The sequence below is a fragment of the Barbatula barbatula genome (assembly GCF_947034865.1).
Source record: "Barbatula barbatula genome assembly, chromosome: 10".
NCBI classification, from domain to species: Eukaryota; Metazoa; Chordata; class Actinopteri; order Cypriniformes; family Nemacheilidae; genus Barbatula; species Barbatula barbatula.
This window is the reverse complement of record NC_136773.1, coordinates 8,736,706-8,803,613: the sequence shown is the minus strand read 5'-3', so window position 1 is coordinate 8,803,613 and position 66,908 is coordinate 8,736,706. Positions and strand designations below refer to the sequence as shown.

The following is a 66,908-nucleotide window of genomic DNA, read 5'->3' as shown; positions in this document are numbered from 1 at the left end:
TAATGTTATCAATGTGCCACCACAAATTATAATTTTACAAAATATTGTTTTACGAATTTGGTGTATATTTGTTCCAGTTTAAATGTTTTTATCACACAACAATGGCATCTGACCTATCTGCATGTCTGAATTCTTGTTGGACGATGCAGCAAATCCCATCACACCCTTTTTCCTCCTAAACTGTCGTATCTCTCCAGGGAGTGTTATTAACAGCTTGTGGTCTGTCCCTCGGGCTGGTGCAGGGGTAAATCAGGTTATACGGCATGGCTTGCCCTGCGGTGTGGGAACGTTTATCATAGACTTTGAGATAATCTCTTAGCAATGTATAATGTATATTGCCCCTCTTTAAAAATTGTATGTTGTCCTTTCTCTTAATGGATATAAGCAGAATTAGAGGATAAATCTATATTACTGTTGAAGGGGGCTGCTGGTATCGTGTGTGAATTTGTAGCTATAAACCACAGTGAAAAAAGTAATTATACTGTAGTGGCAGTGGCACCCATTTTAAATTGTGCCATAAAATCTGACCACGTTGCAGTTTACAGACATTTTTATAATCCATGTGTTTACACACAGACTCTGAATGGACAGACTGTCGGGTTTAGCATTTATGAAGAGCGAAAACTGATACACGCCAAACCAGCACTGGGAAGAAGGGGAAAATCCCAATCATTCTGTTGGGTTTGTCCTTTTTTGATCAATTTGAAATAATTTTTCTTTAGCTTGGTTTTGATAAAGTTTACAAGCATTATAATTATAAATACAGCTGCAAGCAGCAATATGGGGCCAAGCCCCCAAAGGTGTCGCAGGCAGAGTGTGGAGCTGCGCTGGCGCAGAGCAACGAGAGCAAAAAAGGCAGATTAGAAAATCTGTTATGAAAAAGGGACTGGTCGAGATGAATAGGTGAAAATAAACTCAAAGCACACAATTTACACACAAGCATCATACGCAGCCCGATTCGAACCGCTGACCCCACTGACCCCACACCAGTGACTTAGCAAGTCTCACCACTGAGCCAACATTTAACAACAGGGCCGCTGAGCAAAGCTGAGAGGTGTAAGTAGCGATATGTAACCATAACCAAAGTGGCAGCTATGACAGTGCAAGGCCACAAAACAATATGTATGTGAAATACGTATAGTTTAAAAAACAGCCAAGAATGACATCACAACTTCTGAATGGGGCTGAAACAAGACAGATATACAATGTACATGAGAAACAGATATCAGAAGTGACAATGAACACAAAAACATCATTTTGTATACAGGTGCTGGTCATATAATTAGAATATCATCAAAAAGTTGATTTATTTCACTAATTCCATTCAAGAAGTGAAAATTGTATATTATATTCATTCATTACACACAGACTGATATATTTCAAATGTTTATTTCTTTTCATTTTGATGATTATAACTGACAACTAAGGAAAATCCCAAATTCAGTACCTCAGAAAATTTGAATATTGTGAAAAGGTTAAATATTGAAGACACCTGGTGCCACAATCTAATCAGCTAATTAACTCAAAACATCTGCAAAGCCTTTATATGGTCTCAGTCTAGTTCTGTAGGCTACACAATCAGGGGGAAGACTGCTGACTTTAACTGGCGTGACAGGGGGCAAGACACAAAAGATCATTGCAAAAGAGGCTGGCTGTTCACAGAGTTTTTTGTCCAAGCACATTGATAGTAAATTAAATATTTAAACTTTTCACAATATTCAAATTTTCTGTGATAATGAATTTGGGATTGTCCTGATGAATAGATAGATCGAAGAGTGGCCAAGATACAGCCTCAGATCTGTTTTGGGGTCAACTTTGAAAGGTTTGCGACCTCGTAACTTTTGAACAATGGCGAAAATAAGAATTCCGTAGCATACAATGGTATCTTAGTCCAAAAATTATATGAGCCAATTTTCATGACAATTGGTCATAATTTCTGAGAATAGTAGCAAAAAAACGAAATACTGTACTTTTCAAGATGGCCGCCACAGTCAGTGGTGGAGCCTTAATGTAACACATTGAATACAAAGAGCGTGACGAGTGGAATAACATGAATGAAGTAGTAATTTCTCTAGATATGGGTTCAAAAGTTACAGCTGTTTGAAAAGTGAATGTTTGAACTGCTGATGGCACTATAGAGGTAGTTTTAGTGACCCCATACTTTGTTAAATGAATGCTGATTACCACCGCTACGAATGTGCCAAGTTTAATAATTGTACTACATACGGTTCATAGGGCAGTCATAGACTCTATTTGGGGAAGAAGGAATTGAGCCCATACTGTATATAACATTATAAACTCGTCGATTAGTCTAGGCCATGTCCCAGGACCCTTTAAGATGGCCGTCATTAAGCATCTTATCAAGAAACCATTGGGTCCTTCAATGCTGCATACGTTTTTTTTATGTTTTTATGTACCCTTCCCCAGATCTGTGCCTCGATACAATCCTGCCTCGGAGGTCTACAGACAGTTCCTTGGACTTCATGGCTTTTATCCAAAGCGACTCACAAAGAGTTCGGGGAGCAATAAGCGATATGTCCTAAAAGAGCAATAGTACGATAGGTGCTAATACAAAGTTACTAGTTTCAACAAAAGCTAGACCACTACCTGTTGAGATAAGAGGATTAGTGTACTTTTTTATTCACAGAAGAGTTGTGTTTTAAGTAGTTTTTTGAAGGTTGTGAGAGATGTGGTTGACCGGACTGTGTTAGGAAGAATGTTCCACCAGGAAGGAGTTGTGAAGGAGAATGAGCGGGAAAACGATTTAATTCGATTAAGAGTAGGCATTAAAAGGTGCCGTCTGTTTGCTGAACGCAGGGTTCTTGATGGGGTGTAGGAGTGTAGTAGGGTGTGAAAGTAGGCCGGTGCAGATCCAGTGATAGTCCTGCAGGCAAACATCAGTGACTTGAATCTGATACAGGCTTCAACCGGTAGCCAGTGGAGAGAGATGAATAGGGGTGTCACATGAGCACTTTTTGGGCTGTTTGAAGATGAAGCGTGCTGCTGTGTTTTGAACCAGCTGAAGTGGTTTGATAGCCTTTGCAGAAGTTAGATCGGTTAGATCGGCTTCGTGAGATATAATCAAATCTAGTGTATGATTAAATCGATGAGTGGGTCCTTTGATGTATTGGTTACTCCAAAAGAGTGTAGTAGTTCTTAAAACACATAATGCTTGGTTAGTGCTATCTATGTGGATATTAAAATCTCAGACAATTAGTACTTTATCAACGTTAACCAATAGGTCCGATAAAAAGTCTGCAAACTCTTTCAGAAATCAGTGTAGGGACCAGGTGGAATATGCACAGTAGCCAATGTAAAATATAAAAGAAAGCAATGTTTTTTTAACTTTTTTTAACAATTATGTTCAAAACAAGCACTTCAAATTATTAAAAATTAGGCTATTTTCTCTGAGTTACAGTAAGAATGTCTCTAAAGATTGTTGCGACCAACGAACTTGGCTCATACATATAACAGTAGCTTGGTGATTTTAGACCGACAATAACTGCCTTTGAATCTAGTGATCTAATATTATGTAGATCGAACTTTATGAATTGGTTTTGGTTGTTTATTACATTGTCTTCAGGTTTAATCACGATCAGAATTTTTCTCTGACTTTTGCCAAAATATTATTTAGTAGGCTAGTATTATTCGGGCGACAGATACATTCTCTATATAGTTGGAAGCAGAAACATTAATAACAGTTGAGTAGGAGGAACACAGACTATGGTTACAGTTTTGACTGGTGGGAGACACTGGAGGGTGCATAGCGCCTTTGAGATATTGTCAGATAGGAGATCGCTCCGATGCTGCTTGGGTGCAGGGTACTGAATCCTCAGTTTCGCCTGTACAGAAAATGTTAATAGCTTCTTGGGTTTTAATGAGTTTGCTGTGGTGAGTGAGCTAGATGCGATCGGTGAAGGCGTTTAGGTGTGATACATGCAGATGGAGTCATGTAATGCTTTGCTGCCGTTCATTATTTTATTAAATGGGATTGGCCAGTGAAGGCCTGATCTCTCTTGTGTAGGATAGGCTGTTCAGAGCCTGCAGTCGAACCTCTGTCATGATGCAAAGGAATATATTTGTAAGAGGTAGAAGCAAAACACAAGGAATTATATACTGTTACTGTCTGGAACATGTAAACAATCTATGCTCTGTCATGCGGTTTTGTCAAATACTTGTGTGTTCTCCATAATTCTAGATATAGACCTACATGTACTGCATGCTTTTATTGTTTTCCAACACAATTAACCATTAAATATTTGTGTTTGCCAGATACTGTACTTGTCATGTGTTGTCAGATTTTGGATTTTCGGCATTAAAGTTTCTAGCGAAAACGTGCTCACAAAGACTATTTGACCGACACAAAGTAGCTAACAGCTTTTTCTTTTTTATGCTTCATGTAGGGGCAGGTATAAAGTAGCTGTTTGTTAAATTAAAGGGATACTTCAACCAGTCATTCACTCAGCTTCCAGTTGTTGCAAATCTGTATAAATGTCTTTGTTCTGATGAACACAGAGAAAGATATTTGGAAGAATGCATAACAAACAGATCTTGCCCCCCCCCCCTGTTGACTGTCAATACAGGAAATATAAAATAATATTTTTGTTTCACACAAAAAAAAGAAATTTAGAAGAATGTAGGACAGTACACATTTTTAGCATTGACTATGGGAGTCAATGGGGGGCAAAATCTCTCTGGTTGTAAGCATTCTTTCAAATATCTTTCTCTGTGTTCATCAGAACAAATACATTTATACCGATTTGGATGATTTTTGGATGAAGTATCACTTTTACGTGCAAGCATGTGCAAAATGACGAATTTCGATTTTGCATAAACTGTACTGTGCAGCCTTAGTCAGTTTTGGGAATTGGAACATGTTCATGTAGTGCACAGTACTCACTCTCAGTCTTTGTCTCTTTCAGTCTCTTTATTTGGCATTCTCTCTCCTTTTCTCCACCCACACAGTTACTCTAAATTCAGAAAGCACATACAACATACTTTAAATTCAAATACTCTAACATTCACACTTTACCTTTCAGGGTAACACTTTAGTATAGGGACCAATTCTCACTATTAACTAGTTGTTATTAGCATGGCTATCATTATAATTTTGGCTGTTTATTAGTACTTATAAAGCACATAGTCTACATCACCATATTCTACTTCTGTCATAGTTTTGCCTTCTCATGTCTTGATTTCCTAGTCTAATGGCAGAATCATGACAGGGCCACATGTTTTGTTTGGAGAGAAACATATTATTGTCAGTCATGACATGGTATGTGTTCTCGCCGGTCTCGTCTTTGGCCCCACACTCTCGTTTCCTCTTTAGCTTCCCATCAGTGTTTCATTACCCACACCTGTCCCTTGTTATTATCCTTTGTTAGTCTCCCATATAATATCCAACCCTGAGAGGTGAAAAGCAGTTGCCTCCCAGTCCCATGTTGGAGGAGGCCCATTCCCCGGACAGTGACAGCGTCCCTTGCTGGACTACACTCGGGACGTCATGCCAGGAACATTCCCAATGTGCTGGTCCGGGCATACCTGGTGGCCGGGATGGATAATGTGTTCTCCCACCTCCCTCCCATATTTATTACTTTAATTGTCACCCCAGCCCTTTGATTGTCCTGACCTGTTTACCCTTGTTAGTGGTTACCATGTGTTGTTGGTTTTTGTCTGTCACCCAGTCGGTCTTGTCCCGTTAGTAGACTCCCTTGGTGAATGCCTGGGGGCATTCATTAAGGGGGGGTCCTGTCATGGATCTGCCTTCTCATGTCTTGATTTCCTAGCCTAGTGGCAGAATCATTACAGTACCACGTGTTTTGTGTGGAGAGAAACATATAATTGTCAGTCATGACATGGTATGCATTCTCTCCGGTCTGGTCTTTGGCCCGGCCCTCTCGTTTTCCCGTTAGCTTCCCATCAGTGTTTCAATTCCCACACCTGTCCCTTGTTATTATCCTGTGTAAGTCTCCCATATAATGCCCTTGTGTCTTCTGTTTTGTGCTTCATATCCTGTGATCTGTTACCCATGTCTTGTGATGTTTGATACCTTGTATTTGTACCAACAACCCTTGCCGTGTGGATTACCTTACCCAGAAGTTTATTATTTACCACGTCATGTCTTAGTTTTTGTAAGTAGTTTAAGGTTATCATGTCTCTGTTGTTTTCTGCCCCCTCATGGGAAGTCTCCGTTTTGATTCTGCCTTGGTTAAAATTGTCCCCATCGTGGGTGTTATTTGTTATTAAATTAAAACCTTTGTGTCTGCTACTGCTGCCTGCAATTGGGTTCTCCCCCCCCCACACACAAACCTGACAACTTCCCTAATCCTATCCAACACCCAGGGCCGTTTGAAGGAATTTGGGGGCCCCAAGCAAAATGGACATGGAGGCCCCACCAACCCCCCGCCCCGCACGCACACACGCAAAGCCTACAGGAACCACAGCATAGCCATAAAGTTTAAGTTCAACCACACTTTATATAAATAAAAAAGGTTTACAGTGCATAAACTGCTGTTGCATAAACAGTGCATAAATAAAACATGTTTAAAGTTCAAATACTCATGTTGCATATACTGTGCATAAATAAAATAAAATTACAGTGCAAATACTGCTGTTGCATATAATGTGCATAACATTTTAACATTTTCAACAATTGACCATTTGCAAAAAACACCACTGTACCATAAAATCAAATATACATTAAAAAAGTGCACAATAACTAAATCCAACATACTTAAAAACACACACACACTAACATTTTTCAGTTCTCACAAATGTGCAAATTATCTAAAACTGCTGTTTGCGAGCCTTGTTTTCTGCAAAGGCAATGACAATGTCCTCCATGTCCAAAGACTGGCGAACATCGCGCTCAATTGACGTAAGTGCCAGTCCTGTGAGCCTTTCTTGGCCCATGGTGGACCTCATGTAATTTTTTATCAGCTTCATAGCTGAAAAGCTCCTCTCACCAGAGGGCACTGACACAGGGAGAGTCAGGAGTAGACGCAAAGCAATGCTTAAATTACTGTACAAATCCAGTAGCTTCTCACTGTATATGTAATTAAGCATGTCAAATGGGGAAGTGGCTACATGGTCTGGAAAAGTGTAGAGAGATGAATTGATCTCAAGTGCCAAGTCATCAGCATCAATGTCATGGAGGGTTTGTTCCAATTTTTTGCATCGTTCATGAAGCTTTCCATTCTTTATTGTCTGCATCATGTTGTCCTTTGAGAACAGAAAGTCATAAAGGTCATAAACACCCTTCAATCTTGAAAACCTGTCACTTAGGCTTCTGAGGGCTGTGTCAACCATGGGCAGAAAGAAGTCTCTTCTGAAAGTCTCGTCTGGAGTAGACTGAGTGTCCTCTGTACCTTCATATAGAGACTGTCTTTTCTTTTTACGCTGCCTTTTCTCAGGAAGGGTCATTTCCATATCCAGATTTTCTGCAATGTCTTTTGCATCAGTTTGACAGGAAGCAATCCCATTTTCCCTGAAGTCTTCAAGGTAGTCTTTTACTCCTTCTGTTTCTGATCTAAGTGTTTCCATGGAAACATTTGGACTTTGTAGCAGCTTGCTGACATGATTGATCTGGTACAAAACATTGTACCAGGTCATTGTGCAAAGCAGAAAAGACCAGGTCTTCAACTCACCATGTAAGCTTTTAGCAGTGGACATGGTCTCTGAGTACCCCTTCTCTATAGCAAACGTCTGGAGTGCAGACAATTCATCCAGGATCTCTGGTAACTGGTATCGCACCACCTTCACGCAGTCAATCCGAGCTTCCCATCTTGTTGTTGACAAAGGTTTTAAAGTGAGCTGCGTTACATGTTCCTTTAGAACTGCCCAGAGTTGCACGGAGGAACTGAATAAGTTATAGAGTCTTTGCAACACACCAAAGAAGGAGATGGACAGCACTGAGGACTTGGCAGCATCTGCCACAACCAGGTTAAGTGTATGACTGCTGCATGGAATGCAAAATGCTTTGCTGTTCAATTGCAGAATTCCTGCCTGAACACCCTGTTTATGGCCCATCATATTGCTGCCATTGTCATAAGACTGACCACGGCATTCAGAAAGACTCAGGCTGTGTTTATGCAGGTGGTCAAGCAGGACTTCAGTCAGGCCCTTACCAGTTGTGTCTTCAACGTCTAAAAATCCAAAGAAATGTTCTGCAATGGACACAGATGGTTCGCAATTGACAATTCTCAGAACAATGGAAAGCTGTTCCTTATGACTGACATCAGGAGTGCAATCCATAATAACAGAGTAATACTTTGCTCTGTGTACTCTTCTCACAATCTCTTCCAGTATCTTGTTTCCAATTAGTGCAATTATTTCATTTTGAATAGTTCCACTCAAGTAATGCACTCTTGTCTCTTGGTTTTGTATCCTTCTTATGTGTTCAGTCATAACTGAATCGAACTGTGCCATCAGTTCAACTTGTGCCAGAAAATTCCCATTGTGTGGGTCATACAACTCACTTGTGGTCCCTCTTAAAGCCTGGTTGCGTTCTGCTAAGTGACAAATTATGGCAATCACTCTCCTTATGACACCTTTCCAATGCTCAATCTCGATCTGCATCAAGTCTTGTTGTCTTTGATCTATGGTGGTATTGGTTTGCAGTCTCCTCTGCAACTCATGCCAGTTTGTCATATTGTCACAATGCCCCTTTGAATATTCGTGTTCTTTTAAATGATGAGCAAGGTTCCTCCATGTACGGAAGCCACAGTTGCTTAAGGCATTGTCACGCTTCCCAAAAACAGTGCAGGCAAAACAGAACACTGAGTCTGTGCTCATGGAATATAACATCCACGATCGAAGAATTTTCTCCCCATTTTTCATGCTTCTCTTGTAATTGTCATTTGTGAATCTTCGAGGTGGATTCTCAGAATTTTGAGGGAATACAATGTTTGTAACTTGCACTGGTCCTTTTTTAACAATTTGACAGCGCACACTATCAGTCAGGACTGCTGGCCACTGCGCAGGGTCATCAGCTATTATTACAGTGCTTGTGGTAGCTTGAGCTGTAGAGGTAACCTCAGTGTTGGGAAGTGGTGCAGACTCAATTTCTGTTCTGGATGCAGTGTCTTCCACTGTGAGAGATGCTATTGACGGTGTAGCTGGGGAAAAATAATGTTTTTATCAATATAATCCATCTGTCGAGGTACAGAATTCATCACTGAGTGTCTGACACCTAGAAATTTGACAGGCACTACTGTATATTAAACATTCTGAAATATCCATGGGCTAAAGTGACTGGTATTTACACAGTTTGGTGGGAATTCAATAGTGATTTGCACTGTTGTTTTTCTAACAATATGACAGCACACACTTATCAGTTTAAACTCTGGGCTGTGCAGGATATCAGCTGTAATTCTAGAGCTTGTAGTGGTACCTTGTGCTATAGAGGAAACATCAGCACTGAGAAGTGATGCATCTGATGTTGAGGATGAAGTTGATGGTGTAGCTGGGAAAATAATTGAAAAAAAATCTGAAATTACCTGTGAAGTACGTTTTACCATTTCACTGTTAGCATATTGAAAGATGTCACTATTAACAGCTCAGCTCAGTGAGAGAAATTCACTCTACCTTCATCAGTGGAGGTCTCCTTAGGAAGAGCCTGAGGGCTGAGAAATTTAAGCAAAGCACCTTGAGGGAGAAAGAAAAGATGGTAACACTTAATAATAACAATCATTAATAGATGGTAAATTGATAGTTAATTAATCTTTAGTTTACTGTCATTTAACTGTTAGCAAACAGTCTTTTTACTGTTAACAAACAATGAAATTATAATTATATGTTTACTAATTATTAGTAGTGCTGTAAATTAACAGTTTATTGTAACACACATTATATCTATCATATAATATATTAGGTATCGGGTAATGATTAAACATTTTTTGTAAACCTTTAAGAAACCATTTTAAAATATCTATAAACATTACATAGATAGACGACCAGATATTCCTAACACTTTGTTAAGGGTTACTAATGCTTAAAAACATCCCAAGCTAATGTTTGATGCACGGAATTTATTGTGTGGTTTTCCTAACCCCCCCCATTTGGTAAATAGATCATCACGGTGGAATAGTTAGTATAGCATGCAAACGTTATGCCACTTTCATCAAAACCTATTACAAAGCTATAGCAATGTCATGTCATTAAATACGATAAACAGTGATTCTGGAACAGATCTGCATCTTCCTTATCCCGTTAAAAAACATATTACAGTAGTATGTAACCATATTCCGTCCGAAGTTGCACTAACTGTTCGTTACAAGCAGCATTTGCCGTCAGGCAGGTTACAGGTAACGTTAGCTAACATATTTTTGCAAGCCTACCTGCTGCAAAATGACACCAAGACAAGAAGAGCTATTTTATCCAGTGTAATTTATCACTTACCACTATCTTGTTTATTCTTATCCTCCTCTTCCTTTCTCTTCTTTCTTTTTTGGGATCCTGAAGCATAATTCCGCTTCATGACTGCCGACGGAGGTTTTGTTTTTGCCGGCAGCAGAGATCACGAAAGGGGCACCTTGAGGGGGATCCCAATAAAAGTGTCATTGCACTTTACTGCATTGACTGTCAAAGGGGCGCTCAGTTTGTCGTTGCATTTTATTCTTAACCAGTTGTTGTCTTTGGACCCCAGGCCAGCTCGGGGCCCCAAGCAATTGCTTGGTTTGCTTGCCTTGTCGCGACGGGCCTGCCAACACCTAAACATCAAACTGTCCATAGCAAGTTAAAGAGCAGTAATACTAATAAAAATTGCCTTCTAGAGTTTAGTTTGTCTGAGCTGTGTTAAGGTGGCAGAACCAGATATGTGTAAAGATTAAGTTTAGTTGTGAAACTCTGTAGTGGTTACACTGATATCCAGCACTCTTAAGGATATCTGACTGCTTCAGGCTTCTTCTACTCTAAAACTCAGCAAGGTAAGAAAGTAGGCTAAAGCTCTGATGGATTCTTTATATTATTTAGGTCAGTGTACTGTGGCACAGATACTGTGCAGTTGTTCTGTACCTCACCGAAAATCTCTCTGCTGGGTTCAAGGTTGAGCTAGATTCCACTGCTAGTGTGTACTTTGTGTACTTACCCATCACTGCGGCTAAAGTTTCAGAAAGAGTGATCCAAAATAAAATCAAAATGATGTTCGATGATATGATAATATACTGAATTTTCTTCCAAATAAAATAGTATACCCACAATTAAACCTACACACATTGTAAAGACAGCAATGTGATATAGTCATAGGGTGAAATCAGCAGTCTGCGCTTGTTTTTGCAAATTCAATACGGGGTCAGCCATGCATAACTGAACCTTTACATCATATTAACAACTGAGGTCATTCTTTGGTTTGCTGCCTGACCTCATTATTGATATGTCAATGATCGCTGGTCACAAGAATGAGTTTCCCTCTGTAGGGTACAATTATTGAACTTAAAAATGAGCATGTGCTCCAGTCTTGTGCGTCTGCAGAGCCATAGATGAAGGGCCCATATACAGTACGCACACCTCAGTTCCATAGGGCTTCGTTTTTAATAAACAGCTGAGCAGCACTTTTATTTTCCCCTCTCAGCTGCTCGGGTACGCCATTAATCTAATGCCTGCTGTTTTCCTGCCATAGAGCTCTGAGTTTGTGTGATTCATGGGTCAGAGGGACACCATGACCTTCACGGTTCTTCAGCATATGTAACAATGAAGCTTTCTTGGGTGCTTGTATAACTGCCAAGCAGAGCTCTCTGGTTATGATTCCAGTTCCTATTAAACCCTACAGGTCTGACCAGGTCTGAACTATAAGAGCACATCGTTGAGACAGAAACATTACGGACGGGAAAGATAAATATCAGAAAAAATAACCTTTCCGTGTCTAAAGTATGAGTTGTGCATGTAAAGATTCTGTCTTTGCTGGTAAAGGTGTAAGCAGGAGCAGCATGTCCTTTGCTGTTCGAATAGTAGATGTTAGAAGTTCATACTAGAATTGTAATATTGTTTAAAGTGTTGTAGGTTTTTATTGAAGTGTCAGTTGTTTTGGTTTGGCCCAGGCCGACACTGAGTATGGTTGTGACTGGCTCTGGTAATTTTGAGTTGAATATTCTGAGGATGACAGTGTGTCATGATCCTGTCCTTCTTGTCAGGAGTTTTCTAGTTCTGTGGACAGGGTCAAGACAGAACCATGTCTTTTGTGCTTGTTCTGTTTTGTGTGGAAGCACATGGCCTTTGTTGTCACTTTGCCCCATGTGCTCTCCTGTCACATGTCTTTGCCCCGGCCCCTTGTTTGCCTGTAATCTCGCGCATAGTGTTTCATTCCCTCACCTGTCTTGTGTAAGTTTCCTGTAGTCTTGCCCTTAGCGTTCATTCCCCTCATCTGCCCAGTGTCATTATTCCCACGTTAGTGTAAATGTTCTGGTTCGCTTCTGCAAGCATAATATTGTAGCATTGAATGGAAGTCAGTTCAGGTATTGTGCACTGTTGTTCTAATGGAGCGTAGCCTCTGTTTTAGGTTTGGTTAGAGAACAGTTAAGCACACAAATAATCAACACAGTTCATAAATTTGTTTGTGTTTTTTTAGTATACAGGGCTGTGAATATGGAGGGGGTAATGGACATGAGTTATAAGACAGTGGCTCTTGCTGGGCTTGGCCCGAACAGTCATTAATTTCCAAGATCTGCAGCTCCGACAGAGATGCACACAACCATTTACAAACATCTGGAGATCACCAGCAAATGCAAATTCTGCTAACCACTGGAAATCACATTGAAATCACAATATCACACACACATTATATATGAAGTTCTTGTTATGTAGCCTTTCAGTCATTTCTCATTTTGTGTTGCATTTCAGCTTCAGCTGCTTCTGCCTCAGAAGTGCATGCTGGGAGGTCAGTACCGAGGTCTAGAAAAATAAATAAAACAACTTTGTAATCACACAGAATATACAGTAAATTTAATAAGCCAAGTACTATAATAAACAAAAGACCCAATGTAGAGAAATATGAGATGTTCCTACCATAATATTCATATCTGTCTTTACAGTTTTATGATCCCAACAATGCCTCAAACTGTGCTTGATCTGAGAAGATACCAAACAGCTGCAATCTTAATGCAGCAATTTTAATAGGAAATCAAATATTTTCACATTTTTTAAAACATGTCTTAGAAAATTATTATACCAAAACCAGATTATACGAGAGGGGCTGCATAGTCTTTTTATACTGCAAGACTTAATATATCTAATTTATGTTTATTTTTAGTTCCTCATTCGATGAGAAACATCTGAGGCAGTTTCCATTCAAACTGTAGTATAGTTTTTTCTCTGAACATTGCATTTGGGTAATATTTGATTTTGAAAGTAGCCTTTACTTAAAGTCCCAGTGAAATAAAAAATTACAGTAGCTATTTTTCCATCAAATAAAATGTATGTGCCCTGATAATCTTCAGTAAAATCTGAAATTGCACTTCCACCCTGTAGTCACTATCCATCTTAAATGACGTATGTTATAAGGCTTGGGCGGAGCATCTGTCGACTCCTCCCCGTCAACTGTCGATTGGCTGCCAGTTCCATTATAAAATGCAACGGCTGTTTTGATACATCCAGTCATGTCGCAGCAAAAATTGCAAGCCACGGCCACTATTTTTCTCTTTCGAAATCGAAATTATAGGTGGGCTGAAGGTGTGCACCACTTTCGTGACCTGAGCTGAACACCCCCGCTGCAGTGAAACCTGTCCATTCAGCATAGAGTGTGAAGTTCATTTTGCTTGAGTCTGCACACACTGTGGATTATTTAGGTCTTGCTGATTTCTATGAATGAATCATTCTGTCCTCCAGATATTGTGGATCTCAGAGCGACAGGGGGGAACTGCTAAAGAAGTCATTGTGGGGGAGTGCCAGTGAAAATGCTTTGAAGAGTTTCTGTTCAGTCAGCATTTCAATCTGAATTTCTGATGCTTGGTTTCTTTTTCAGCTTTTATTTGAGGTTGACACACGTACTGTACCGCACCTGTGATTTATATTCAAGTTATCTTGCCTGTATTTCATGTACTTTCTTTTCCCTTGTTCATGTTTTTGAAGATTATGGAATGTCCCGGATTTTACCCTGAAACTGTTAAATTGGGGTCACTGCTATTACGTGTGAGATGCATTTGCATCAACGGTTTACATCAAACATATTTTTCCCTTTAAAATTGATAATCTTAGTTATTTTGCCATTCAAATTTTTCATGATTATATAGTTAGTTGCATTTGTAGCAATGTCTGCTGTCCACGGCCCAATCAAAACCAAACCAAATGCTCATGCTGTGATACTGTCACCGTTTTCATGACTATCAAATTAACTGTGAATTAATATAATATAATATAATTTATTTTAATCAAATAGGATGTAATAAAAAATATGGCATATCAACATAGAAAATCTCTTGAGATTAGTCTCTTGTATAATTTCATGGGAGAAACAAATGAGACAATTGTTAAAATAGATAAAGAAAATAGAGGTGTAAAATGAATGCAGATTGTAGAGGTCAAATTATCTGTATTTAAGGACATTTGGTGTTCCATAATATTGACTTTTGATTGCAGACTTGACAAATCTGAGCTCTGAAACTAATGGAGACATTTGTGACTTTCTGGAGAAATATCTGATAAGCAAGAGACTCAAGCAAACCTTTCCATTTACTCAATTTAATTTTATTGATGGAAAAAATTATTAAGACATTTCAGAAATCTCATTTGTGTTTTTCTTTTTTATGGGAATTTCCCATTTTCCTTTGACATTCATATAAATAAATCTACATGTCTGTCACATATTTGGAGCATGAAACTCGAGCATATTTCTTGGTATGCTAAAACATTTTGTATTGTGAAAGGAAACAATTTCAGGAAACAGGAAAGGAAAATTACAGCCTGAAAATATTTCCTCAAAATGAGAGAACTGTCAATGTAAAACAGGAAGATTTATTTCTCTCAGGATAGCTTCATTATTCTCTTTCTCTCTTTTTAGATGACATAAGTCATGAGTCGTCTGGCTCAGCGGTGTCATTTCTGGATTTGGCCACCTCATCATCCTTTCTTATAAAGGATGAGAGTCCTTTATCTGCAGTCCACTCAAATTCCACCGGCTCATCGAAGGGTAACAGAGAACAACCAGCTTTCTCCTCTATACTCACTTTGCTGGCCGGGACGGACCAAATGCTTCCGAAACTTCAGCTGCCAAAAGTGTCTCCCGGGAATCCTGTCATAAGTAATAATGAAACGCATCAATGGCTTTCAAACAGATCTTTGGAGAGAATTGAGCCATCATTCACCCTTCTGTCCTCTTCTGAACTGGTCAGCAACCATTCCTCTATCTCAGGTTTGTTTCCCAGCATGCAGCTTGCATATTTTTTGACCACTTTTTTTAAGCTCAACCCAAAGTCTGCTCTTAGTCTACCCACTGTCCCACCGCCAGCTTTTCTGTTCCCATTATCACATGCATCATGGGAATATACATGTATAAACACATTCGGTTTGAATACATATAGGTCTAGCTTGCGTAGCCTGCTGTTTGTTGAAACCACTACAACTTGCAGTATAGTTCAAGCACAAACAGCTTATGAAACCCCACTTCCATTAAAAAAAAACATCTTTTCTGAAAGCTGTTTCTACAGCCACAGGGCATTATATCACAAAGCAGAGAGAAGTGCCTCATCTCAGCACGCCGCTGCAGAGCCGTATGCCTGCCAGTGTTCTACACATAGCCGGTTTAACAGAACAATGAGCATTATAACTTGTGTCACAAAAGCATTGCCGAAGCTGTTATTATCCTGTTGACCAGACAAAGCCAACTTACTGCTAAAGACTGGCAGTGTGTGTTTAACACGAACTTGCTGTACAAAAGCAATTATACAAATACAATAATCTTATTGAAGTCATTTCTTTTGCATGGCATAAGTTATTTACAGCACATATTGTTCCAGAGGAGCTTTATGTAAAACGGTGACTTGGAAATGCAATAGTGAGCAAGCCATAAGTTACAATGGCAAGGACAACTTCCTTGAAGGGATAGTTCACCCAAAATGAAACTTCTGTCATTATTTACTCTTATTCTACCCTAAGATGGCTCCAAACCTGTATACATTTGCTAAACACAAAGGGAAATATTTGTAAGAACCTTGGTAACCTAGCAGATCTTGTCCCCCATTGACTCCCTACTATGGCAGTCAATGAGGGACGATATCTGCTAGGTCACTGACATTCTTCCAAAAATCTTCCTTTGTGTTTAGCAAATGTATACAGGTTTGGAACGATCTGAGGGTGACAAATGAAAAAAGCATCAGCTCCTAAGAAGATATCAAGAGTTATCCCAACACAGAAATGTTTTGTCCTGAGAACGTTCTCAGAACGTCCCCGCTGGTGTCAAATACATTCCCAGAACGTTCCAAGATGGTCACGATGTGGAGACGTTATTCGGTGGACCTTCACAGAGAATTCAGGACGTTCTCTGAACGTATAAGGGACTTTTATAGGGCATTACCATAACATCTGCAGGACCTTTAGAAGACCAAACAATAATGCTACCTGCCAACAGATGACAACGAGTTAAATTTTGTATTTGTCCTTTTGGTAATTTTGTCAATTCTCTTTCCTCTTTTGATGCAAATGGTTGAGCTTCAGTGAGAACACTTGTGCATTGGCAAAGAAAGAGATGTTTGCTTTTTCATGATATGTGCAATAATAAAGTTAAGAGACTTCTTTAAGTTATCTTGAGGTTCATGATTTCATGACTAATGAACATTTACTTTATAAAAATAAAAAGACACAATAAACAAAAAAGAATAGGCCCACTGACACACTCATCATACAAACCTCAACAATGGCGTGGTGACTCTACAAAATTATTAATGATAATCTTAAATCTAATAATTTTTTTATTTTGCCTCGTTGTGCAAGCACCGTCGAGCTTGTGCAGAGGCTGCAGCTTTTGCCAGAGAGGAACTGGAATCCCCTGGTTAGGCCTGGTTTCCCTCTGAGGTTTTTTTCTCCTCTAATGGAGTTTTTCAGTTCCTCGCCACTGTTTGCATACTGTTTTGCCTGGCCGGGGGTGCTGCTAGAATTTTATAGTGTTATTTAATTAACACTTCATATAGAAATGTGTAATCTGTCTGATAATTGATCTGTGTTTTGACTTGCATAACCTTATATGTTTTGCTTATAGTCAATGTTTTCATGTACAGCTGCTTTGTAACAATGAAAATTGTAAAAAGCGCTATATAAATAAAGCTGACTTGACAATGGTGACAATCATTAAACTAATTCAGATACACAGATCAACTGCATAGGGGGAGTGTGGTACTATGATGTTACCCAGCATGCATTGCAGCAAGAAGCTTTCTTTTGTTAAATGTCACCATTGTCGAGTTTTGTGTGGTGACTGTTGATGCCTAAGGGGGTGATTACATTTTTTTTGTCCCAGTTTTTTCAACTTTGATTTAATGGTTTGCACCTGTTAGCTTGCTGTCTGGGGGTTCCCTGTACGTTCAGAGAACTTGCTGAATGTTATGTGTAGGTCCACCAAATAACGTCCCCTCACTCCATATCCGAACGTTCTGGGAATGTATTCGACACAAGCAGGGACATTCTGAGAACGTTCTCAGGACAAACATTTCTAGCGGGCATTTCAGATTCCAATTATAAATAATAAAGGATAGTGAAGGTATATGATAAAACTATAGAAACGTAATTTTAAATGTCTGTACATTATATTTAATTTCCCACACCATGTCAAACTATGGCATTTTAGCCATATGCACACATGACAGTTTCAATTAAATACAATAATAAATCCTTTAAGCTATAATTCTGTGTGTACTGAACACAGGACCTGATGTTGTATTGGTCGAGATAACATGTTTCTGACATTTCTAAGTATATCACTGCCATAAAACTTGTTCTTCAGTTTGTTTCACTTCACACTGCCTGAAAAATCTGTTGTCACCACTTGAACCCACCTTTGTGTGCATAAAACAAGATAGAAGTCGAGTGATATTTGTATTTAGCTCCATTGTGTTAATATATATATATATATATATATAATCAATTATACATCGTCTAACAAAGAACAAAGAAATGTATACAGGGTTGGAACAACTTGGGAGGGGAGCAATTCATGACAGAATATTCATTGTTGGGTTGAGTATTCATGTAAAACTTAAAAAGGCCCCAACACCGTATCTACACCAGACACGAGCCACACCGCATCCAGTGTAGACAAAATTTACAATCGTAATGGGTTTTGATGCGTTTTAATGTCTTTTGTTGCGATGCATTGCACCACGTCCCCAGTATAGACAAGATGTTAATGTATTCAAAGCCAGCCCAATTAAAGCCTGCTAACACATGTACATGCATAGAGAAGTAGACAGATGAAATTCTGTGAATCTGTGAAATATTTTTTTAAGGCGAGAAATATTGCTTGCTCATAGACTTACACAGGCTGCCAACTGCACAGAGAAGGAGCAAGATGAAGGTCATTGAACACCAGGGACATTTTTTACATCTGTTCTGTCAAACCCCGGATCAGAAACAGCTCACTTCATGCCAGCATCAGATTGAATCACTTTCTTAAAAATAAATCACAGAAGAGAGTTACATCATCTCACATACCTCAGTCTTTCTTTCTTTCTTTCTTTCTTTCTTTCTTTCTTTCTTTCTTTCTTTCTTTCTTTCTTTCTTTCTTTCATTCTTTCATTCTTTCTTTCTTTCTTTCTTTCTTTCTTTCTTTCTTTCTTTCTTTCTTTCTTTCTTTCTTTCTTTCTTTCTTTCTTTCTTTCTTTCTTTCTTTCTTTCTTTCTTTCTTTCTTTCTTTCTTTCTTTCTTTCTGTAAAAATGAGATCCAATGTGGATTGTGGAAATTAGTATGTTTAACTATATTATTATGCCTGAAACTAATATGTTATACTTCGTTCACACAACCAGCGACAGAGCGACATGATCTAATGTATTTTAATGATATATTAGCGACATCTGGCATCACAAGCGACAGTGATCGTTGGCGACTAGAAGTGAGTATTTCTAGAGAATTGCTCAATTCTATAAAAATTATGAGGAATTTTCGGGAGCAACTACCACTGGGAGTAAAAGAGACTTCTTTCGTGTCACCCACCACGACTTTCAGTCTAATGTATTTTAAATGTGGTATCTTTCATATGTATAAATATACAGCAATGCAATCTGATGGGAATTTATATCTTTTTTACAATGTGGCTCATTCGTGTCAATTCTTATTTCCTACGATCTCATTGTTAGTTTTGACTTTTCCCCTGTGACGTGAGGTTTAGGGGCTGGGTTAGGGGAACCATTTATTTGTGTTTTGCAATCTTCTGAAACTCGCGTTTGTAGTTAAATCAGCCTTTGCGGCTGTGATTTAAGGGTTTGGGGTGAAGTAAGGTGTTAAACCACATCCTAAAATATGTACAACTTCTTTTGATATCAGGTTATAAATATATCAATGTAAATACACACGCAAACTGTGTATTGAAAGTAAGAAAAAAGTAAGATGCACCAACATAATAAAACAACATAAACTCCAGGCCTGGTCCTCTCGTCGTCCTTTTATGCTCCCGAAGCTCCTCCTTGAAAGATGCGAGACCGGTGCACGCACAGCTGACACTCATTATCACTCGCGTCACCGGCCTTGCGCCATTCCCCCACGGCTCTCGTCCTGCCTTGCTCGTTACACTGTATGTGTAAAGTCAATATGTGTAGGTTTAGGAGTATATTGTATGTTTCATTTTCATCTGTCACCATCTTCATTAACATTATTATTAATGAAGAAGATTGTAATGTAAATAATTATTGCGTCATCTCATCAACACATCGTTCTCTTTCATCTTTTTTTACCATCAGTATTATTGTAAATAAAATCTTTACATACTTCATGATTGTGGTTGCAGAGTCCAAGCTGATGTCATTGTTGGTCACACATAGAGCCGCAGACCCTCAACTTAAAGCCAACAATTCCAGCATATACTCCCCAGAGCAGAGAGACAAAGATGAACAAGAACGACCAGAGGTCCATGTCTCTCAACCTACAGCATTTGCCAGCAATAACTTTACACCAGCCAGCACTCCCTTTACGACAACCACAGAGTTAACCAGCACTACCAGTTCAACCAGTGCCAAACGCAACACCAAAACTTCTAACAGAAATTCAACCTCGCTCTACGAATCTCCAAGGACAAAACACAGAATCCTGTCCACTTCCACCTCACAGAGCACAAAGACCACCCCAGCAAGAAACACTGCAGGACCACCAAGAGCTCCAGTTACTGACGCCACACAGCTCGGATGTAACATCACTGACAGAATGTGGATAAAAACAGGTTTAAATATTAATGCTATCATACAGAAACAACTTATTGTACCTTTAAGTGGCTTTTGCATATTGAAAATCTCTTACAAAAGTTTTTCTAAATTTGATACACTACCACAAAGGCTTTGTATTACAGACACTGTAAAAGATAAAGGAAAAAAGTTGTCGGATGAGTAGCGTGTTTGATCCAACAATGACTTTGTCATTATCAAACTGTCAGAATAGCATAATGATACATCAATAAAGTTATCTGTTGCTTCACTTTGATATTACTTAATTTTTACACTACATGCATTTAAACTCGACTCTTTATTTGTGTCTGTGACAGTGCTGTCCGTACAGTTACGAAGGAGTCGTCTAGACAGTATTCTGAAGCAGAATCTCCCAAGAGGACTAACCAATGCACTGAAGAAGGCCTTGAATGACAGCATGGTTCAAGCTAAGGTCTGCACTTTACTACTTCATGACTTATGCATTATGTATGTATTTTCCTAAGCCTAGACACTTATACAGCAAATATGATGCAATAACATTAGACATTTTTTTATAAGCTTTCTGTCAAACTCAAAGTAAAATTTGAAAATAAAGTGAGCAGAATTATGCCTTGTTACAAACTGACCATAGATAAATAAGACAGATGTGCTACGTATATGATTTATTATTCATATGGACCAAAGCCATTACTAAAGCTGTGTTATCACATACTTTAACTTTTGTCCACAATGTCATAATAAGGCTATAATGGAAGCAAACAAAGGTGCGGAACATTATATCCACATTATCCAGCAATGGAAACAATACTGGATTATCTTGGTTTGGTTCTGACTATTCTTGAATAATAAAGCTTGGTCAACTAATACAATCCAGCTGGTTAAGGAAGTTATGGAGATACAAGCACACACACAATGTGCAACATACAAGACAATCACAAGACAGTCCTGAGCTCTTCTGTCCTGTTAATTTCACGCATTTAAGAGCCCTTTAAAAAGTGGACCCTGAAACATCATCCACTGTTACTTTCCTTCAGTCAAAATACAGTTTTAATTAAATTCAATTTGATTTGATTTACAGTATATAGCACGTTTCACAATGTGCATTGTTTCAAAGCAGCTTTACAGGGGAAAATAATAAAAAATGAAAAACACAAAAGAGGTAAAACGCAGTGCATGGTGTTAATATAACAAGTTAAATAATTTTAGTTATTATCCGATGGTTTATTTAGCATATTTGCATTAAGTGAATGATTGGCTGAAAAGATGTGTCTTTAATCTAGATTTAAATTGGGCGACTGTGTCTGATCCTCGAATAGCGTCGGGAAGGCAATTCCAGAGTTTAGGTGCTACGTATGAGAAAGCTCGACCCCCTTTAGTTATTCTACGTGTTATACAAAGTCCTGAGTTTTGACATCTTAGAGAGCGTGATGGGTTGTAGTGTGATAGAAGCTCTGTTATGTATGTAGAGGCTAAACCCTTTAAGGCTTTATAAGTGATTAAAATAACTTTAAGATACTTAATGGGTAGCCAGTGAAGGGTTGATAACATTGGGGTTATGTGATCGTATTTTCTGGACCTGGTAAGACCTCTGGCAGCTGCATTCTGAACTAACTGTAGTTTGTTTATTGATAATGCAGGACAACCACTAAGTAGCGCATTACAGTAGTCAAGTCTTGAAGTCACAAATGCATGAATAAGCTTCTCTGTGTCAGCAACACATCGAATATTTCGTAGTTTGGCAACATTTCTAAGGTGGAAAAAGTTTTTGTGACATTTGAGATGTGATTTCGAAATGACAGGTTGCTGTCTAATATAACGCCTAGATCTCTTACTGTATTTGTTGGGGTAACAGTACATCCTTCAATTTGCAGGTTAATATTCAAATTTATTTTGTTTACGTGTCTTTGGTCCGATAAGTAATGTTTCTGTTTTATCAGAATTTAAAAGAAGGAAATTACAAGTCATCCAATGTTTTATATCTTCGATGCACTCTGCTTATTTGGATAGCTGGGAGTAATCATCTGGTCTTGATGAGATATATAGCTGGGAGTGGAACAGTGGAAGCTAATTCCATGTTTTCTAATAATGTTTCCAAGGGGCAGCATGTATATGGAGAATAGCAAGGGTCCTAGAACCGATCCCTGAGGTAATCCATAATTTATTTGCGTTAGATTGGATGATTCTCCATTTAAATGCACAAACTGATGTCTGTCCCTCTGTCCCTGTAGTGCCTGTCCCTCAATACAGGTATAATTGTTTAAGCGATCTGGAAGTATGTTATGGTCGACAGTATCGAACACAGCACTGAGTTCAAGCAGGACTGGGAGTGAGATGTTACCTTTATCTGATGCTATAAGCAGGTCGTTTGTAATTTTAACAAGCGCAGTTTCAGTACTATGATGCGGTCTTAAGCCTGACTACAATTCTTCATGTATGTCATTATTTTGTAAGAAAGAGCATAATTGAGTGGACACTACTTTTTCTAGTATTTTTGACAGGTAAGGGAGATTTGAAATCAGTCTATAGTTTCCTAGTTCGTTGGGGTCCAAGTTAGGTTTCTTGATAAGAGGCTTAATGACGGCCATCTTAAAGGGTCCTGGGACATGGCCTAGATTAATTGACGAGTTGATAATGTTATAAATGGGCTCAATTGAAACAGGTAGTAACTCTTTTAATAATTTAGTTGGTATGGGGTCTAATAACCAAGTTGTAGGTTTAGATGTTGCTATAAGTTTAATAAAATCTTCCTATTTTATAGGGGAAAAACACTGTAACCTTTCTTTTGGGGCGATAGTTGATACTAATTCAAAGGACAGACTTGGAGGTTGAGTTTTTACCATTTTGTCTCGTATGTTTTTGATTTTCTCTGTAAAAAATGTCATGAATTCATTGCTACCAAGGTGCGCTGGGATATCCTGGTCAGATGATGTCTGTTTATTTGATAATTAAGCAACTGTGCTAAATAAAAACCATGGATTGTCAAAAAATACAGTTTTAATCTGAACCAGAGAAAAAACTCTGCACTTTTATGACAAAATAACGCTCTTCTGTAAGGAGTTTCCATATTTGCCATTTTTGTGTTTAATATCTCACATGCCTTTAGGTGGAAAGCATTTCCAGTGTGCCCAACGTGACTGTTGGATATTATGTGACCCGTGGAGGTATGGTGTACACCGCCTCTGTGGTGGTGGATGCTCTTACTCTCTATGGTATTGAGAGATTAATGGCAGACATCCGACAGTTTGTGCCTCTGGTCCAGGCTGTTTCCATGCCAGCAGCCCGCTGGAGGCCCAGTCCTGCCATCACACGCATGCTGAAGACAGGTTAGGCATATAGCTAAATATCACTACAGATACATCACTGCAAAAAAAACCCACAACCAACATAAATGCAAATCAGAATAGAACGAATATATTTTCTTGAATATCTGTGCTATACGCAAAAGAAAATGCTAGTTGATGTTTGTAGTAATGCAACCTAATAATCTCCTTTTTGTGTAGTTCTGAGGTTTGTAGGTCCAGAGGATGACCTCAGATCCTGTAGGTTTACTCAGATGATGGAGCAGAGACTGGAGAATGCTTTTGCTGAGGCAGAGGCCATGGTGCTAAACTCTTACAGCTCTCTCACTGTACAGGTGAGAAAGACCATAAGGTTTAACCTTTATTTAAGAAATGGAGAAATGTCCCAGCAGACTTTTATTAAAATCAAGACAATGAAACCGGATTTGTGTTCTCCAGAAGAAAGCAAGAACAACATGAGGATGAGTAAATGATTACGGAATAAACAAAAATTGTATTTCAAGCAATACTTCAATTTTACACGTTTGAGCGGCCCATGAAGTTGAATTTTAGTGCAAGATATCTTTCTTTCATGTTTTTTCCCACACAGATCTTGAGTGCATCTCATTCTTCAGGTTCTCCTGCTGTATCTCTGATCTATGTGGTGCATAATGGAAGCGTCACTCTCAATGGCACTACGGCCAGCGACCTCCTCAGTCGTTTGACAGCAGAGCTGGTGGGCTACTTCCTGTTTTACCCTCCACTGATCACTGCAGAGCGTAAGAGATTTTCAGTTCTACGCATAGGATGACACTATTCATTTTATACATTTAACAAATAGTTGTAATTTTGTTTTTATGGTGTTACTTGACTGTTGCATCCTTTATCTTATTGTTAGATAGAAAACAATCCTTATCCACGTCATATGACCCATGTTTTTCCAGCTATATGTTTTTCTTTTGAAATGATAAAAATATGATATTGACATTTGATGTGATCTATTTGATGCCATAGAAAACCTTCCACGGATAATTCTTATTCATAAAACCTTTAACTGTTTGTCGTGTAGTTTTGCCATTATGTCAACATCGCAACATTCACAGGAGGCAGAAACATGTTCAACAAACATCGGCAAGAGCACAGCATGCACATGAAAACCAATTATCAAGAAAATTAATGAACAGTGGGGAGGTGTCATGCACACCTGTGTGAGTGTCTGTTGAAAACAGCATTCTGCAAACATGTACATTCATGTGAGAATATCACACACCTCTCGCCTTCCCACTTCTGCTGCTTGGATTGTGAGGTTCTTTTTAATGTCAGCACTCACTTCCGTGCACAACACCGGACTCTTTTCAACAGAATTGATTTGTTTTGTCGAATATTTTTGGACATTTTGTGTGTTTCATAGGCAGGGTTGGGAGGGTTACTTTTAAAATGTAATCCGGGACAGATGGAAAGAATGGAATCAGCAACGTAATCCAAGTATCACGATATAAAAGTAATGTAGTCCGATTGCTTTTGGATTACTTTAGGGTCACGTATGTGAATAAAACAGAAAAGCAAAAAGATTTGAGTCTTTTCATTTACACAGAAGTAAAGCAGATTAAGAATTGTTTTACAGTGGCTTAAAGCAGAATATCAAATAGCATAGATTGAAAAAAGTGCTGCATGATTAAAATGAAACAATTATAGTTGATTGTAGACTTTGATCTTGTAATCTTGATTCATAATGTCAATTTACACAATACATTTTATATTATATTATATATATACAGTCATATTTTTTATAGGCTATGTAGATTAAACAAGCTGAGAAGCATTTAAGAATGTTTTTTTATGCAATGGAAAATTGCATATAGAAATTGGAAGAATTTGAGAAATTCCATTGAAACTTCACTAGAAACATTCCGAATTTCATTATGAACTCTGTCAGTGAAGTAAAGTAATTCAACGGCTGTTCAGATTTTACAGACTATTTACAGATTCTGCCTGGAAGACACAATGTCAGCCAAATCCTTTAATCACACTGCCAGTATGCAATTGAGTACAAGTTTCATTTGGGAAATGATGTGGATAGTGAATGTGCAAAGCTAAGCCTCAGGACCATGATCAAAGCAACTGGCTTAAGAAAGAAACTGTCTTATCTCTCTCTCTCTCTCTCTCTCTCTCTCTCTCGAACCTGTCTTGCTTTCTTCATCTCATACTATAAAGCTCTGGAGTACCACAACCTCAACACCTCTCTAGAAACCAGGCCGTTCTGGGTCATCACAGGTAATCATCTTCCGTATCGTCATTAAGTCAAAGAGCTTAATTTAAAAGGGCAAATAGCAATGAAATGAACATGTTTCCTTTCATTGCAGAACACTTCCCAAAACCACAGAGAAACGACGGCCTCTTTGCACATGTTTCAAATGTAGTGTGAACATGTGGTATTAAATGGTCGCTGCCTAGCTAGATACTATGTTTAGTTCATCAAGAGGTTTAAACTTGAATAATGTCAGTACTTCTGGATTGGAGTGGGATCGAATGATTTAAATATACTGTAGGAGTTACAGGATACGTTGTTATTCAGTGCAGAGAATACAGGACAACCTTGCAGTTACTGTCTATCCTCTTCATATCTCTGCAGGTATTCAGGATGTGGAGAACTCATCTCTGGAGGGACAGTACCAGAGCTTCGCCAGTCTGATGGAAGAGCGTTTGGCTGAGCTTCTCATGGTTGCCCATCAGCAAGGCGTTCGCTTCAGAAGAGCAACAACAGTGGGCAGTTACACTGTCCAGGTTTGTGCTCATGGAACTAATTAAAAATTTGTTAAATTATATATTGATTCTTTAACATCGAAAGTTTTACAAACCAGCAATGTTTTCATAGTGCCACCTCAAAGAGTAGTTTGACTGTGGCCTACCTACTTTAATGGGGTCGTGAAATCTCAGTGCACTGTTCCCACTTCCGTGCTTCCAAATAGCTGAATTCTGTGAAGAAAATGTCTTGTGCTAGTTTAGCAAATCTGCCCCTTACAACATCACTTTTGCACACATATATCAGGACCTTCACCATAATCGATCCAGTTTATCCAAGGCCATAGCTTTGTCTGAATGAATTTTGCTTTATTGTACTTCACAATACGTGAAATATGTGCTAAATGTCATGAGTATTTGCATGCACACAATGGGCCTCATTCATGAAACATTCGTAAATATATGAGTTTATTCCAAGTAATTTGCGCGTAAAACAGACCTTCTTGAAAACCTTCCTCCGGATTCACAAATACTTCATAAACGTCAGATTCCGTAGTAAAATGTGTTTATGTTAATTAATTCCAATCAATGGTAAACAGTTAGCATAATTCCCGCCAATTCAATTGAATTTTATTTATATAGCGCTTTTCACAATTCGCATTGTTCCAAAGCAGCTTTACAGGGGAAAATAAGAAAAACACAAAAAAGGTAAAACACAGTACATGAATAGTTTAACTTAACATTATATAAGCCTATGAATAACAGCTACGCAAATTACGTATCTAACGGATTACGTAATCCTCTGAACTTCATTCTTTATTTTGCCTACTTTATATATAATGCATAATATACTAATAGGTTATATGCTTGCCTATAAATTAATAAATTAAACTGTGTCCACCGTTTTTAGCCAGCTTAGGAAATAAAACCTGGTGCTCTTCTTAAACGACAAGCTGGTGGCGTCTGAGAACGCTTTGGGGGCACTTCGCGTTATCCCGGGGATGCGTTGGTTGGTGTGATTTACAATATACGCAACAGTTACCCTACTTGTTACTAGTATCTTATTTTGAAGAAAATTACCTAATTTGAAAATGCAGTAACCTTTAATATTAACTTCTCCATTGTTGTGTATGATGGTTGGTCAATGAAGGGTTTATCCCGCCTCTTCTCCACTGTGGTTGGACTGCTGTGTAAAAAAGGACAGTGACGAGCTCCGCGGTAAAAAAGTTAAAAATGATAAAAGACAGGGCGAAGAAACTCGTGAAATATCATTATGATACATAGTTCATCAAAATGCAGTTTCATTAGTTTGTCTAAAATATTACAGAACCTTACGTGCGGGTTTAACGCACTATTTACACCTGGTATGGAGCAGGTTTACATTTCTTTTGTACCAACTTTTGAAAATTACGAAAATTATTGCGAATCCGAAAATGTACATCAAAACGGCTTTACAAACGATTTACACAAAAATCATTCTGCTCGTGTTTCATGGATGAGGTCCAATGGCAATATTTTGCATATACCTCGGACTGGTCTACCAAATTACGCATTTCAGCATGCAAATTCAGTTTGTGAGTATGTATGAATTATCTGATTTGGATCATTGGGCATTAAAACAACACTCATGCAAATTAAAATGTTTCCTCTAGTACTGTAAGTTGCATTGATGGAAAAGATTGAACAGGGTTTACAAATGAAAAATGTGTGTACAGAAGGTGATCATGCTGTGTTTCGTTGAATTCAGATGGTGAGTATCAGGCGCTTGCATGGTCCAAAAAACCCAGCCGAGATGATCTACTACGTCCAGCAAAATGGGACCCCACTGCTTGGCACAGACACGGCCAAGCTCCTTAATACGCTGGACTCGCAGACCATGGCGCTCACACTGGGCTATTTTGTCCAACTGCAAGCTGAAGGTTAAACTACTTTCTCCCTGAGCTTTATGTATTCCTAGCATCAGCAGAATTACAGTTACTACTGTAATTTCAAATCAAATCACTCAAGCTTTATTTACAGAAATTTCATTCCATAAGTGAATGCTTTATAATCTCCTTTCTGTTGACTGTTGCTCTTTTTCAGACCTAATAAACTGCCTCCATAAATAGCCTAGATTCTTACCAAAAATATAACATGAATACAAGAAGGAAAATTATATTGTAATTGATTTCATTTAATACTAAGACGTATCTGTTAAAATTGGTTTAATTGATTGTTAAAAACAACTGTGCAAACGCAAATGTTATATTGAGGCAAACAAAAACTCAACTACAATCAAGAACTACAAATAGACTACAATCCTGATCTCTTATAGAAGTAACACCAACAGGAGGGGTAAAACAAGCAGAAGACAATCTCACATCTCCAGCCGCAGGCATACACAGACAGACACACACACCGAACGACACACATTACACTCTGGAAAAACTGCACATTCATAAATATACACAAGATTTCAAACATTACACATTAGCACACGTTTACAGTCAGCATAGCAAATTAATCTCACTCAACAGCACAGATACAGTATTTTGAGATAAAGAAAACATTTCACTGAACGTTATAATCTTAAAAAAAAATTCTGAATGCTATGGATTCAACTCAAGGAAGCTCTATGAACATACTTATAATGGAGGTACAAAGGGCAACACAATAAACATTACACAGTAGCTCACACTTTTTCTTAAAAAAACATAACATGCGTTTGTTTATGTCGCATCTAAATGATGCCACAGCAGAAGAGGCGGCGCAACTGTGACGATATTTTATAATCCCGCTCACCTTGAAGCGATACACTACACTGCAGTGGAAAAGCAAACTAAGCCGAAGTGAAGTGAGCTGTACAGAGCCGAATCGTGTACCATATTTTTTTGAGGTGGATCTATTGACAGGAATGCAATGTAATATACAGAACTATGAATGCTTCAGAGGTGTATAAAGACCTTACATAATGAAAAGGTCTTAATGAAAAAAAGTGACATATCATCATGTTTTCACTTCTTTGCCGAAGGAGATAAAGTATTTACGAAACGCGCTCTGTAGAGAAGTTTGTCTGTTTAGCGCTACTGTAGAAACAACATGGCGAATTGCATGCAAGGGGACCCACTGTGTCGGTAGATAGAAAGAGCTCATTCTAAAGGCTTGTCCACACGGGGACAATTATCACGCGTTTATCGTCGACGTTAAACGCCTCGTGACTAGACAAATGGCGCCCATGTGAGAGTGAACTCCGACGGCAGGCGTTTTAAAACCTGACCGACCGATGAGAGCCACTTTGTTCACGTGCCTGGAGCTGCTGAAGTTCCAGTAAAACGCTACTTGGCACTCAAGAACAAAACTGTCTTACCGAGCAAACATTGACAAAGAAGAAGCAAGATGTATTCTTCGGTGTGACAAGCGAGTGCCAGAAGCATAAAGTTGTGCAGCACCACCTTTTGTTTATCATTAAGCGCTGTTCAGGTCATGGAGGGAATTTGCACGTTAATTCTGCTCATCGCCAGTGAATCATTTGGGTATGAAAAACGCTGCCGATAAGCGTGTGCGATTATCGTTCCGGTGTGTACAAGTCTTTAGGTAATAAAACATAACACTTCATTATGTAAGGTCTTTATACACCTCTGAAGCATTCATAGTTCTGTATATTACATTGCATTCCTGTCAATAGATCCACCCAAAAACAATTAGAACAAAGATACACGTTGCTGAACCATGTTCTTGTTTTAATGTTTAAATATAGGAAATACTACTCTTAAATATTCTGTCCTAATACTTCAACTTGTTCTTAAATATGTGACTGACTTGTTTCCAATTGTGCAGCCGTGGTGAAGAATCCTCCCAACAATCTGTGGATCATTGCTGCGGTGCTGGCGCCCATCGGTGTGGTGACCCTCATTATCATCATCATTACTACCGTACTGTGTCATAAAAACAAGAACGAACTCAAGAGCGATCCAATCGGTAGCTTCAACCCTCGAGTCAAGGTACGGAGGCGAATAGATCAGTGTTTCTCAATTCCGGTCCTCATGCCCCTCCATCCCAGAATGTTCTAGATCTTTGCCTTCATAAAACAATTCACAAGCTCTCTCGTAAAACTGGGATGTCACTTGCAAATCAGTCTGACAAGCCAGTTTTGCGAAGGGTCTGATGAGTTAAATCAGCTCTTTTAGACATGGAGACATCGAAAACATCCTAGGAGGGGTAGCAAGGACTGAACATGAGAAACACTGGACTAGATGAACCTCTCGCTCGGTCATTACTCATAAAGCATGGCTTTGCTCTTCATTCGTCTCATTATAATTCATTACAGTGTTTAATCGACTCAGCATATTGTACAGTGGCTTCATCGACGGTTCTCCTCAAACTCTCACATGCTTTTGTTTGCTTCGCCTCTGGGAATTCATCCCTGAGAGAACATTTGAGAGAGATCCGGAAATGATTGATGACTGTTCATGCTTTTTTTCTCTCATTTAGACTGCTTACTGGAGAGACGTGGGTTTTTACCCTCAGGTAGTTATTCACATAATCTCACCTGCTGCTCTGGGCTCCTGATGTTCTCTCTCTGTTTAGGATGTTGTATGGTGTAGACGAGTCCCAGGCACAAATACTGGTGATCTTTCTACACTATTCAAAGTATATTTAACGCAAAAATAAAAACTTTGTCATCCTTTGCTCATCGTTTTGTTGTTCTTAACTTATCATAAGTCGATGATTCTACTAAGAGAGAGTAAGCTGGTCTCTTAGTATACAATGATAGTGGATGGAGATGGTCACTGTAGAGCTTAAATGCGGTTTACATTGCATTATTCTATAGGCTACATTTGTTTTCTGTTCTGTGAATAAGAGGGGAGATGTGTTGGAAAACATTACTGCACTGTATAACCTGCACTGTAATGCAATCTAATTCATTCATAATTCAGTAATATCTATACATACAAAATCTTGTACGGTTTTTAATGGAACATGGTTCATTCATGTTTAGCATTTTAATTGGTTTACACAAATACAGTCATTTCCAACATGACTGCATTTGAATCAGCGGGGGGGTTTGCAGTTTTCATAATGTTTCCATCAAAGCTCTACTGTGTAACACAAAATTGCAATTATCACAGAAATAATCTTCTTTGAAGGGACAAGTAAATCGCTTGAGCATTCGTAGTACTTTTCGTAGCACCCTCTTGTTCCTTTAAACCCATTAACTTCTATTGTACGGACAGGAAGCCAATGCAAGTCAATGGGTATCGGTGTTGTTTTGGTTACCAATATTCTTTAAAAAAACACTTTTGTGTTCTGCGGAAGAAAGAAAGTCATACAAGTTTAAATGAAGTTTAGTCCAAGTCTCAGAATGGAGGTTTATATTTTGATATTTTGTTCCCTTTCTTTTGCAACAACATAAGTGTGTAAATGATCATAGAAGTTTTATTTTTGAGGTTTCGCATGCACACACAGTTTGTACTTATATACTTAAAAATTTTTACTAAATGTGTTGCTAAAAAGTTAGAGCAATATCTTACCAGATTATGACCCATATGTGTGTGCATGCACGTGTGTGTGTGTGTGTACATGTGTGTCTATATTTGGGGTCGATCATTGTGCGCTTCTATGGCCAAACGTGCAGAGTATGTTAGGAATAAGGTCATACATTCTCAGAGGCTTTTGCTGAAAGTAGGCTAGCAGGACCATGAAAAGGACAGAAAACTATTTGGAATAAAAGTGCATTTAATGATCCAGTGCAACCTTCTCTCTAAATAAATGCAGACCACATATCTCTTGTAAAGATATGTCAAATGATGTCTTATCACATATAACGATCGACCTGCTTCGTGAACTTTATGGCCTAGTTTAGGTCAGACAAATTATTTCACTATTATAGCAAAATGATCCCCCCATTCAGGACCACTTTTAGCAATTAACGTGCAATTACATTTTTTATTGTACTTGTAGATTTTTTAATATACAGTACACACCAGCCGCCGTCTGGCACTGGTTATGGTAAAATCTATATTTAGTGGAAAAAGATAAAAATCGTGTAAATGCAAATGACATGCCTTTGAAATTCTTATTTATATTCAGTGCATCTTTGTGAGTTTTCGTGATGAGGAACCATCAGTTCGTCTGAATCAATGCATCTTATATTTTATGGAAACCAAATCTTTTTGCTTTTAATGAAATGTTGTATTATTTGCCCATTGCTTAGCCTGTTCAGGGTTTTGACTATGCCAAGCAACACCTGGGTCAGCAGGGTGGGGATGAGGAGAAACTCCAGGTTACCCAGGAGACCGTGATTCTGCCTCACCCCATCCGAGATGCCCCTCTATCCTTAGATAAGGTCATACGTCAGGATGGGTCTGCATCCAAGAAGAGCTTAACCATTGAGATACGGAAAAGGTATGAGTGATGAAAACCCATTTAACACAGTTTGATGCATGTCCTCAATAGTCATCTGCCCAAATTTGTAGTGGTTTGGCTGCATGCCACAAAACTATACCTTAATGTAATATACTCGAGAGAGGATTGAGATCATTGAAATACTGTAACAGCGACATTTATCGTTTTTACTGTTATCAATGCCAAAGATTTAAAACCATGTTAATAATGTCTCACAAATCTTTTCAAATTATCATTCAGATGAGGACTGCCTATTTGGGATCAGAATCCAAAATGAAATTGTTAATTTCCATCAGAAGTAACATGTTGATAATCCAGATAAAGTGACTTATTATAGCAAAGAGAGTGTTTGTGTAGCTGAATGATGCTATGGTGCATGGTGTTGGCAATGCCTAGGTCATGGGCACACTTCTTAGAAAACACTGAAGTTGATCAAATGTATAAGTTGCTTTGGAGAAGAAGTTTGCGAATTTATAGATAATGTACAGTAAATGAAGAAGGCTTAAATAGAGATATAAAGCGATACCTATGTGTTGTAAACGAATAAACTTTTACTCATATCACCCATCAACCATAGTCACTTAGTTTACTATACTTTACACTTTTAACACTGAGTTTAATTGTAAAAACTGAATAGATTGAATATCACAGCTATGCGATAGATGATGCAGATCTACTGGTAATTCCCTACCACGTAAAATTAAAACACGAACATTGTATGAGTGCTCTGTAGTGTTTGCCAAACATTGTGCAGTTTTATTTAGACAATATCATCAAATGTGTCAGCTATGTCACAAAACATTTCCTGCAAACAGGTGTGGGCTGCTTCTGAGCATGATATGACGCAGCATTTGTGTGTGTGTGAGATGAGAGACCAGGCAAAGAAAATGACATAACCACATGCACTGACTCACCACTGCCCCTTGTTGCTATGGTTACTTGCAGTAGGTTGAGTGAGGATGGCTCTGTCATCAGCAGCGAATCAGTGAAGGAGATTTCGGGCAAGAGCTCGATCGTGCAAAAAGCCACAGCACAGCAGAAACTCACAGAGGAGAGCAGAAAGAGTAATGGTGAGAGACGCCTTTTCACACTTGCGCCGTCACGACACAAACAAACCACAAATGCCATGATGTTGTTCGGAAGGAGAATGCTCCGATGCATTCCAGCGAGACATGATAAGTTAAATGCGTGAGTTTGGCTGCAGTTTTGCGTTGCAAATGAATACATTTCATGATCTTTTGCAGTCAACTTGTAAAGTCACCTATCCCAATATCTATCCAAATGCTGTTGAAATGAATGGCTCGTGGACTTGCATAGTAAAAAAAGCAGCTAATAAGAGTCAATATTGTTTCAACAATGCTCTGATAATCTGCTCAGATCTTAGAGAGTTCTTTTCTCTATAAATAAGAAATGGGAGCTGAAAGCACAAATTCATCCTCTGCGCAAGTGATATAAATTCCAGCCCTGCAGCCGTCACATGATAATGATGTGAAATTGTCTAAACTGCGCTAGAAACCGAATCAGCCTTTGGAGTTTTGTTACTGATGTAGAATTAAAAATGATGTTTGGTTGATGTCTGTGGCAGATCATTATGATAGTTCATCTGGATCACTTCAGCTCATTTCCATTAAACCAATGACAGCTCCACGCAACTACTCACACCCCGCGTCCTCCGACCGCAGTCAGGACTCTGCCATATTCAATGGAGAGGTGAGAAGCCTCTCTTACATTGCATATGTATCTCCAGGATAGAGTTGAGAAGTGCCAGCCCTATTCAACATGATTACTTTATGTCAAAAGTGTGTTTCTTGTGCTCCATTTAATCAACAAAACCAAGCAAGTTTCTGATAATGCTCTTGCTTAATTTAACCAAATTTGGGCTTCAGAGAGACTTGGCACAGTTTTACTTTTAGCATATCAGTTTACCTTTGGGAAATCAGTGTCACGTCGTTTTAATGTTTTTTTTGCAGTAAGTGATTGGCCAGTGTCTTTCTTGTGTTCGCAGGTGAATTTGGCTCTGAAACAGAAGTCAGACATTGAACACTACAGGAACAAGCTGAGGCTGAAGGCGAAAAAGAAGGGTTACTACGACTTCCCGTCTGCTGAAGGGAGAAACAGCTCTAAAGACCTGAGCCAGAGACACAAGCATAACCGTGACAGATCTCCACATCCTCACGGCAGACCTGCAGAGCAGGAGGACGACAGGGGATCCACATATGTGAAACAGCATAGGAGGTAAGAGAGGTCACTTGCGACTGTTTCTATGTGTGTCAAACTACCGTACAGGGGCCATTGAATGTTATAATGTTATTGCATCGTGTGACAAAAGGTTATCTTTGTCCAATATCCATGCTCCTTACAAACCTATGGTGTTACCATGGTATAGTGATAGAATCAAATAATACCATGTTACTTTGTCAATATGTCAATAGTTTGACCACTTTTAACTACACTATAAAAATACAACCCCATGTTAGTATTTATATTTAAATTGTCTGTGGAGATAAATGTATTCTCTTTATTTAATAATAGATGGGGGTCTTCACAGTAATTTATATTAACATTTATAAAAAGTGTTATTTTTGTCTTAGTCCTTTCATCATGCTCTTTGACGCTCTCCCCGTCCCATACCACCAGCTGTAATCCTCTCTGGGTATCTTTTTCCTGTGTTGTACTTTGTTTGTTACTAATTGACAATATAATTTTCCTGTGGTTATTATACTCTGTCATGTAACTCTGTTTACTGTTCATTATTGAACCATTATATGCATCTGCAGTCATGCCATCCCTGGACTAAAGTCCATTTAACTGTGAAATTGTAAAATGTCTGTTTAATATCTGTTAATCGATTGTCTATTAAATGTCCACTTAACTGTTTAACTCATTGTAAAATTATCTGTTTCGATATTGTGAATTGATTGTCTATGTACAGCGTCCTTAAGCCTGGGAAAGGCGTTAAATAAATTAAACATATTATTATTACTAACAACAAAAAAAATTATTCAACTTCCAAATGTTCTTCCAACACAGGAAATAAAACTAACTGGACAAAGATGTATGTTTTCATTTAAGTACATTTGTTATTTTATCTATACAGAGTATGTCGAAAACTTGAAAAATAGTAAGTTGGATGAACTTCATGTCCTTGGTTGAGTGAACTTTAAAATCTACTTGTATTAAGTTACTCAATTTAGGTTTGTTTAGCAGATTTCTTCATAATGAATTTAAAATACATGAATCAGTAAACTGAACTGCCTGTATTTGGTCCTAAACTAAGGGTGTGTTCAAATATGCAATGTTTAGTTCGATAAGGTTGATTTACATTTACATTTAGTTATTTAGTCAAGTCAAGTCAGCTTTATTTATATAGCGCTTTTTACAATTTTCATTGTTACAAAGCAGCTGTACAAGAAAACATTGACTATAAGTAAAACATAAAAGGTTATGGAAGTCAAAACACAGGTCAAATATCAGACACACAATAAATTCCTATATGCAGTGTTAAATAAATAAGACTATCAAATTCTAGCAGCCCCCCCGGCCAGGCAAACAGTGCAAAACAGTATGCAAACGGTGGCGAGGAACCCAAAACTCCATTGGAGGAGAAAAAAACCTCAGAGGGAGACCAGGCCTAACCAGGGGATTCCAGTTCCCCTCTGGCAAAAACTGCTGCCTTTGCACAAGGTCGACAGTGCTTGCACAACAAGACAAAATAAAAAACAAAGTTAGATTTAAAATTATCATTAATAATCTTATAGCGACTGAAGTTTTGTAGAGTCGCCACGTCCTTCGTCCAGCATTTGTCAGGTCTGGGAATGGATTGCGCCCTGCCCGCTCCTGTAACCTTGGACTGCATCCTGCCTGCTCTAGTAACCTTGGAACAATGAGATAAGACTGGCTGAGAGTAGAGTACTGTTCTGCACTCTTTGATGCAACAAATGCATCAGTTGTTATTGGAAGTGTCCCTGGTTCCGGTTGATCTAACTAGTGCAGCCTAGATCTTTGAAATATATATATTATGATAGTGTAGTGTATGCAAGATTAAAAAGATGCGTCTTTAGTCTAGATTTAAACTGACAGAGTGTGTCTGCCTCCCGGACAGTGCAGGGAAGACTGTTCCAAAGTTTAGGCGCTAGATAGGAAAAGGATCTGCCGCCTGCACTCGATTTTGAAATTCTAGGTATTACCAACTGACCTGACACCTGAGAGCGTAGTGCACGTGATGGACTATAATACCATGCAAGGCTTTATAGGTAATAAGCAAGATTTGAGGGCGAGTAAATGACAGAATAAAAAATACTTGGGGCGAACTATCCCTTTAATTGACCTGAATGTCCTGTCTTTTGAAATGTGACTTTCTTTAAAAAAATTATTTCCAAATTCATAGACAATTTGTGTGATCATTGTATAACAACGGAGTGCGTATATCATTCTAAAATCCCCATTTTGATTAAACTTTAAATGCCGGGGATAACTGACATGACTCAAAATCTATCTTCATTGATGTGTCTTGTTCTTGCAGCAGACACCCCGGCAACCTCTTGATTTTAGAAGGCAGTCCTTTGCAAAAGTTGAAAGTGCCACACAATGTTATCTGATCAAAGGGGTTTAGCTGCAGTAGACTTTTATTTTATCTGAAACTGCTCCAGCAGGGATGTCAAAAGTTCCGGTATGAAGTCAATACAAAAATAACAAGAATGTAATAGTTTCAGTATCAGTGAATTTGCCGATAAGATATTTTATTAAAATTATTTGACTGATTGCTGTTGGATACAAGTTTGCACATTAATAACTTTAATAGCGTTATGGTTATATTTTTGTTTCGTTTTTATTTTTATTAATATTTTTTCAGTTGTTTTGGTTATTAGCTGTTGCTCATTACTGTATTACTGACTGTTTGCATCAGGGGTCTCAAACTGCAGTCCTGAAGGGCTACTGATATGCATAGTTTAGATTCAGTGCTGTTTTAATACACTGGGATGTAATTTCTGAATTCCTTTATTAGCTTGTTGAGATGTGTTGAACCCAATCACCGCATCCTAACCAAACGCAATGCGATGAGATTCCTGCGATAATCAATTTGTTTGTCCATATCGAACGCGAAAAAGGTGCGGGGCGCGACAATCAATCTCAAAAAACAGCCCATCAGAACAGTTTTTGTCTGTCCACGCAACCTCTCGCGCTGCAGCTGAAGATTGCACATGCAGAGAGATGTGTCCTGTTCTCATGTCTTCAGTGATGCGTCGCCGGACGCTATACAATAATTGCAGTATCTTAATGTATGTAATCAAATGTATATAGACTTTTATCATTCATGTTTGGCAATTAATATTCACGAGGTGGAGAATTTACATCGAATGAGATTGTTTTGTGGGCGGAGTTGACAGTGGACAAAACCTCTGATTAACATGGAAAAGATACCTTTTATCGCGTATCTCAGCGTCGCATTTGGTTAGGACACAGTGTTACTCTGAAGGACAGTTGCCCTTCAGGAGCTGGAGTATGACACCTGTGATTTTGGGTACATGAATATACATCAGGCACTGAAGTAATGTTTCGGTAAATGTAAATTTTAGGGGTATAACGATACGCATATTCGTACCGAACCATCACAAGATGTCACGGGAAAATTCCAAATGAAGTCATCATTCCTATGCCCTACTCCATTTGAAGGGCAGGGCCGTATTATCCAATGGGCAAGATGGGCACTGGCCATGGGGCGCTTGGGGCCCAAGAAAGGGGGAAAATCTCACATAACAATGTTTTCGCTATATTCATTCTGCCGTGTGCCTCTCTGGCCCGCACGCACCCGAGTGAATACAAAACAGCGTTTCCAACAACCTGTCACTATAATCGACTGTTTGAATGTACAAACATGAACACGTTTCGTCTGTAAATATGCACATGATTACATAGACAGAGGCTGTGTGAAAGAATATAGCCAAAATCACTGCTTTTTATGGTGATTTGTTAGATGTTTTGTCAGAAGTGACAATAGAAACTGAAAATATGTCATTGAAAACGGCTTTATTGTTGTAAATATAATCTATAGGCTAAATTAGAATACCCTTGCGGTTGTCTTTAAAATAAAAAAAAATATGATTTTGTACATGTATTTGGTAGTGTTTCTTCTCCAATAATGAATTTTGATATAATGTCGATCAGGTCCATGCCTAACTTTACAAATTTTTAGCCTTCGTTATTAGAAAATCCAGCTTTTACATACATTGCAAAATGTTTACTTACTCAGACTGTGTCTACCTGTAATATTCGTTAATGCCATTTAACACATTACACCCTTACATGAGAACAAGTCACGCGTATGTGTAACACAAATAAAGTTTAACAAATGGACCTATTACAATCATTGACAAAGTCTGCCCTTTATTCTAAGAATTATTATAAAAATGAAGATATATCTTAAGAACATCCTATAATCTTAATAAAGTTTGTATATTTTATTTTAAGAACAGTTTTGTTAATCTGGTTGAGTTTGTGTGTGAATTATGGAAGAATCTTATAGTACTGAATTAATAGGTAGAGTTGAGGCAGCGTGTGCTTGCAAATGCCAGCGAGTTACAGTGTAATGCAGGGAAATGTCTTGATATTGTTGTTGCTGGTCCAGAAAAGCATTGTTGTGGTGTAAATCCTGTATGATGGAGAATGTGTACAGGTTACGATCATTATATGTAATTTGGCAATGTAATCCTGTATAAAATAGAAGATAGTTTCCAGTAGCATGTAGCACCCTGTAGGCTATTTCAAACTTTACTGTGTGCCCATACGTTTGGGGGGGTCTACAAGACATTTGTGCCCAGGGGCCCATGAATTCTTTTTCCGGGCCTGGGCAGGGCCCTTGGAGTTTCGACTTTGGAGTGAACAGGGTATTTACGTGCCATTATGTAGATGTTTGGAATCCACTTGGCAAAGGAAGAGACTTCATTTCCTCATTACAGGGCTGCCAAGCCTCTCACATTTACCATGAGACTCACGCAATACACTGTTTTCTCACGCCACACATCTATTTTCTCACGCAGGATCGCACCCACCATTTCTTCTGTGGTATGTAATAAAAATTGTGATAGAAATGCCTAAAAGCCTATCTTAAGTTTTTGGTGCTGCAAACTTTTTTCCTCAGCAATCTAGCAGTGGACTTCAGTGTTAAAATAAGGTGGCCATTGGCCAATCAAATGTAAGAAGGCGTAAGTTACTGTTACGGTGTGGTGACCAAACAAATACAAGAAGACAATTAAGGTTCAAGTGCAACCTGTGCAACGCACACCCTTAGACGCTATACATTCATATAGTAAAAAGGTTTAACAATAGAAATGTTAAGTAGTAGTATCAACTGATGCAAACAACAAAACACAGTTTTAAATAGAAAATACTGTATGTAATTTACTTGTTTCATGTAATGTACACATTCGTCATGTACATTCATGCGTCATTATTTCTGGTTTTATTTCAGATGGCAACCGTTACATTTCAAGGGAAGAATAAAATTACAATGATTACGTCTTAGAAAGGAAATTATTGTTTGTATAGAAAAGGTCACTGCCCAAACTGATGGTATACAATTAGAAGCATACGATTCTCTAAAATATTATTCAAGTGCTCATGGAAAAGATTAAAGTAGTCAAACCTGTTCCGTAGAAGAGGATGTCCCAATACTTTTGTCCATATTACATCATGACTGACCTGTATAGGTCTTTGTGTCATTTTGTTGGTATTTTTGGTGTGAAAGTGCTAACCTTCGCTGATCTGCTGACTGACCAGCTCATTGCTGAAACACGTGACTCTGCATGATGAAATCAGATGACCGGCTCATTGCCTACACAGCGACTTGTTTTTTCATGCCTAATAAATGATTTTCTAACATCACACAGATGAGTAGTATTCCTGCTCTTCAGTATATAACTTCTGTAACTCTATAGATAAGAGCATAAAAATGTATAACTGAAATAACTGAATCTATCTCTAAATGCACTAGATCTATGTTTTCCTATAAAATAACTCAATGAAAACGCATTATTTCGCTGAAAATTGTTTTAATAGTTCTTAACGGTTTTATAATTTTTTTATTGCAATGTATCTGCTGATTTTTCTTTCCATGTATAAAATGTGTTTATGATCATCATGGTTTCAGAGTCTCACAGACGAAGCAGCCCTCACATCGCAGCAGACAGTCTCTAAACAGTCCCAGTCCTGGAGGAACAGAGATGGATCTTCTGGTCATGAGAGAAAGACCCAGAAAGGGGATTCGCAACACTGGTTATGATGTAAGTGTATTGCCCCACATTTATTAACATCAACAGAAATATTTCCAAAGGGTACTTCATGCATTAAATACCTTTAAGAAAGTGTACACGCACGCGAGCGTGAGAGAAATAGCACACCCACGCATCAACCAGCCAGAGTGAGAAAGAGCATACCCGTCAATGCCGCTTCACTTGGCTGACGGAAGTTTAGCTGTGTTTGTTTACTCACTGCATTTCGGTGATGAATGTTATATAAACGGTGGATCTAACGCTGGATTTGGAGATCATTTGAAACTGATAGATGGCACAGTCCTAGCGCTAAAAGATGGCGGACATGAACCACATGCAGTAAGTCAAACTAAGTCATATGTTTGGTTTGCAGTCAGCGCGTAAGTGCATAATGTAAACAACACAAACTTATAATGAATCAACAGTAATGCAGGGATAATGCGATAATGTATTGTGTGATCATGCTGTAGTTCCCCCCTCCCATTAGGGTCTTTAGACACTCATCTTTTTCCCGAAATAATTGTACAGCTGTATCTGTCTTTTATAAATTTGATCAAACTAAATACTCTTCGAAGAAACGTGGTTTGCAATACTACTGTGTAGGTAGTCAAGATTAATATGATATTGGCAGAAACTGTGTGTTACCTCATCATTAAATGTGTAACACTGATTGTGTGAGGCATGAATTTAGTTTTGACAATAAAGCTCACAGGAATTTATGTGATATACAGTTATGTTATTTTAATTTAGCATCTAAAACACGGAACCTATAGTACAGTGGGGCAGAAAAGTATTTAGTCAGCCACCAATTGTGCAAGTTCTCCCACTTAAAGATTAGAGAGGCCTGTAGTTTTCATCATAGGTACACTTGCACAATTGGTGGCTGACTTGACCATAGCCACGGGGACCATTTCTTTGGGTGAGCTACTCTTTTAATTAACAAATTAATTTACATAATTAAAAGTTATTTTAGAAAGCTGTCTTAGACATTAGGGGCAAAAAGGAAAAAGATGTATAGCCTTTTCAGGATTTAAATATTCTGTGTATTTTCAACTGTCTAGAATTTTGCAACCACAATGTGCATGATGGACTACAGTCTGACAGCAGCATAACTTAAACACTGATTATTTATACTGCAAGTAATAAGCAAAATTCTAAAATGTAAACAAAACCAATGCACTGACATAAAAATTGGCTTATATTACCATATTCCTTTACTCTGGTAAGTAGGCTACTAGCTTTTGATAGCTTTTTGTATAAAAAGCTAAAGATTATTCAATAACCCTGTTGGGCACCCAGACAGAAATATTTTATTGCAATGATATATTCTTGGCATCATATTCTAAATCAGATGGAAGAATGCATGGGAAATGAGACGTTTTAAAAGCCAGATTGCAGTCATTACAATTATATATGTACATAATTATATTTTAATAACTTGTATACAAGAAGAAATACAGGGGTCTAAAACTGATCCCTGTGGCACTCCATACTGGATTAAAATGACCTGTAATTCACAAATTCTTCCAGATCAAGCTGTGCCTGTCAGGGATTGGATGGAGAACCCAAGCGCAGGCAGCGGTGAAGGGGTTAAACAAGACTTTAATAACAAAAACACCCACTTTTCTTTTCTCTCTTTCTGGATGAATGCCATTGGTCTCAGTATGTTGGTAATTCCTGGGGGCATCAATTTGTCATCCTTATGGTATTAATTGCTTCTACAAGCCCTTTCAGATCCTGGCTGTGATGCCTTATGCACCTGCATCACAACAAATCTGAAGTCAGCAATTTTTTCTAGCAAAACAAAGCAAATGAATGCACTGAAAATATTTTTTTAATACAAGCTGCATGAGTTTGAAGGTTTGTCTCTATAGAAACAGAAGCGCACTCTGGTTTGGATTACAGATGTACACTAAAGGATTCTACCAAGCATGTAAGCTTGAAAAACATGAAATTGCCAGGACAGAATTAGTGGCACATACTGTGTACATTTTGATCATAGATCTTATTAAGTGAAATGTATTGAAATGCGTTTACTGAATGCACTTCTCAGCAATTCTAAACACGCTGACTCTCTCTTATTTGAAATAACGCTTACCTGTTTACGGTTACAGTAAAAACATATTTGCCCTCTTGCATTTAGTATAAACAATATTGTATTTGTTTTTGTCTTCACACTACGAGTTATGCTAAGGTCTGTTCCTTTGTTATCCTGTGCTTAGTGTTGGCTCAGAGAGAGTGGAACTGAAGCCATTTGTCAGTGATTATGGTGTAAACACATTGCCATTGGCTAGATTACTGCAGATTCTCATTCTTGACTGTCTGTGTTGTAAAGGGGGTGATTTATATGATGGGCTGCACCAGAGCTCTTGTGAGTGCCTCACCTCTCATGCCACTAAAGAATACAAGAGATAAGGAAAGATGTGAACGCAAATTCTGAGTTTAAAGATTTTTGACACAATGTCAGTACTAGACAGTATAGACAAAAATGAAGTGATGGGCTGGAGTGAAACAAGAGAGATAAAAGAAGTAACATCGGGTTGGTGCAGTCTGTAATTTCTCTCTCTCTCTCTCTCTCTCTCTCTCTCTCTCTCTCTCTCTCTCTCTCTCTTTCTCTCTTCTCTCGCTGCAGACCACAAACATCTGATGAATAAACACAACTCCCACACTGTTAATCCAACAGGGATTTAACAGTGCGTTTAAATAAAAATTAGTAATTTAAGAAATACGTTTTGCATCATAATCTAGATAACCATTAAACCCATTGTATAATTTTTATTTTACTAGCACTTTCTGAATTCACTCGATCCAATTAAAACTCAGAGGACACGTTATGAAAAATGAAAACGGTAATTTGGGACGAGAGAGAATGTAGAATAAACATCTGATTTATAAAGTGTCTCAGAATAGCAGTTCTGTCTCAGGATTACAATTGCTTTCTCGTGGCTTATTAGTTCCTCAAGTCTCCTCAATCCCTATTTCAACATTTTATCTGCAGAGAATTGTTAAAAATGAGTGCTAGCATAAGTTATACAGGGACAGGGGCATTATTATTAAGTTATAACCATTTTACTACACTGTGCAAGCACCATTAGAGCCTACATTTGTGACAACAATGGTAAATAAATAGGAACACTGTAAAAAACTCTAATGAAATTGTAATTTTACTGTTTCATTTAACAGACTTCTTCTACTTTTTTAAATGTGGCAAAAATTTGAATAAGATAAAAACATATTTTTGGGTGTATTACCGTTTTTTGTTTGTTTACATTTTTTCAGGGAAAACACTGTAGCTGTTAAATAATGTATTCGTGAAATTAATACTGTACATTTACTCATGTCTTTGTACTTTTTCTTTACATGATTAATGTCACAGTCACCAGCCGGAGTGCCCTTGCGTGGTGCACAAGAGGGCACTCTCCTCAACACCAGGGCTGCCATATCACACTACACTTCCCATAATCCATTGTTGGACTCATTATGTTGATCACGATCACCTGTGTCTTGTTAACCTGTTTCACTCTGTGTATTTATACCTTGTTTTCACATTCAGCCATTGCCAAGTCTTTTATGTGTTACGGCTGATTTCTGAACAGTCTACCCTTGTTGGAGTACCGTGTTTTGACCTTGGATTGTTTTTTTCTAAACCTTTGCCGCCTGCCATGACCTTTGTCTGCGATTGATCGGCAACCCTTCAAGTCTCAGTGCATATGTAACAATTAACAGTTTGTAAAAAAGCGACAAATTACAGAAAAGAGCAGTGTATCCTGGCTCAATTTTATCCCTGTCCTGGAAACTCCCCCTTAATGTTCACATTAAATTGACAGATTTTGCTTTTGTCATCATTGCATTTCTGTGTTTTTTATAAAACAGATTGGGGCCATTTGTACAGTGAACAGTATAAGGCAAACATGTACAGTTATGAGCCTGAATGTGATTCCTTTTCATGTTGACAATATCCTGATATCATAAAGCACCTGAAATAACCACTGGAATGATTACTGGTTTGTTCGGGTTATCCTCTAAAGATAATGGTGTTAGTAACATCATGAATTATCTGTTGATTGTTTTTGAGTTCCAGTTTAGCCTTAATTTATTCACTTTTATCTTATTTTAAACTTGTGTTGACTCCGCTCCCTATTATGCATCAAAATAAGTTATTTGTAGGTTGAGTTCTCTGAAGGGAAAACATTTGCTATGTATGTTTGTTGTGTGTTGCAGACTGAGCCAGAGATTATCGCTGAAACTGACGTGGACCATGTGGCAACCCGTCATTATTACGGTTGTGGTCGACAAATGAAAGGTCAATCTGAAACATCCACGCTGAGCTCTCAGCCCTCTATAGATGAGGTCCGTCAGCAGATGCACCTTCTTTTGGAAGAGGCCTTTAGTCTTGCTTCAGCTGGCCGTACGGCCTCCAGCAGACACCATCAGCATCCGCCGCTGGGCTCTTATGGACTGGGTCCAGTGATTCCATTCTCGGAGGTGGTAACCAGCGAACCAGGTACCACGTGTCGAGGACAGGGAGGTCTGCAGTGGGTGCCAGCCTATAGACCAGACCCTTACCAGTACAGCCTGGCCAAACAGGTGCGTTTACACTTCTCAGTTTACACCAGAATTATGACACACTATTTCAGTAGTCAATCAGAATTTAACATGCTTTGTTTGTCAATAGACACTTCTGGTCTAATGTGTGTGATTGATATGAGATTATTTCAAACAGAGAAAATGTTTGCATTTGTATTGATCAAATAGCAATAACCAAGCTAAGGCTCTGAAATGACTTTTCTGTACGGATCATATTTTTTTTTAACGTTTCATTATATCATTGGCCAATATTGGCACATGCTGTAACAAAGTAACACACAAATGTGTTATCTTACCTTTGTATCTACAAACAGCCTTGTCAGTGGATTAGTTTTCATTATTATTCCCTATTTTTCTGTATATCTGAGATATCCAAACTAAAGAAATTGTGGCAAGGATAGCCCTGGTATCATCAGACAACATATTAGACCCTATGAAGAACTTCTGGCAACAGTTAAAAGATTAAAACTACAGCGGTACAGTATGAACATGTTACCGGTTCTTTTGAACTGGCCAATGTTATTCTTCATTGCATAGCTGAAGGTACATGAAGGAGAGCGAGACCAGGGAAACAGTGAGCGGAATGGACTGGGATAAATTTGCCAAAACACAGGTCCTGACCAAGAACTGCCAGAAGTGGAAAGAGCGGTCTAAATGTGCCATGAGCCAGACAGAAGAACTGTTGACGTAGCTAGGCAGGGTAGCAAAATGAACCAGCACAGGAAAGAGAACACGAGGGCATTAAATAGGGAGAAAATCAGGAAGGGAACAGCTGTGGGGCATGAAATAATTAACAATCAATAATGAGTAAACAAGAGGGCGGGACAAAGACGAGACCAGAGAGAGCACATGTCAAACACACAACAACATGTCAAAACAAACAATGCCATTTCTCTCTCTACACTAAACACGTAGGTCTGTCATGATCCTGCCACTAGACTAAAAAAATCATGACCAGAGGAGGCAGAATCATGACAAAATGTGTCTCTAATGTGGTATTCTTTCACGTAGTCATTCAGGTTTACTCAGCTTCCTGACATGGCTTTAGGGTCTCCTCCACCACCCATCCCTCCAAGAACAGGCCCTCCACTTGAACCCTCACTGAGACGGTCAGATCACACGCACTCACAAATACACGCAGGGGTTGTTTTTTTATTACGGCAGGGTCTTTTCATTGACTGCTGTTATTCGAGAACGAAATAATTAGTTTTTTCTCCTAAAACCTTATCCTCACACAAATCTTTCTGCATTGTTTTTTTTCAATGGACATTTTTCGAGTTCACTTTTGCATTTAGATGCTGTTGATGCTGTATAACTTTAAAAATATATTTGTGAAGTCATATACAGTATACTCTACTGTCTTTTTAAAAGTGTCCAAATTTTGTCGTAGCAGCTAAACATATCTACAATATACAGAACAGTCTGTATATGACTGACCCTACAAACAGTAGCAAGTGTCACATCATGTTCATGACCCGATGCAAACAATTGAAAGGCTGCTAAATATTCGATTAAAAAGTTTCAATATGTCCCAGCTTTATGTTGCTAATATAAACACTTCGAACACAAGAAACACGTGTTTAAATCTCTTTCACTAAAAGTCAATACTGTCATCTGGTGGTATAACCCGTATCAGTGCATGTGTGAAGCTCTTCTCGTGTCCCTCAGGTCATCCTATGACCTTGGTCCAAAGGGTCACTACTCTGAATCTTCAGCACCGAATCAGCACGGCAGCGCTGCCTATGTGCCAGACAGCAGAGCAGCACTTCCACCTGTCACTACAGAGCCTATTCCCAACCTCTCAGGTCAGTGTGTATGCTTGTCTAATGAGGTTAGGGGTGTCTGTGTTTAAATAGAATCTCACTTCACGCCTTAATTTCAACAGGACAACATCTTGAACCCTATTATATATCTTCCATTGCGTTTTTGCAGAAACACCTTTTCTAAACTTGTTTGCTAAACTAATATGTTCAATATTTTTGACCCATTGCCTGTTTTGCAATTTTTTACTTCACATTTTGACTGCTCGGAAAATAAAGTAGTTTGTCCTCATTCATGAAAGGGCCTGGTTACAAAAAGTGACAAAAAGGAAGGTAACGTTACATACACCTGTATATTTCCAGTAATTGTTAAGCTTTATTTGTCCATCAGGAAATCCCATGACAGCAGTGTATGCCATTCCAGCCACTCGTCCTGGCTACACAGGCTATTTTATCTCCACGCCACCCTCCTCCTACCACAGCCCATCCTGGATGTCCTACCCACCTGAACCCGAGGATGTTCCTCCTCAGTGGGCTGAATCTGTAAGAATCTGTTTTACATCCTGCAATCATATATCAGGTGTTCAATTCTGCAATCTGGGTTGCATCCTAAGATGCCAGCAATGCATGAACCATCAATGCAATTAAATATGGCATAAAACTCATGCAACCAGAAGAGGCTGAATTGGTTCTACGTTGTTGTGAATGTGGGGGTCTTCCAAGCCTTTGGAGCAAGTATGTTTCTTATCCCTGTTTGTGAATGCCTGTTGCAATCCAAAAGCCTTCACACAGTGTCTTTTTGCAGAACCAGTCTCATTTAGAAACCATTTGCTGAACTGAATTTATCGCTGACGTTGAGTGGACACAACAAATTCCTGGGGTAGTTGAGCACATTTCTTTAAATGAACACTTTTAATTTTGAATTATTTATCTCTTCCACAAGTTCAGGGTTGAGCTCTATTCAGAATTGAGTTGAGAATGCCTTGTCAGAAAAAACTAAATTGCCAAGGAACTTCCCCAGCTCCCTACTATGTAAACGAATCATAAATAAATGGCTCCCAAAGCATGGCGAATAATCTAATGTGTTGTCACAAATAAGAGGAACATTCGACAACCAGATTTGGGATCCAACGGCACATGGAGGTATCTGAAGCTCCTTATGCCTGTCACGAATGCCAATGGAGAATCCTCTGCCGGCCACCGGAGGTCTCACTCCCCTGAGCATTAGCTCTGGCAAAAGAACTACATGTCCCATAAAGCCACATGCTGGGACTGAGTACTACACACCTGATGATCATCATCATCACCAGACTATTTAAACTCTACCTGCCCATGAACACATTGCGAAGTCTTGTTTGCCCCGGCTACATTTCTGAGCATTATATTACCCTTGTCTTGTTTACCTGTGTTTGAACCCTGCATTGTATTACCGTTGATGACTCTTCTCTGCCTGCCTTGACCTCTTGCCCGTTTTTGACTACGTCTGTTGTTTGCCTTTGATATTGTTGTCTGCCCGGTTATTTGATCCACGCCTGCCTTTTACATTGAGCCTGCACGTATTCACCAATAAAGCTGCATATGGATCCTACCCCGTCTCCGTCTTCGTTACAATGCCAAAACAGCTCTTCTGTTAGTGCTGCTGTTTTTAATTTGAGCATCAGCAGAGCGTCACTTATCACAGTCTTCTCTCAGCAACTAATTCCCGCCCACATATACAAAAAACAACCCACACAGGAACAAATCCAAAGGGTCATAAAAGTATTGCAAAAGTGCAGGAACATCATTTTGTTTTGCATGGAATTGCAAGTCAATAAATGTTCCTTCTTTTCATTCTAATTCAATTCAAATTCACACCATAAATTGAAAGGAATCCATCTTTTTAATTCTGAATTTCGCTCAACCCTGGTCATGAGTTGACCCTTGTTGACCGTAGCTGCATGTCCATTACCTGTAAAATAGCGCTCAACAATTGCGAATTGAAAATAGGGCCAATGGAAACACAGCATTATAAAATAGTTTTACACTTGCGTCGTGTTTTTTTACACAATTCGATAAAGGATAAAGGTATATTTTTGGAAAAAAGAATTACATTTTTGTCGCATAACATCGTTCAATGGATACACCGCCATTTTGCAGTCTTTTTCTAATTTATTAAGAAGATATCGCACAGTTTGCACAAATCTGTGATGGAAATCCAGCTTTATAATTCATGGTTAAGTGAAAATTATCCAATCACCCAATTCCAAGCGGTTGGTTTTACGTAGATTCTAAACTTTCTTATTTCTTCTCGTCGTGTGTTGTTGTTGTTGTGCATTTGTCTATTAGTTCCATTTTTAATCTAGAGTATGGTCTTTTTCAGTACAGATCGAGATTAAAACCAGCACACTTTAGATGATTGTTTTCTGCATAGCTGTTGTTCACTGTTAGCCGTCTTCTCTTTCAGATGCCCTTACCAGGCTACGCAGAGGCCTTTCCTCATCCCCACTATCCTCAGGGCAGCCCTCTCCTGTGGCACCACAGTCAGGCTCGGGGCGGTCCGGACCATCCACCCTCTTCATCCACCGCAGCATCCCAGCAGAGTCTGGCGGAGTCTGGGTATCCGATCGGACCTGACGCTCCCCTCAGCAGCCTGTCCACCTCAGCCCTGGTCAACGCCATTCGTGATGAGGTGGCCAAAATGGCCAAGAAGCAAGCACACATGTTTGAGTTCCAAGTGTAAAGGTTTTAGGACTCCTGTATTAATCAGACTTCTAATTATTATATTTCAACGGATCCTTCTATTATCCTTCAATGAAATGCCTGTCTGTTGTTTATACACATTTTGTGTGATTCTCTTTTACTCTGGCCATTGTAGAATAACATTGATACAGTATATCTAATTCAAGATTTCTTTTGTACTGGGACAATATGATAGTCTAAACAGTTATTGGTTGTAATTGTTATGTTTCATTTATGAAACATAGTAATTATTAGAATTTCATCATCAAATTTCAACATAAATGTCTAGCCCAGGTGTGACTGAAGATATGTCATATTTACTTGAAATGTCAAAAGCTTCACAGAATAGGGGGATCTAGACACTGGGCCCTTCATTTTGTTTAGACTTTTCACATATTGGCTACATTCCCACAAAATGTTGCATTGCAATTCAAAGAAATTCAACATAGTCCAAAACAAGAAAAATGGTTTCCTGAAATATTTTACTAAAACCAAACTTGGCATTGACATAATGAGTAAAATGTATAGAAATTCGTTCAGACGTCTAATATTTATAACATTTATTATTCATATTTATTTTATTTCAGACAGTCAGGGACGGGAAAGCGTCTAGAGTGGTCAAATTCAAAGACTAAGCGTCCATCAGGGCATGGAGTTACATTCGGTCGTTTCATTTAGATAACTTTGAATAACTCGTCATTTTTATATTTAGTGTTCAATCAACGGAAGGAATGTGTTATGGTTTAATAACTTGAGATATTGTATACCATGTAATAATGTTCTGTAAAAGGTGCTAATGTAGATGTAATGCCTCATCGTCATCATGGTGGAGTTCGACGTAAATCAGCTTTCAAGCCTAATAATCACTTTTTTCTCTTTAGTTTTTATTCACATTTAACATATTGTTTGTTTCACATAAGGGCTTTTTTATATTGTAACATAAAATGCATTTGAGAGTGACTCATCTGTCTTATACAATGGATCTGTTTACTTTAAAGCAGCTTGACTGGCAGTCTGAAAGTCGATTGTGCATGAATTAAGATTCTGTATAAATGATATAATTCTGATGTGTACTGTTCAAAATGCACTTTACTCTGGATTTTTGTGCACATACAAGTAAAAAATACCCAAATTGTATGACATTATTGTGTATAATTGTAATAATATACATGATCATATTTCAAGAATGATCCAGTACTTTCACGTTTATAACACTGAGCTAGCTCACATCATTTGACCAATCAAAACTATACACACCATTCACTTGGGAATGCTAAGGATTATTGCAGATTGTTGGCAGTTTTTGTGCTTCGTGTGTGAATTTACTTCAGGGATGGTTTAACCAAAAATGAATTATTTCATCATTTACTCTGCCTCATGCCATTCCAGACCTGTATACGTTTCTTCCAAAAAAAAGGCAAAAGGGACGTTGGTAACTAAACAAAATTCGCATCTGTCTCTTGTTTCCACAAAGGAGAGTCATATACAGGCATTAAATGACATAAGAATGAAGAAATTATGCAAGGATTTTCATTTTCGGGTGACCTATCCCTTGCCACAATAATGCATTCTAGTCGTTTCCTTACAATCTTTTTTAGTTATAATCCTAAACTACGTGACGGAGCACTGATGTAACGATGTCATAAAAACTTCCTTTAAATATAAAGGTGAGTATTTTTACATGGAATATTTTTTAAAAAAAATTCAGGTGCAGCTTGATATAATTGATTTACATTTGACTAGAAAGGTACTGCAAGGATCAAAACAGAACAGAAATTGTGAAATTAATTTATAAATACATAATATGCCCATACGAATTGGATGTATATTATTGAATACTGTTTATGTCATTCAATTAGCGGATTCTGTATTTATTTGAATATGCAATAAGGTCAAACTTTATACAAGTACAGTGTAAAGAAATGTAGTTTAGGTCTAACCAGAAGTGCAATTAGCAAATGCAGGATATACAGTGAATAAATACTGAATACAATATTAGGAAAATATTATACAGTGGACATGGACTATGAAAATATTTTCATTTTCATTTTTCATTTAGGTACGTTCTATGAAAATATGACAGTATATACATGTCCTATGTATATATTGTACTATGAACAATATATACAGATGGCTATATACTATGATCATTAATGTACAGGTGGCTATAAACACATAACAATTTAGACTAAACAGTAGTGCAAGTGACTTAAGTGTGCATCAATTATAGAACTTAGCTATTAAAGTTGCAGTGCAATAGGTGAGTTAATGTGCAGTGGATGAGTTATGCAGCTATTAAAGGTACGTACAGTATATGAGTTAAATTGGTTATTGTAGTTACGGTGCAGTATACGAGTTAATGCAGTTAATAAGTTGCAGTCCAGAAGATGAGTAAATGCAGTTAATAAGGTTACAGTGCAGTACATTAATTAATGCCGTTATTGCAAATGATGCTGTGTGTGTGTAAACAGAGTTCAAGGTAAGAGAGGTAGTGGAATCAGTGGGGGGCAGAGTTCAATAATGAAACAGCTCTGGGAAAAAAGCTGTTTCTTAGTCTGCTGATTCTTGTCCTGAAGCACCAGAAGCGCCTACCGGAAGGCAGGAGAGTAAACAGTCTATGAGCGGGGTGAGAGGAGTCCTTGAGAATGCTGCGAGCTCGACGCAGACAGCGTTTCTTCTGGATGTCCTCAACCGGAGAAAGTGTAGTCCCTGTGATGCGCTGGGCTGTTTTCACCACCCGCTGCAGTGCCTTGCGCTCAGCAACAGAACAGATCCTGTATCAGACTGTGACACAGTTGGTCAGGATGCTCTCTATCGTGCAGCGATAGAAGTTCACCAGGATAGTTGAAGACAGTTGGTTCTTCATCAGTGTCCTCAGAAAGAAGACATGCTGATGAGCCTTCTTGACCAGGCATGAGGTGTTGGTGGTCCAGGACAGGTCCTCCGAAATATGAGTCCCCAGGAACTTAAAACTGGAAACGCATTCAACAGCCATCCCATTAATCTGGATGGGGTTGTGTGTGCCTCCTTTCGCCTTCATGAAGTCCACGATGATCTCCTTTGTCTTGGAGGTGTAAAGGAGCAGGTTGTTGTCTGAGCACCATGTGGCCAGGTACCGGACCTCCTCCCTGTATGCAGTCTCATCGTTGTTGCTGATGAGACCAATCACTGTTGTATCGTCTGCAAACTTGATGACAGAGTTAGATCCGTTCACAGGCCTGCAGTCGAGTGTGAAAAGGGAGTAGAGAAAGGGGCTCAGTATGCAGCCCTGTGGTACACCAGTGTTGAGGGTGAGGGTGGTGGAGCAGATGTGGCCTAAACTAACAAGCTGAAGCCTGTTCGTCAGGAAGTCCATAATCCAGTTGCAGGTAGAGTTGTTAATGCCTAGGTTTCCAAGTTTGATGATTAGCTTGGAAGGGATGATGGTATTGAAAGCAGAGCTAAAGTCTACAAACAGAATGCGTGCATAAGTGTCCTTATTGTCCAGATGTGTGAGCACGGAGTGCAGCGCCATGGACACTGCATCTTCTGTACTCCTATTGTTACGATAGGCAAATTGGTATGAGTTCAGTGTTGGTGGTAGAGAGTCCTTTAGGTGTGCCAGGACCAGCCGCTCAAAGCACTTCATAACAATGGGTGTGAGTGCTACAGCGCGGTAGTCGTTCAGGCACGTCGGGTTAGAATGTTTTGGAACGGGCACAATGGAGGTGGATTTAAAACATGATGCGCGAGGGACAGGTTGAAGATGTCCGCGAGGACCCCAGCGAGCTGCTCCGCACATGCCCTGAGTACGCGACCAGGGATGCCATCTGGGCCAGCAGCCTTGCCCGCGTTGGTCCGGCTTAGTGCAGTGTGAACATCAGTGGATTTCATTAAACAAAAAGGTATCTTTCATTAACATTAACTTACAAACATTGCATCAGAGTTTCTCAAGGTAGCCTGGCGGCATAAGGCTCCTCAACAAACTTGACAAAAACTTTTGTGAATATCTGCATCAGAACATTATCTTACAAAGAGCAACATATGGTAACAACATTTATTTGTCTTTATCTATGTATTAACCGATTTCTTTGGTTAGTTTCTTCTGTGTTAAAAATAAACTTAAGTTTCAAGCACACGCACATAGTCTTTACAGTGATGCGATAGAAGAACCATTTTTGTTGAGAACCTTTCATTCAAACGTTCTTAAATGAATATTTCTTTCCAACCTTAATAGTCTAAAGAACCCTTTGTAAAACAGCTTTGCATTTTCATGCATGACTTTTAATCCACTAGTAAAATCCAATACTAAGTGAAATATGCTTCCCTTTCAGACGTCACGACAGAGATCACTACTGACTAAATAAACAACCAATGTCATGCATTGACTGTTACATTACAATAAACCACCGGTAGTTGAAAAATATACCATTGAGTCCTTGGGTGTGACATATCAAAAAAATAATAACAAATAATTGTTTATAAATTTAGTAGCACAACGGGGTGAAGGCACATCTTAAAACCTTGCAGAATCTTATGATTGCAGAAGAAAATATGTATTTGTATAAAATATTTTTGGAGCAACAGATTTGGTGTGAAAATAAATCATAAGTGGTTAATTTTGTATAAAAATCTTATATGAGCTGGTGTGAGGGGGGACTTTTACCTAGAGTAAAATGCTCACAGAATTGATTCAAAGACTTAAAATAATAAAGCTAAATAATTAATGTTTGAAACAATAACTTAAGCAAAGTTTGTACTATGTTTGTTTTATTTCAATAAATAAAGACAAATATTTTTTGTTCAATAAATGTACTGTCGTTAAAATAAGTTAATATCACAACATATAAAATACAGAATCAAAATTATTTAAGAAAGTAAAGGTTTTGAAAGCATCAGAGATCTCATAATAATTTAACTTTTACAGTAGTAACAAAAATGATATTATATGTTACATTAAATTAAATGTTTACAAAAATGTTATGATATTTTATGATTTATATAATTTTGTAAATATAATGGTTTCATTTTAAATATGGTGATTATCTCTAACGTGGACACCCAACTTAATATATGATTTTTACCATCTGAATCATGTCAACAAATTGAAACATCGGCCAGCTGTTTATAATCATGTTCATTTAGTCTTTAGCCCCAACAGCAGGGGTGCTATTTACCACAAATACCATACTTATTGAAAACAATTGGCTTTTATAAACCTGAACAAAGCTAAAAATCATTCTTAAGACCTTTGTGTGAAAATGAGTAGCCTAATTTCACATCAAATATTATAGATCAAATTAACACCACTACTAACCATATGCATCTATCTTTGTGGCCACTAGATGTCAGGAATGACTTTCATACAATTTCAAAACCGAACTGTAACTCTTGAATCATCCAAATCAATTGAATGTAAGGTTTGATGTATACCTTGAGTCTAAGTTTTATTTTCCTTTTCACCACACTGTCTTCAGTATACCCCGAAACTTCAATTTCTATGCATCCATTCTCCGTGTATATCTGAACCCTTATTGAGTCACAGGGAGTACCACTGGAGCCTATTCAAACTCGGCATGATAGTTTGGATTAAAAATGTTTACACGACCATTTTTGATTATTACCTGGAATCAATGCAATCTAATTCCCTGAACTCTTATGTAAAAGTTTTCTGTAAAACATGCACACGATGGTACTATGTATCTGTATTATGGTGTACTGTATTAAATCTGTTATAATCCTGAGCATGTCTGTGTAACCCCACTCTAATTGAATCATGTTGTTTGTTGTTTCTCAGGGTTATACGTACATACTGTATACCCCTGTGTTTTCCATTGCCCTTCGTCAGTTGTTGGAGGATACGTTGCAGTTTTTGACTTCACTTCTTCTTACACCTGAGCTTAAGGTAAACAACACTGAATTAGAAAATGAGAACTCAATGATTGAAAAATGATCTTCCTATTGCAATGTGTCACATACTGTAGTTCTTTAAAGCGGCATTTCATTTACTTGTTAATCTGTTTACAGAGAACTGTCTGATAAAGACTGCTTATGTCTCGTCTGAGTGTATAAACATTTAGAGGGATATTTATACTGTATATGTAAAGTGTGTTTATGCGTTAATCCATGATATGTGTTTGAGTATATTAAGTCTGTGTCGTTTATTGGGTAAACACGGAAATGCGCAGCTTGATGTGATGATTCCTTTGGTTTCTCTGCCCGGACAGTCTCCTGACTTTCTCCTTTCCCTTGCTTTTCAAGTAATGAACTAGCACTTATGCACTTCAAATTTGCTCAATGATTTCCTTAAATTTAATCAAAATCGATGAGCGGTGTCATAATTTTTATAAAATTAAAGTGACAATTCGGAGAGCAAGATAAAGATTTGCTCTGAGGTACGCATAAAGATGAGACACAGAGAGGCATATATACTATACTAAGTTTTTAATAACAATAAATAAGCCATTTGTAAATTAATTCCATCTAAAAGTATTAACACTGTGACACTATTAAAAATGTATATTTATATATTAATATGATATTACAAACAAAAACTTAATTAGAAAAACAACTTAACTTAAAATCTATTCCCAGGTTTATCCACTAAACACATGTGATTGCACATATTGTAATATTAATATTCTAAACATTCATGTTACTTGGCAACCATGATGGAAGTAATGAACTACTGAGCTGTTTTTCAACATTTAGTCTTTCATCACACTTGCCGCGATGTGTGTTTATATAAAAAAGAAGCTGTTATCAATACCTCAAACTTAAACCGAAATTTAAGATTATGTCACCGACACATCCCACCCCATTGAAGTCTGTTAGCGCCTGGTCAGACCTGACAAGTTGATAAATAGTACAGCACCTTCTCAATATGTGCTTTAGAGCAAGTAATAAGGTCAGTCACCTCCTGTAAGGCTATGATTGACAGGTACTCGTGATTCTGTGAGAGGAGGCTGATACATGAGATGAGGGGACGTAGGAGAAGAAAGTGGTGCATGCTGGGATATCGGGCATCTTCAATTCTGCCCTGTGGTGTTGCGTGGCAAATAGAAGAGGTGATGTGCAATCTCCGTAATTAAAGGGTGAGAGAGAATCTGGAGAAAGACACATTACACAGGCATCGTGCTGCTTAATCTTCTTTTGTTTCTTTGTTTAATGAGAATTCTTTGCCTCTCTTACAACCACATGCCGCTTACTCCAGACACCTGAGATACTGTGCAACAGCTTTTTCAACGAAAGGGTCTCAGTCAAATGCTTTGCTGGACACATGACCTTAGTGTGCAAGATATGTTAATTTGCATGATTATAACATGCATAGTATTGACACCAGTGATCATCTTAATACATTTCGTTGCACTGTACTTGTATGTGTGTAATGACAATAAATTGAATCAAATCTTTCATATTATGATTATTGTGCTGGGTTATTTACGATATAATGTGTACTACACGATTTTAATTAAAAAAAAAAATTAATGTAACCTCTCATAGCCACTCCAATGGCCTAAGACCCTTTTCATAGTTTCACACACAGACAAATCTTAAATCCAGTCTCTTGAGGAGTAGATCTTTTGTCAACAAATTGTAACCTCAAAATCAGACATCTATGCTGAATGGTTATATAGGCAAATTACAAAACAGCAATCTTGTCACGAAATGGTTTGGACAGAACCCAGATGCAGGCAGACGAAGGGTTAACTTGAAATGTTTATTAAATAAAAGACCCACAATTGGGAAAAACAAGAACAAAAACACACACTAGAAACAAACACAAAACAAGAATCCTTAAATTGAAATAATCCTTTCACAAACTGTAAACTGAAACAGGGTAGTCCAACACGACAAGAAACTGTGATACTACCGTGAGCATTGATAACCGACAAAAGATAAAGACAATGCACCAACACTGAACAGAGAGAAACTGAGACCATATAAAGGGAGACACTAACGAGGAGTGATTACATGGGGAGAGTGGTGACAGCTGATGGGAATGAAACCCTAACGAGGTGAATTACAAAACAGACGATGGGAATGAAACCCTAATAAAATTACAGGAGATAGGAGGGTGGGGCTGAGAGACATAACAGGAAGACACGTGGCATTAAGTAACAACATAAAGCCACATGTCTCCACACATAACACAACAGAAACCCGAAAGACGTGGCAATGTCATGACTCTGCCCAGGGAGCTAGAAAGCTCGAGACAGGAAGGACAGAGTCCTAACATCTTGTCACATATTTAGCTTTTTTGTTTGCTTCTTTAGTTACATAAGCTTAACACACTTCAATCAGGCTTCAGACACAGCAGCTTTGGCTGATGATGACATTCAACTTATTTATTACTTGCATGGAACCTTTCACAACTTTGACTTGTTGCAAGCTTTGTGTACATTTAGAGATTGCTACCGATAAGACCGAAAATACAACACAATTTCACTGCAAAAATGAAACTAATGTTATTATGATGTGGCTTATTTTGTCTAATTTGTATGAATTCATACATTCTCATTCGTACGGTATATTTAAATGTGATTTGATTTAACAGCAGTGATGGAGCGGGGTTAGAGGTGGGGTATGTACTTTGGTATTTTATAGAATAGAAATATATTACTGCTTTCCTGTACTTCAGTGGTTAGGTCATGGGTTCGATCCCAGGGGATTGCACGTAGTCAGAAACAAATATATAGAACATTGCAATGCACTGTAAGTCGCATCTGCCAAATGCATAAATATAAATATATTAAAGACAATGTATAAGTTAAAAACTATGAAACAGTAAGCAAATTAAAATGATAAAGTTATTTGTCAAATTACTTTACTGGTCCAATTTTATTTAATATGTTAGAGTGTCGACCCCAAGCTGTTCACCATATCAGTGATCATCTTTTATAGTATGATTACTTGTGCTGGGTTATTTATGATATAATGTGTGTGTGTGAACTACATGATTTTAATGAACAATGTTCACGTAACCTCACGTAGCAACTCCAATGGCCTATCTTCACAGACAAATCTTAAATACAGTCTCTTGATCTTTCCTCAACAAATTGCATAATTTAAGGTGCCAATATAATGCCTACACCAATGTAAGTAGAGTGATGCTTGCAAATACCACTAAGAAACAGAAAACTTGAATGGTTTATTTAAGCACAAAGGGAAACTTTATAAAAGGTCACTACATGGCTGAGAAGGAACCTTTTCAAAGTATTTAAAGTTTGCTTCTTAAATCAATAAGGTTTCTGAGAAAATGTAATTCAGAATGTTAGAGTCTTTTGTCACTGCCAAGTGAAGACAATAGCACTTACAGGGCAACAACACATCTGTCAAATTTCTTCACCGGTACAATCATATTATTTTGTTATTTTAGATAATCACAGCTGATACAAAGACGAATATACTATTTCTCTGTCACTTTGCCAATTTATCAAATATGTCTTCTGCTGGAACTCAGGTCTCAGCCATGCAGAGAAAACCAAAATTAACATACTTAAGCATTTCCCTTTCGAGTGCGGTCACTTCGACATTGCGGAGAACAGCATATGAAACTCCTCCTCTTTTCCACTTTTCCTGAAGTCTTATAGGATAACGCCAGTAAAAAACTGGCCAATTGTCGCAAGACATGCAACAGTATGCAAATGCTGACGGATCTAGACAGTATAAATACGGTGCATGTGACGACAATACCTCAGAATCTTCTTTTTCACGCTGCCATCGTTGAAGACGCAACTAGAACTTCTTTCACCGCATCCGATGGCTTCATTCTGTCGTCTTTGCGCGGGCCCCATTGGCTCGCAGGATACTCACAAGCACTGCATTGCCTGCCTGGGCCTTGCTCATGCGGAGGATGCACTCTGCGAGTCTGATTGCGCGCACTGTGCGGACCTGCCGGTGCGTGTTTTGAGGACTCGCAGGAACATCGCTCGTGGACTCATAGGGTCGAGGCTCACCGCCGCTGGTGAGTCCACCCATTCCACTAGGTGGCGGCGACGACCCGGCTCCGGGCCCCCGTCCTCTGCCGTCACCTCATTCCCCAGTCCTCTACATCGACGAGGGCCTTCGTGTCCATATCAGCTTGGGACAAGGACTGGGCAGGATCGGAGCGAGATCGTCCCGATCCGGAGAGCACCCCGGACCTCCACGAGGAGTTTGTCAGGGTTCTCGAGAAGGCCGTAAGCGAGCTCGACATCACCTGGGATCCTCCTGAGATGCCGACAAAAAGTAAGCTCGACTCCTGGTATTTTCAGGCGAGTCGCCGCCAGGCCACGTCGAAAAGGAGTTCACCGTTCTTCCCAGATGTCCACGAGCACGTGGTGAAGACGTGGTCAGCACCTCAGTCAGCGCGCGTTCACGCTGCTACGCCGGCCATGTTCGCCCACGCATGCCACCCGTTGAGGAGACCCTCGCCGCTCATTTGTGCCCTTCCGCCACCTTGCACACTATGCCGGTGCTGCAGGTGTTCCAGGCAAAGATCCTTCAGTCGCTGGATAGCGGCAGCCTGGAGACGGACGCTACTCGGGATCTGAGGGCGGCGACCGACTTCGCTCTGATGGCTACGAAGCGCACCGCTCAGGCTATCGGCAGATCTGTGGGGTTTATGGTCGTCCTCCACCATCATCTGTGGCTTACGTTGGCGGATCTAAAGGACGCTGATCATAAGTCCCTTCTCAATGCACTGATCACTCCCTCCGGCCTCTTTGGTGACGTCGTGGAGTCGGTAGTTGAGCGTTTTGGTGAGGCGAAAAAGCGCGCCCAGGCCATGAGTCACGTGCTGCCTCGACGCTCTTATCAACCGTCTCCGAGAGCCCGCTCTTCATCCGCGCCTCACTCCTCGCAGAGACCCGCCAAACAGCACGCGTCTCCCGCATCGGCCAGTCGAGGCCGCGAGCCGGACGTTCGACCTAGACAATGGTCGGGCCCAACTAAGAAGAGGTACGGGCCGAAGAGAGGTCTATGCCACGACAGCGGAATGTCATCAGCTGCCAAGCTGTCATCCTGACGGACCTGGGAAGAGGAAGAGAGAGTCTGTGAGCGTGCCGGTGTTCCCCAAACGGCGCTGTTTGCATCTGAGTTCCCCCGCGGTTGCGGGCGATTGTTGTAATGTTGTAAATGTTGTTTGTGTGAATGCAATAAAAACACATACCGGTTCACAAAAATAGCTCTTTCTCCCTCACACTCCCAATGCTGCGTCCCTTGCCACAGTGCAGCGCGAAGCCACAGTTAGCCCCAGTTCCCGTGGACGAGAGACCGCTGGATTCTCACGCGTGAGCCATTTTCCCGCCAGTGCGTTTAGCCTTGCGGGACCGGCGTGCTCCCATAAACTGTCCGCTGACGGTAACCCCCATTCGGCCATTTTGTCTGTTTCTGGACGCGTGGAAGGCCATTCCAGACATCTCTCATTGGCTGCTAAACGTGATAGAACACGGGTATTCCCTACAGTTCAGGCGCAAACCTCCCCGCTTCAGAGGTGTGGTTCTGTCGCTTACGTCAGCGCAAAATGCGCCTGTGTTGAGGCAGGATATCTGCAACCTGCTCGTGAAAAGAGCGATCGAGCGTGTCCCTCCGAACGAGCGAGAAAGCGGGTTTTACAGCCGGTATTTTGTAGTGCCCAAGAGAGATGGTGGTCTGCGTCCGATTCTGGACTTGAGACCGGTCAATCAAGCACTTCACAAGCGAGCGTTCAGAATGACATCTCCAAAACAGATCATGGTGCAAGTGCGTCCCGGGGACTGGTTTGTATCCGTAGATCTTAAGGATGCATACTTTCATGTTCAGATAGCCAAGCGCCACCGAAGATTCCTGCGAAGGTTCAGCGTACCAATTTGCTGTCCTCCCGTTCGGACTGGCGTTGGCTCCGCGCACGTTCTCGAAGTGCGTGGACGCGGCGCTTTCCCCTCTCAGAGCGGGCGGAATGCGCATTCTGAATTATCTGGACGATTGGCTGATTTTAGCCCACTCCCGGGAGGCGGTAATCGGTCATACGCAGGTGCTGCTTGGTCACTTGACATCACTGGGACTGCGAGTGAATATGCAGAAGAGCAAGCTTGCGCCGAGTCAGTCAATAACGTATCTGGGGATATGTTTCGACTCAGTGGAGATGCGCGCTCGCTTCTTTCCGGAGCAGACGGAGTCCATCTCTTTGGCTCTACATTTGCTCAGGCCAGGCTGTTCCCCTGAGGGAGTTCCAGAGGCTTTTGGGTCTCATGGCGTCAGCATCGGCGGTCTGCCACCTAGGTCTTCTGCACATGCGACCACTACAGTTCTGGCTGAAGGCTCGGGTCCCATGGGATGCATGGTCCTCGGGTCGTCTGCGAGTCACGGTTACACTCAGCTGCATCGGTGCCCTGAGTCCGTGGCGCGACCCGAGCATGTTCAGTCGGGGAGTTCCCCTGGGGCTGGTGACGAGACGTACAATTGTTACGATGGACGCGTCGTCCTCGGGTTGGGGCGCGGTGTGCGAGGGCATGCCGGCATCCGGCCTTTGGTCTCAGTCTCTGAAAAAGTGGCACATAAATTGCTTGGAGCTAAAGGCGGTGTCTCTAGCTCTTCAGACTTTCCAGTCGAGACTGGAGCAGAAGCATGTTCTGATTCGCACCGACAACATGTCCGTGGTTTCGTACATAAATCGCTAGGGAGGGATCCATTCTGGAGCTCTCTTCAAACAGGCTGCGGGTCTCCTACTGTGGGCAGATCGACATACAGATCACACAGATCGGTCATCTGAACCGCGGAGCGGACATGCTTTCGAGGGAGGGTCTTCCGCACGGGGAATGGAGGCTTCATCCCGACTCAGTGCTGTTAATTTGGGAACGCTTCGGGAAGGCGGAAGTGGATCTATTCGTGACAAGCGAGAACGTGCACTGCCCGTTGTTTTTCTCGCTGGTCCACTCCCCCATGGGGAGCGACGCGCTGTCGGTGCGTTGGCCGGATGTTCGGCTTTACGCGTTTCCTCCGGTGAAGATTTTACCCCTAGTGCTTTGCAAAATCAGAGAGGAGACGGCGTCACTGATTCTTGCCGCTCCGCTTTGGCCGAATCAACCAAGATTTCCGGACCTGAGCGAGCTGTTGACGGCACCGCCGTGGCGGATTCCCCTCAGGAGAGACCTGTTGTCCCAAGTGAACGGCACGATATGGCACCCCAGCCCAGAGCTGTGGAACCTCCATGCCTGGCCGCTTCGGGGGTTTTAATTGCACTCTCTCAACGTGTACTGGACACTATTTCGGAGTCTCGTGCGCCGTCTACCAGACGTTTATATGCTTCAAAATGGGGGGTGTTCGTTAAATGGTGCAGCAGTAAAAGTATCGACCCGACGTCCTGCCCGTGTCCGATATTTTATCCTTCCTGCAGCACAGGCTGGACAGCGGCGGCCTCCCTTCAACGCTGAAGGTTTATGTGGCTGCTATCGCCTCATTTCGTTCCCCAGTTGACGGGCAATCGATTGGCAGGCACACGCTGGTGGTCAGATTCCTCAGAGGTGCGAGGAGACTTTTTCCACCGCGTTCCCCTTCGGTGCCACCTTGGGACTTAGCGCTGGTGTTGAAGGCTCTCTCCTCCCCCCTTTCGAGCCTTTGGAAGCAGCCTCCATAAGGGAGCTCATGCTAAAAAACGTTCTCCTTCTCGCCCTTGCTTCGGTAAGCGCATAGGGGATTTACAAGCGCTCTCAGTCGGCGCTGATTTCATTCGTTTTGGACCCGGCGACTGCAGCGTCACTCTCAGGCCGAAATCGGGTTATGTGCCAAAATCTATGTCTACCCCTTTTAGAGCTCAGGTAATTTCTTTGCCCGCTTTGTCTTCCGACTCGTCGGACTCGCAGGAGGCTAACGCTCAGAGAGCGGTCTGCCCGGTATGGGTCTTGCGGGCTTACATTGTACGGCCGCAGTCTGAGCAGCTCTTTACTTGTTTTGGTGGGGGAACTAAAGGTCGGGCTGTCTCGAAACAGAGGCTCTCTCACTGGGTGGTGGACGCTATTACCTTGGCGTACGAGAGTCAGGGTCGGAACTGCCCCTTTGGTATCAGAGCTCATTCGACTAGGGCTATCGCCTCTTCGTGGGCCTGGTCTAGGGGCACATCTATTCAGGACATATGCTGTGCAGCTGGCTGGTCTTCGCAGAACACCTTCGCCAGGTTCTACAGATTGGACGTGTCCTCGTTAGCGTCTCAAGTCCTCTTGGTGAGTGCTAATCACGCTTTATCTACCTTGTAATCTCTTGTGCTACACAGTTGTTGCTGCATTGCTGTTTACACTGTGCTTGGTGTACTTATGTTCGCTATTATATCGCCCGGGATTCCGTGCTGGTTCTACTGCTGTGGTGTCTGCCCTATTCAGCGCAGCCCGCTGCGTTCGTTGGGTTTGGATATGCAAATTTACCATAAGTCCGTTCTAGCAGTTCATTGGCGTGTTTACTGATCTAGCAGTTCATAGGCCGGGTTCAGCCAATCAGTTGTTAATGCTTGGGACGGCTTCGGGAATTGTTTGCTCCTCAAACTTGTGTGTGTAACCCAGTTTGTTTGGCTGTTTTGCTAGCTCTCACGGCGGGATTGTACTACCATTCCATATGAGGTTCTCCGCAATGTCGAAGTGACCGCTCTCGAAAGGGAACGTCTCCGGTTACTTTCGTAACCTCGGTTCCCTGAGAAGCGGGAACGAGACATTGCGTAGATCACCGTGTTCGCCGCGCATCACATTGCGGGCATTCTCTCGTTGATTCTGAGGTATTGTCGTCACATGCACCGTATTTATACTATCTAGATCCGTCAGCATTTGCATACTGTTGCATGTCTTGCGATAATTGGCCAGTTTTTACTGGCGTTATCCTATAAGACTTTAGGAAAAGAGGAGGAGTTTCATATGCGGTTATTCCCGCTTCTCAGGGAACAGAGGTTACGAAAGTAACCGGAGACGTTTTAAACAAATCTCATTTCTTAAATGGATTGACATGCATTAAACTAACAGCACAAGAAGCCTCGGGTGAAGAACTTCATCTTAAGCTTCTTGAAATGTCCTCTTTCATTCTACCCCCTGTACATTAATGTTAAATGTTTGTGAGTGGTTTTACTGCCTAAGTAAATGGTGAATCTACAGCACTTCAAAGAATGAGGAATGTTCAATGGTTTTGATCATCATCTTCCTCCAGTGAAATGAGAGCTGGAATTCAGTCTGTCCAGTATGAAATGGGAAATGTGATGTGGATGATTTAGACAGAAGGCAGAGGGATAACTTTGCAAATATACGAAGCGGTAAGGTTGTGAAATCACAATGGATATATTATTTAAATAGTTTTAACTGGTTCTGAATACTACTAAAACCAGTATGGATTTAGGACATAAGTTCATTTACACTACCAGTATGTTCCCTGCACTGATGACTGTCCATTGCAGTACCTACTGTTTACACATGCATCTTTACACTCCGGTACTTCAACTAAATATGTGATAACTACTCCACTGCACTGTTACTAACATAGCTTTTGTCCATCATTTATTTGCAGTACTCTTTATCCATTGCACTTTTATAACTGCAATAACTTATCATTGTATACACCAATCTGCAAATGTCCTGTTTATAGTAATAGCCACCTTTTTATTATGTTCATTGTACATACCCATCTGTAAACTACTTCCATGATACTGTTTTTTCCTGCACTTGCTTCTATTGCACGTCTGGTTTGACAAAACTACATTTCGTTGCCGTGTACTTGTACATGTGTACTGACAAAAAAAATTGATCTAATCTATTCAATTTAACTGAGCAGTTGTTAATGTGATCATCTGACTAAATAGTAATAAAAAATATTATGAATAACATCTAAGTCAATATAATGAAATAAAATCACGTCATCAAACTCAACATTTAAAAAACTTTATTACTTTACATCATCCATAAATGAGATTTCTCATTCATGTCTGATTGATTATGATGGAGCTAAAGACGACTGTTCCCAGTATTCCATGCTCCTTCACAGCATCATCAAGCTACACCATTGTTTTGAACATATCTAATCCTCTAGCGGTGGATTTTACAAACTGCGAGCTGTGTGCGATTTCTCGTAGCCGTTGTTGATGTTCAAATCACATAAAAAAACACACCCCTTCCCCCATCTCTTGCTTTGGTCAGCGCTCGGCTCGACTAATGTCCGTCCTGTGCACCTTACTGCTTATTGGCTACAAGGTTGTTTTGGTACTCGGCCCGACTTGGTCTTAACAAGAGTTATTATGAAATCGACACCCCAGCACACCATCGGGTGCAAACTGATCTCCAGATGCAAACTGCATGCAGCAAATGCATGCAGTTTGCAATTCCTTTTTAATAAAGTCCACAAAATCACTCCATAGGGTAGGATTAAGGGATGTAGAATAGGATAATGCAGAATAAGGCATTAATATGTACTTTATACATTCTAACACGACCAATATGCAGGTAAATAAGCAAGTAGTTAATGATGAATTTGTGAACCTTAATATAAAGTAAACTTTTCACATATTTAGCAACATTTCATGCATATTTAAAAAAAAACTAGTTAATTGTAATTATGCATTTTCAGTATATTTTAATTTTAATAATTCAAATATCCAGTCGACATTTCAGTTCCTTCAGTTCATGAATTGATACGATTATATGAAGACTGAAGACAAAATGCAAATCCCGGTACAGTAGGTAAAAAACAGAAATGACATCCTCCCAGTTTGTCAAGTGCTAATGACTTTGGCATGACCGACTCACTGGTACAGGTCAAAAGACTGCTCTATTGTCTTCAACAAATAATGTGTAATATGCTCAATTATTATTTGAGAATGCTACCGCAAATAAATATTTTGATCTTAATTCTATATTTAATTTTTTATACAATGTTTA

General features: G+C 39.5%; 1 protein-coding gene across 1 annotated transcript; it reads left to right on the top strand.

Moving 5' to 3' along the window:
* Positions 1-19,903: 19,903 nt before the first annotated feature.
* On the top strand, positions 19,904-50,068 carry kiaa1549lb (KIAA1549-like b; the record flags this gene model as incomplete). Its single annotated transcript, XM_079465346.1, has 20 exons — positions 19,904-20,348; positions 20,667-20,782; positions 23,435-23,654; positions 23,832-23,965; positions 24,220-24,388; positions 25,824-25,883; positions 26,242-26,393; positions 28,099-28,270; positions 30,168-30,331; positions 30,822-30,857; positions 32,545-32,735; positions 33,681-33,805; positions 34,321-34,445; positions 34,741-34,970; positions 40,882-41,014; positions 45,224-45,589; positions 46,601-46,698; positions 47,258-47,394; positions 47,741-47,892; positions 49,793-50,068. 20 exons carry the CDS (start codon positions 19,904-19,906, stop codon positions 50,066-50,068), a joined length of 3,501 nt encoding a protein of 1,166 aa, XP_079321472.1.
* Positions 50,069-66,908: the final 16,840 nt, after the last annotated feature.